Consider the following 72,089-nt stretch of genomic DNA (forward strand, 5'->3'; position numbering starts at 1 on the left):
TGGGAAGCAATTGTTAATGGACCATTTTCTCACTCTGCAACTTCAAGGATTATTAAAACTCAAAAGGAGTATAATGATCTCCTGAAGGATGTTAAAGATATTGCACAAGATGAAAAAGATAAATTTCAGTGCAATATCATGGCGTTAAGATTGATCAGATTCGCCCTTCAATCCGATACTTTTAGGCTGGTGAGTTCATGCACGACGGCAAAAGAGATTTGGGACAGGCTACGTGAATTATACTCTACAAATGAAGACCTTGAACACTCAATTCAAACCTTACTCTTGTCTGAGCTTGGTGAATTCAGGCAAGGAGCCGATGAATCTGTGACCCAAACGTTCGACCGCTTCAACCATCTTCTTAGCAAGATGATCAAACATGACATTGAAAGGAAGCTTATTGAGCAGAAGGTTACGTTCTTAAATGGTCTCAGATCAGAGTGGAGAGCTGTTGTGTCCACAGTGAAAGCCCATGAGTAGTTTAAATCATATTCTTTGGCGAAACTGGTGGGTATTCTCAAATCTCAGGAGAAGATTGTGTTGCAGGAGAAGAATGTTGTCTCAAGCCTAGGTTCGCTGGCCCTCTTGTCAAAAAGTAAAGCTGTGATGGAGGACGAAGACCTCAACTTGGAGGAGTATGACCTCACGTCTGAGGATTATGCTATGATGGTGTCTAACCCCAAGAGGTTCATTAAGAAGAGATTCCCCATCAACAAAAACCGAAACTGGCAGGGAAGTTATAGTTCAGAAAAGGTTAAAGATGAACCGAAGGTTGAAGAGTCTAAGAAGGAACCGAAGGCAGAAGGTGATTCTGGAGTAAGCTGTTACTACTGTGGAGGGAAAAACCACTATGCAAAGGATTGTGTCCTCAAAAAGATGGCTGAAAAGGATGAGGAAAAGGATGAAGAAGCTTTGCTGCAGAAAAAGCTTGATGAGATCAGGAAGAAGAAATCTACCGCTGACCCTTCCATGAATGCTCTAATTGTGCAGGGTTCGGTTGCTGATGACGAGTTCGGTGGCGTGGAAGTTTGGTCAACCGACTCTGAAGACGATGAAGTGAGGAAGCCTTCTCATGGAAAGGCTTGTGTGGCAAAAGAGGAAAGCAGTGGAGGAAGGTGCTTGATGGTGTCTGAAGTATCTCAGATGAGGGGATACAATACTGATGGTGGGAGCAATGAACCGAAGGAGCAACAGGATATGTGCTTTACAGCCAAACCGCTCAGCGTACAGTTCAACGAGCTCGATAAACTAATCAAGAAGGTACAATCGGTTTTTGTCTCATTTAAAGTTCCACAATGCTCATATGAAAAAGAACTAAAAAGTGTTAATTCACGAATCTCTCATCTAGATAGTAGTTTAACTCAAACTCGAGTCACCAATTCTAACCTAACTGATCAATTAAGCAGGGTGTCTTCGAAGAGTGAGGAACGGCGCATGTGGATCGAATTGAAGGAGTCGGAATTAGTCAAAATAAAAGATGAAAACATTTATTTACAAAGAGACAATTTAAAGCTTTTAAAACAGCGAAATGTTTTTTGTTTGATTGCAAAACGTCTTTACACTAATATTACTCAGCTTCATTTGGATTGTGAAATAGGACAAAGGATTCATCGCATGATTTTGCCGTTCCTTGAGTTTAAGGAGGACGAAATTGATGCTGAAGCATATAATTGTGAAAGTGTGATATCATCTGAGGACATTAATCCGACTTATATGTATGGACTGGACAAAATAGAATCTTTCATTAAATCCAATGACCATAAGGACATGCTCAAAAACCTTTTGGATGAAAATGATAGACTGAAACTGAGAACCGAAACCATACAAAATTTTGATTCTTTAAACGCCAACTTAAGCTCAGAAAACAAAATTGATGTTGAATATCAAAAGGTTAGGACCACTCCAAATCAAGTATACAAGGTCACCGGAGTAACCGAACATCATACTGCTGAACTCACAGCAATTGTAAACGAAGACAATGCTGATGGCTGCGATGAGTTCTTCTAGTCAGCTCCAATCGATAATGCTGATGAAACGGTAGGCTTATCTGAAAGGACCTCATGGAAAAGTAAAGGTAGATACGTGCCAGAACCCTTGAACAAGCCTGATAATTTTAATGTGCCAAGTACCAGTGGTACGAAAGACATTCCTCAAGAAAATGGAAGTTCGGCAAAAGAAGACATTCCCTCTAGTTCCTCAGTTCAAAGTGAAACTTCCTCAGTTCAAAGTGAACCAGCCAAAGAAAAACCGAAACCAAAAGCCAACATCCATCATCAACCAAAGCAGATGAGAAATCAGAAACGTCAAAGGAATCAGAGATACAGGAAGAATCTCTCTGAAAGAAAACAGTTCTGACAATCCCAGAATGCATATTTCTCACATCAAGACAAGAACCTAAAGTTTGAGAATAATCCTGTTGAAACGCACGAGAGCTGCAACAACTGAAAGCAAAGGTTCGGTTTAGAAAAGAATACCAACCGAAAGCAAAGGTTCGGTTCAGAGAATGACTCCAACCGAAAGCAAAGGTTCGGTTCAGAAAAGAATACCAACCGAAAGCAAAGGTTCGGTTTAGAGAATGACTCCAACCGAAAGCAAAGGTTCGGTTCTGAAATCAAAAGAGATCAAAACTCTAAGGTCAGTCCCACCAATGATCAAAAAAAAAAGGGTCACCTAGAGTCTTTAGCCAAGAAGTCATCTCAATCTAATATCTCTCATTCTCACTCATCTAATTCTTCTAATTCTTCCAATTCATCTCCATCTCGCTCTAAAGTCCATTCTGTTCATTCTCAAAAATCTCATTCGTCAGCTGAACAAAAAGGCAAACAGAAGGTTTCAGCATCCAAACCAGAATCTAAACCGAACGCACCTAATCCTAATAAAATCAAAGTTTTTACCATTAAAAGGAAAGATGAAACAACACTAATAAAACGAACATATCTGGTTAACATCTCTCTTACTATTCCTGTTCCTGTGAAAAGCTCACGTGGACCCAAGAAACTTTTGGTTCCTAAATCTTCTTAACTTTTGCAGGTTATCAGTGACAAGCAGTTTGACGAAGAATGGTACATCGATAGTGGCTGCTCGCGTCACATGACAGGGAGGAAAGAAGAGCTGAGGGAATACAGGTCTCTTTCAAATGGTGGCAACATCAAGTTTGGAAACAACTCCTTCGGCACCATAAAGGGATACAGAATGATTACTAATGGTGATTTCACGATAAGAAAGGTTGCATACGTGGAAGGACTACAACACAACCTCATCAGTGTATCTCAGCTTGTTGGAGGTACCGGTCTCAAAGTCTCATTCGACGATGAGGGTTCTGAAATTATTAAGAAGAAGACAAAGAAAGTTATTCTCAAATCGGAGCGTAAGGGTGAAATGTTTCCTCTAAACCTCAAACCCATCAAAGGAAACCCAGCTATATGCCTGTTATCAAAAGCACAATCTGACGAAAGCTGGTTGTGGCACCGAAGGCTTTCTCATCTCAACTTTAAAGATATCAACAAACTTGTCACTGGAGGTCATGTTCGAGGTCTTCCATTGCTCAAGTATGATAGAGATCATTTGTGTGCTGCATGTGAAATGGGGAAGCAGAGTCGTCAAAGTCATCCATCTATAATAAACACTAAAGTTGTTGAACCACTTGAATTACTTGATATTGATTTGTATGGTCCATCATCTATTGAAAGCATCGGTGGTAGCAAGTATATTGAAGTACAACTGAAGAAGGTCGTTCGCAACATCAGGAGCGACAATGGTCTGGAATTCAAAAATAGAGAATTTGAAGAATTCCTGGCAGAAAAGGGAATAAGTCACAACTTCTCAGCTCCCTACACACCTCAACAGAATGGAATTGTCGAAAGATGAAACCGATCTTTATGTGAAGCTGCCCGAACCATGCTAAGTTTCGCTTCCTTACCTCTTTATTTTTGGGCTGACGCTATTTCTGCTGCTTGTTTTACACAGAACAGGTCTTATCTCAACAAGCGATTCACACTCACACCTTATGAGATTCTCAACAATAGGAAGCCCAATGTAAAATTTTTTCATGTGTTCGGCTCACGGTGTTTCATCTTTAACTCTAAAGAACACCGCAACAAGTTCGATGTCAAAGCCGACGAGGGAATCTTTCTGGGCTACTCTCTCACTTCCAAAGCATACAGAGTATTAAACAAGCGTTCGAGGAAAATCGAAGAGACTTATTACGTGACTTTCGATGATAGTTATGTCAAAAAGCTACAGGCCAAAGAAGACACAGCTGGGGAAATTTTTCCTCAAACTGTCCAAGTCACAGTCTCGATCGCTAATCTATTCGAGAAGTTTATGGAGCTATTTGACGAACCAGAGAAAGCTACTCTCTCAGAAGCAGGCGCAGCAGACAACAAGGTAGACCTTATGAAGCAAATTGTCGAAGAAGCAGGCAGAAGAATGAATGAAGGAGGATCAAATTCTGACGAACCTCCATCAAACAATGCTTCAGTCGAGGGGGAGGATCAACCGTCATCAAATCAGCCGACCTCACATGTTGAGGGGGAGCCAAGGTCTCCAACTGCTCCCGAAAGCACTTCACCAACCGAAAGTGCTTCACCATCCGAAGGTGCATCAACGCCTGAAAGCCCAGCACCACAAGAAACCTCTGAATCTCAAGTTTCTCAAAGCATTCCAGAAAGCTCATCTATCGAGGGGGAGCAAGCTGATATGTCATACGACTACGAAAGCCAGTCCGAGCCAGAAGAAATGATAAATGTTAAATTAGATCCTACCTTTGATCCTCATTACCCACCTCTCACCAAATTAGACAAGAGACCATCCTGTCTCTCAAGTGGTTGGTGATGTCTCTGAAAAGGTTCTGACCCGATCACAACTAAAGGCAAAACAGACATCCTTATTTTCAAAAGTTGAATTTTGCATGTTTAACTCATTCGTATCAAAAGTTGAACCGAAGACAGTTAACACTGCCCTCGATCACTCCGATTGGGTTCAAGCGATGCAAGATGAACTGAACGAATTCGAGAGGAACAAAGTCTGGCGCCTCATTCCAACTCCTCCAGATGCCTCTGTTGTTGGTCTCAAATGGGTCTTTAGGAATAAAATGGACAAGGAAGGAAACGTTATAAGGAACAAAGCTCGTCTGGTAGTAAAAGGATATTGTCAGGAGGAAGGGATTGATTATGAAGAGACTTTCGCTCCTGTAGCTAGGCTGGAATCTGTAAGAATATTTTTTGCTTATGCTGCCCACAAAAACTTTGAAGTTTTCCAAATGGACGTCAAGTGTGCATTTCTTAATGGAGAACTCGAAGAAACAGTGTACGTGGAGCAACCTCCTGGTTTCGTGAACGAAAAGTATCCTAATCATTGCTACATTCTGGATAAAGCTGTGTATGGACTCAAACAAGCTCCGAGAGCCTGGTATGAAACGCTAACTAAATTCTTAAAGATGTCCAAATTCAAACAAGGTTCGGTTGACCCGACCTTCTTTCGCAAAAAGGAAGGTAACCACCTTATGATCGTTCAAATTTATGTCGATGATATCATCTTTGGCTCAACGAATCCTAGCCTAACAGCTGAATTCAGAAAGCTGATGGAGACTAAATTTGAAATGAGCTCAATGGTTCCTATTAACTTTTTCCTTGGTTTAAATATTAGACAGGGACCCGAAGGCATCTTTATCAATCAGGAAGCTTACACGAAGACTCTCTTAGCAAAATTTGGCATGATGGGAGATTCCAAAGTCAAAGTTCCAATGGCATTCGGCACCAAGCTAACTCCATCCCTGGACAAACCGGCTGTTGATATCACGCTCTATCGTCAAATGATAGGCTCACTGATGTATCTTACTGCTAGCGGGCCTGACATCATGTTTTCTGTGTGTTACTGTGCTAGATTTCAGGCAAACCCATGCGAACCTCACATGCTTGCAGTGAAGAACATTCTACGATGTCTCAAGCGAACTGCCTCCTTAGGTCTATGGTATCCTTCCAACTCAGGCTTCTTCGTTCAAGCCTACTCAGATTCAGACCTTGGAGGATGTGGACTCGACAGAAAAAACACCACTGGCGGCTGTCAATTCCTTGACGGGAAGTTGGTTAGCTGGCAATCAAAGAAACAAACGTGCGTGTCGTTGTCTACTGCCGAAGCTGAATACATAGCCGCTGCATCCTGCACCTCTCAAGTGATTTGGATCCAGAGTCAACTTCGAGACTATGGACTCAATATGAAGAAAATCTCACTATATTGTGACTCTGAAAGTGCAATTAGGATCTGTCATAACCCAGTGCAACACTCCAAAACCAAACACATAGCACTCAGGTATCACTTCATCAAAGATCATGTGGAAGATGGAAACGTTGAAGTACACTTTGTTCGAACCACTGATCAACTGGCTGACGTCTTTAACAAAGCTCTTCCTGAAGCATCATTCAACAGAATTTTACAAGGGCTAGGTATGATGGAATCAGAGTCAGTACCTCAAACTACCTCTCAACCTCAAACGTAAGAAGCGAAATTGACCGAACGTTCAGGTTCGGTTAAATCATCTGACTCACTCATCACCACAAAGGTAGTTTTCTTGGTTGTAAATTTCTTGTACAAAGTTGTTTATCTTATTGTCAAACGTATTTTCTTATTGCAAGCCTAAATTACTTGGTTTTCTAAAAAAATTTCAAAACCGAAACCTACCGAAGGTTCGGGTTCGGTTTTTCAAAATTTTTCAAAACCGAAACCAACCGAAGGTTCGGGTTCGGTTTTTCAAAATTTTCCAAAACCGAAACCAACCGAACGCTCGGGTTCGGTTTTTCAAAATTTTTCAAAAACCGAAACCAACCGAACGCTCGGGTTCGGTTTTTCAAAATTTTCCAAAACCGAAACCAACCAAACGCTCGGGTTCGGTTTTTCAAAATTTTTCAAAAACCGAAACCAACCGAACGCTCGGGTTCGGTTTTTCAAAATTTTTCTAAACCGAAACCTACCGAACGTTCGGGTTCGGTTACCAAATTTTTCCAAAGTTTTTTTTTACTCTTTCTAAGTCTTATTTTTTTCTTGCTTATTTTTTTATTTTATTTTCTTTTATTTTTTTTAATATATATCAAAAACTCCAAAAATATTTTCTTATTTTATTTGTGTGTTCGTTCGTTTATGGGGATATAATTGTTGGATTACTAAAGTGTCCCTAGAAGCATGCTGCTGTATGTGTCCCAAGCCTCATAAGATTTTGAATAATAGCCTTAATAACTTGGTATAAACAAACCTTGTCTTCCCAATTAGGCTATCATATTTATTCTGATCGTAAGCTACCTCACTCTCTTCTCACATGAGATAAGAGTTGTTCTGCTTGGTCCTTATTTTCGCAGCAGAGGTACTTTGATTTCTTACACCATCTCCATTACATTTCTCCATTACATTCGTTTCATCAACGTAACCCTTGAGACTCTCAGAAATTACCACTAAGGTTTATGGTTACACAGCAACTGTGTTTATGATCTTAGTTTCGTGCCACTACGAGCTGAGTGAAACCCAAAATTCAACACCAAATCTGAATTAACGGTGAACAATAAATTTGCTCAAGTTTTCACCAAAGAATTGACAGATGTACCTTGATGAAATCTCAAATTTTATTTTGTGTGATTCCTATGAAATTGTTAAACCCCATAACATTTCTTCCCTTGGGATCCAGTTTTACATTTGTTTGTTGAGATTTCACATTCTCCAAGCTACTTTAAAATTAATTCCTACCTACTTGTTCAACAGACTACACCGGTCTCACAAGTACTTTGTTCACTTTCTTTCATATTTCAAGATTAGAATTGTTGCATCAAAGCGAAAGCCACCCTTAAGTAGCCTAATTAAAAGAAGCCTTTCAACATTTATTAATAAGTGTTTGATCGTCATTCAACGGGAAACCACATCAACACTTTAAGGTCTCTCTTGATCTTGAAGGAAGAGATTCGTGCCCGGGATCATTTGTTTCGTGTCATTATTGACATCACATTTATTCATAAAAAGAGTTGCTTTATTTCTTTTCTTTTTACACTCTTAGCACGGAAATCTTTGATTTTCCAAAATTCTGGTACTAATAATTATAGGCTGTTTTATTGCATTGGTGGTTAATTATTAAGACGTGGTCAAAAATCATCCACGTGGGAGTATCCTTCAAAAGATGCCGTTACAAGGATAAGATGAAAGGGTTGCTGACTCAGGCGGGAGATAAATGGATTGAATTTCAAACGGCGGTAAAAAGGGACGCATGCGAATTTGAAACGCCCATTCCATAACTGACGTCGTGGACGCGTGGGAGAATATTAAGCGGTTCCTCTCTGGCACTAAACAGGCGCGTGTGGATTTGAAACGATTTCTTCTGAAACGGCGCTTGTTGGGCAGCATGTTCCAAGGAATCTGACACTCTCTCTCATGCGTGATCATCGCATACCTTAACTGTCACGCATCTGTCATTCTGGGAAAACCTTTTCGTATTTCCATAGAAGATTTGAACAAATTTTTCTCTCTCCTAAACACCCACTATAAAAGGCAGTCTCCTCTCCTATTTACCTCTTTACTGCATCCGAATTTCCAAAAGAGCAAAAATTCCCTAAAGCCTTTACTGTTCATCTTCTTCTTCCTAACTTCAACAATGGCAGAATCATCCTCAGTCCATGCCACCTCACACATCCTTCCCATTCGCCCTCAACAGTGTTTGGTGATTGACCTAACCCCTCAGGCGTACGATTCCTACATGTTTCCGATCATCGAGTGCCTGAAGTACTCACCAATCTCTCCTGCACTTTCTAGGGTTGAGTCTGTGCCCATGGAGCTCCTATCGCAGGTGTATGCGACTGCACATTACGATAAAGCAGTCGATAGGGTTTTCTTCGAGGTCTCTGATCACAATACCTCCATTTCAAGGCAACGATTTGGTGCATTGCTAGGGTTTGCTGCTGACCCTTCAAGGATTAATCCGGAGACGATTCTGATTGGGCATCTCTACAATATGTTTTACAATATGGGGTACACGGAGGCGCTCACCTCCGCCGCGAAATTTAAAAAATCATGCTTGCCGCCACAGTGGAACGGCATGTTCACGGTCCTCTTCAAGGGCTTATCTGAACGGAGCTCAGGATCCGACGGTTCTAGTCGACTCTTCTTGTCGATAATGTATGGCGTCTACAACGGTGTCAATCTTGACTATGGGTTTGTTCTCTGGCAACAACTCATCCAGAGCCTCTCTTCTTCTTCACGACATTCTGAGGTGTCGTATGCACGGTTCTGGACTCTCATCACCAAGTGGGCGATGGATAAGTTCGATGTCCCCACTGCTGCCGGTGCATCGATGTCTTCGATCGGTACTTTTCATACCACGAAGATTATCGTCTCAGATGCATCCAAGTTCTCTTTTATTGGCTCCATTCCGGAGACCATGTACGGCGATGTTCCATCTGACAGCAGGATCATCAGGACTATTAAGGAGTTCAAGGCGTTTGGACCTAGGGAACTCACACAGGAAATGCTCAAGTCCATCCATGATGCTGATAAGCCAGTTCATAGAGGCAAAAAGGCGGATAAAGGGAAGCAAGTGACCAAAGGGGCTAAAGGTCCTTCTCCCAGGAAGAGGAAACCAACCAAACCTGCACAGTCCCCGCAGCCGAAGAGGCGAAAGACTCAACCGAAGCGAAAGCTTATAATCGCTTCCTCTTCGAGTGAATCAGAAGGTGAGAGTTCGGATTCGGACGACTCTCAAAGAGGCGAAACCCCTCCAAGAGGCAACACCCCACCCCGATCACCTACCCCAGACATGGAAATCCATGTCTCACCAATTCCCTCTCCTACTCAAACAATCCCTACTTCCATTCCCACCATAAACCCCTCTACCAACATTCCTAAAACCTCTTTCCCTATACCACCACCCATTTTCACTGATACAACTACAACAACAACTGCAAAGGTTACAACCAACGTATTTGATACGGGGGTTCATACCGATGCAACCGAAACACCACCTGTAACCGAACCTCCTCATACAACCGAAACTCAACCATCAACCGAACCTATCCACACTCAACCACCACCCGAAACTACCCCCACCAACACTCAACCTGAACCTACACATACCACAACACCCCCAGCTTCACCACCCCCAATATCTCCAGATCATGCCTCTGATGGAGATAACCCTTTCCTTGGAGGGGAAAATATGACCTTCGATTCGGTCTAATTTAGTCCGTTTCAGGTCCAAAGCGACGATGATGAGGAAGCTCCAGTAACAAAGAAGCATCTTAAGGAGCTGCACAAAAAGGTTGACATGCTTATTGCATCATCCTCCAACACTCAGTCCTCTCTCTCTGAAGCCGCTCTTCAGAAGATTGTTGATGCCTTCTCCAGGGCTCAGCATGATTCCGTCGCCTCTGCCACTGCAGCAATTGACGCCTCCACAAAAGCTTGTGAGGCAGCGACCGCAAAAGTCGATAAACTATTCTCTGAAGCCTCTTCCCTGTTAAAGTCCTTACAGGAGAGTGCAGATGCAACAAAGACAACGTTGGATCCAATCGTTCAACAATTGGCCACGTTCGTCTCAACGGAGTTGAAGTCGTTCGCTTCCCTTCGCCAATCCATCAGCGACGACAACTCGGCCCTTCGTGCCTCCATTGACGAGCGCCTCTCTAAACTTCAAGAGGATCTCGTTGCCGAAAACTCGTTAATGGACGTTCTTGCTAGTAAAACCACCGCCCTCAAGGTCAAGATGCTCAGCTTTCCAAATCTTAGCAACAAATTGACACTCTTCGATCCGAACGGGAGGTTATCAAAACATGTGTTTCGGATGTACACTCTGCCCTATCCAACATCCTGGAAGCACACAATCCGATTCTCAATCATTCGGTAAGGCGAACCCTTGCTGAAAAACTTGCTCCTGCCCTGGACCTTCTCAGCAAAATTGAAGGGCTACCCAGTTTCGTGTTCACTCCGAAACAAGGGGGAGAAGTGAAGTCCGGATCGAAACCACCTCCTTCCTCTAAAGCTGCTCACACAACCGAACCTCCTCCTACTGGTCAAACTTCGGGTTCGGGTGTGAAGGATAAAGGAAAGAAAATAGCTGAGGAAGAGGATGAAGATGATAAAGAAACCATTGCTGACTTGCTGAAACGCAAAAATAGTCGCAATGTTGAAAATGACAACATTCGTGTGGCGCGAGAAGCTGAAGAAGCCGAACGCAAGAAGAAAGAAGCCCACGATCTCCTCAAGAGCAGGAAGACTCTTTTCCCTGCTTGGACTCGAGATAGAATGATAAAGGAGGCTATAGATACTCCAAGCATCCTATGGCTCGAACCGGTGATCTCCTTCGACTGCTACAATTCTGTCGATTCGCAGTTCGATATGCCCTTGACCCGAAAGGCGTTTATCTTCCACGCCTTCTCCAACATTTTTGAAGTCCCTCATCCTAATCCTGAGGTTGATCGGGAGTTAATTGACTTTTATCTGAAGGCCGCTCAACCACAGTACCAAACATGGAGCGCTCAGAAGATCGTTAATGTTCGGGTTTTGAAGCCATATACCGAAGGGAGATTCATCAAAGTTCGGTTCAGGGTGATCAGAGGGTCTGCAAGAACCGAACATCTCATATCCTTAGCAGATCTGCCGAACCTCAACCCCCATGACTGGATTGTTCTGCATAACATCCTCTTGACGAATGAAGCTGAATATGGTCCGATTATAGACCATCTCAAAAGGATGTTAGTTTGTTACATCATGGAGGTCGCCTTGATGGATCAGGAGATAGCCACAGTCTTCAAGAAGAAACCGAAGATCTCTCCTGTTGGCTCAGCCAGTGATCTCAATCAGATGAAGATGGAAAAGATTGACCCAAGGCGAAATTCGGTCATGTTCACTAGGGCTGAAGGACAGAAATGTCTCTTTGCCTTAGCGGATAAACATCTTTATACCACTGCTTGTCTTGAGCATGTGTTAGGGATCATCCATCGGTGTAAAGAGAATACAACGGATGATATCAAATACTTCGATGATATGATACAGTGGTACATCCGATTCAGACAGACGATACTCGCCCTTATCTCTCGTTTGTTTCAGACTGTAAAGAAGAAGGTTCCTGCTGCTGCTGGCCCAAGTAAGAAGTGAAGATCTCGCTCCAATTGACGCAAAGGGGGAGATTGTTGGGTTGCAGATTCGTTTAGAATTGCGTCATTGGGCTCGGTTAAAAGTCCAATTATTTTGTACTCCGGTTTGGGCCTGTCCAACTGTTAGCTGTTAGGTTTACTATATAAGAATATGCTTGCATGCATATTAGGTTAACGATCTAGAGAATACGATTGATAGAAGAAGATAGCATTATAAAGTTCTTTCTTTATCGTTCCTGTAAACCTTCTAACCCTCTACAGTTGATGTTCTTTGTCGAGCTCTTCTGAGGGTTGTTTTATAATCATTCGACTTGTTTGATTCATTCTTGAGTTGTTTATTATTTTCGTGTTTTTGCTGTTTGTTCTTTATATTGCCTGTTTAAGATCTAATCGATCTTCAAGGTTAGTTTTAATCTTATCAATTTATTAATCACATAATAAATTAATCTCTCTCTCTCTCTCTCTCTCTCCCAAAAATTCATCTTGTCCAATTGGTAGGTTTGAGGGCAACCAAAAATGGTTGTGCTACTATCAATTCAAGTATATACAAATTATAGTTATGGGTTTAGATACCTAATTCAGTGGTCTCCCACTTGGATATGTCTATAACTATAACTGGCAGTATAACTTATGAATCGATCAACAAATTGTAGCTTTCAAGAGTCGTTGTTAAACTCTGGCCCAGTCATATACGCGTCCTAAGATAAGTGATCATATAATTCTTCGTTTTTCAAGATATCATTCAGACATGATACATTGAATAGAATCAATCTCATTGTCCAAGAATTTGTTTCCCGGTTTCTGATTTGTGATGACGTAGGACTTTTAATCGAAAACATTAATTTAGTCCTGGTTGGGCCCAACACTATAAATTAACACCTAATCACTGAGGGGCCTAAAGATATCGCTTTCCTGTTAGGGAAAAAGGAACGGATAAACTTTGACTCATATGCTTGCATCCTTTACTCATCAAATCATGCTTGACGATTTGTTTTATAACATCAAGTTACTAATGCGTTTACAACCAACTTGTAAATTACAACTCATATATCTTTGTTTCAAGATCATAAGATATTATCATCTCAAAATTACTCATGATAGATTCCATGAAGTAATTCTCTGAGCATGGGTTTATCCAATACTTAAATCTCTATTTCTAAGTATTCATGAACATTGCAGCAACATTATTGCTATGTCTAATGCCCTTAGACAATCTACAATCCAATTCATGACAATCTTAATTCACTACTTACTTCCAAAAGTATGGCTGACTATGAAATTTGAATAATCATATTATTCGGGAACTAAAACATGCAAAATGAAACACAAGAATAAACAATTGACAAAAGGTAGTAAATAAACTCATAAATAATTGTCTATTATTTAACCACTAAAAGTCAATTACATTTACTTTGTTACGAGTTTCAAACTAACTATCTAACTAGTAAAACTAATATCATCTCTCAGGCCAATGCTCCTAGCATGCTGACTGTGCTTGAACTTACTTAGAGCCTTCGTCAAAGGATCTAGAGGATTCTCTTCTGATGATACCCTCTTCACGATGAGATGGCCTTCTTCTACCCTATGTCTAATGTAATGGTACTTTATGTCGATATGTCTAGACTTTCCATGATCTATTGGTTCCTTAGTCAAGGCAACCGCTCCTTCATTATCACAAAAAAGTTCCATTGGTTCCTGAATGGTTGGGACAACTCCAAGGTCACCAATAAAGTTCCTTAGCTAAACTACTTCCTTTGAGCTTCACTTGCAACTATTTACTCTGCTTCACATGTTGAATCAGCCACCGTATCCTGCTTGGAACTATACCAAGTTACTTCTCCACCGTTCAGAGTGAACATCCAGCCTAACTGAGAACGAAAGTTGTCTTTATCTGTTTGAAAGTTGGCATCACTGTATCCACTTACTCTCAATGTATCACTACCACCAAGGACTAGAAGTATGCCATTCGTCCTCCTAGATAATTGAGAATGTTTTTAACCACTGTCTAATGAGATTTGCCTAAATTTCCATGATAACGACTGACCATGCTCAAGGAAAATGACACATCAGAGAAAGTACATGTCATAGCGTACATGATCGACCCTACAGCCGAAACGCAAGGTACCCAAATCATATTAGCTATCTCTTCATATGTACTAGGGCTTTGAGTCTTACTTAATTTGGTATTACCCTGGATAGGTAGCTCTTCTTTCTTGGAATTTTCCATACTAAACCTCTTTAGCACTTTATCCAAGCATGTACTTTGACTAAGTCTAATTAGTCTCTTCTTTCTATCTCTCAAGATTTTTATCTCGAGAATATAGGCAGCTTCTCCAATGCCTTTCATGAAAAAACACTTTCCAAGCCAAGACTTAACTTATTGCAAAGTTGAAATGTCATTTCCCATGAGTAGTATGTCGTCAGTATACAACACCGAAAAAGTCACTATACTCCCACTAGCCTTGATATACATACACGACTCATCTTCACTCCTAGGGAAACCAAACTCTTTGACTTTCTCATGGAAGCATAGATTCCAGCTGCAAGATGCTTGTTTCAATCCATGGATGTATTTCCCAAGCTTACATACTCTATTTGGATACGTTGCATCTACAAAACCCTCTAGATGACTCATGTTAGCATCTTCAGCCAACTTTCCGTTAAGGAAAGTGGTTTTGACATCCATCTGCCAAATTTCATAGTAATAAAATGCAGCTATGGCGAGCATTATCTGAATAGATTTTATCTTGGCCACTGGTGAGAATGTTTCATCATAGTCAACCCCCAGGGTTTGAGTAAACCCTTCGCAACCAGTCGAGCTTTAAAATTGTGTACCTTTCCATCCATGTCGGTCTTCTTCTTGAAGATCCATTTGCACCCAACTATCTTTCGACCTGGTACATTATCAACTAAATTCCAATATAGGTTGTCATACATGGACTTGATCTCATTGTCCATTTCCTCTTTCCATTTAGCAGCCTCATGGCCTGCCATTGCTTCCTTGTAGCCAATGTTGTAGAACTCACTACTCGGTGCCTGCTCGGCCGACTGCCGAGTAACGAGTACTCGGATTCAGTAATTCATGTAGAAATATTTTTAGGAAAATTATATATGTCAAAATCATAATTTGATTGAAATATATAACAAAATTCGATACATGTGTGTTAAATAATAAATCATTAAGTGTATTATACATATTAATCTTTAAATTCTTTATATTTTTTTTTCTCTTTTTATGAAATTTTTGACCCTTTGATCGAGTAGGCCGAGTTTGACTTTGTTGACTGAGTAGGCCCGATTTAGAGAGATTTTGCCCGAGTTTTGACCGAGGTTGACTGATTTTTGAACGAGTTTGACTTAATCCGAGTTTTTTTGCCGAGTACACATAACTCGCCTCGGTGGAGGGCCGATTCTGAGTACTCGGCCGAGTAGGCCGAGTTTTGCAACACTAATTGTAGCTAGCTGACTTATCCCAATTTATCAGTGTCCTATCACTAACAAATGTGTCACCATCTGTAATAATATGTTATCTAAACGTATTTCTCACAATTTAATGTCTCAAATGACCAAATCTTAATTTGGTTCATTTATGTAACACCCAGTTTCCAGAACATATCAATTTAGGGCATCAAGGAGTCAATGCATGGCTTTTAGGAAAAATGGATGTCATGACGTGACCATAAAGGGGTCATGACACGACACGTGTAGATAAGAGTCACAACGTGACATTATGTTGCTCATGTAGTGAGGTTGGTTGTAGCCCAAACCCTTGATCTTTTAGGGTTTCATTCGTATTTAAACCCCATAAACTTCATTTTAGGGTTCATTAACAGCCATCTTCGTCCTCAAACACAGAAAAACCCTAACCTTAGTTTGTCCTTGTGATTCTTGAGCTTTTAGTGGTGTTTTGGTAGCTTGAGGAAGAAGGGATCGCCTTTGGAGCATGGATCCATCTTGGAAGCTTCATTTGCATCCACTAGCAACATATTTGGACCCTTGTGAGTAGACAAGTTTCAAGCATTATGATTCCTTGTTGCTAGATCTAGGGTTTTATTCATGATTATCCAAGGTTAGATGATTTAGAGTGTTGGGACTCCATAAAGTTATCAACTTTATGGAAGTTATCAACTTTATGGGTCCTTAGAGTCCCTTGGTGATTATATGTGGTGTATCTAAAGTTTTAGTGATGTTTGAGCACATGCTTGAGGTTTTGACCTCATTTTCTTCTTAAATGCCCTAATTTGAACTTAAGTCTTGCTGTGACATCCCAAAAACACCGAGTAAAATTTTTTGTTTAATTAAGTCAAACCATTCATTCAGTATCCCAAAAGATAATTAGAGTAAAAGTATTATCAAAACATTAGAGTAAGATCATAAAAAATCACTGCGAAATAAAATCTTCAGAGGATGCAGTGCGATCAAGTCGAATCTTACCTTTGAAACCAGATGTACTTGAAACCATAAACATGAAACTGTGAGCACAAAGCTTAGCGAGTTCCCTAAAATACCACATACTAAACACACATAACAACTCGAAACTAAACTGGGTCTATTTCACCCCCTTTGGTATCTTTCAACCGGTACTGGCACTATTTTACCCCCTTTGGTATCTTTTAACTAATACTGGGTCTATTTCATCCCCTTCGATATCTTTCAACCGGTACTTAGTCTATTTCAAAGAGTGGCTTAAAGGATTAAGAGCTTAATACTCAAAGCTGTCCAAGACGAATCTCACAGCGTGCGATGTCATGTTGTGGAAATGGCTGTTCGTGACTATTTTGTCCTTTTTTTGGTCACGACGTGACCAGTGGCTGAAGTTGACTATGGTTAGCTTTTTGACCAAGATTGACTTTTGGGTCAAATTAGGGTCTTAAGGGTGTACGCTGATAGGGTATGACTTTACTGTTGCTGTTAGGTGTCTCGTTGCTCCTATCTACCCTGTATGTGAGAGTTGTATTTTTAGCTGCTATTCACGATGTGAGTCTTCTTGCTACGCACTTTACTTGTGTAGTATTTATGTTTGTGACCAACTGGGTCTTAAATGTTGTTTGCTATTTTGTTTGAATTGTATTGCTGATAACTAGGATTGCTGATAATCCCTAGGGTTGCTGATAACCCCTGAACATGCTGATAATCCACATGGCGTGCTGTTAGCCCATTAGGATTGCTGAAAATCTCCAGTGTTGTTGATAACCCGTAGATGTTTATTTATGTTGTGTAGTATGATTATTTTGGGAAGGACTCACTAAACTTTATGCTTACAGTTGTTGATTAAATGTGTTTTAGGTATCTCAGATGATCGCGGGAGGGCGAATGCATGACTGTACACTCCGGCTTGCAGATATTTTACGACTTCCACATTTTTATACTCTGATTTGGGATGATTGTATTGATACACCTGAGATTTCTTGTTTGGGTTGTTATGATACTCGGAGGTTTTGCTAAACTAAAAACGAAAAATTTGGGTTGTTACAGGACATGTGACATTTTCCACCAACTAAAAAAGTATTAAAAAACTGGCCGGTGGGTTGGGTTTGTGGGTAGTAGGTTATGATATATATTTTTAGGATTAATCTCTTTAGAATGTACGATTGAAAACTTTGGACTGCTTAAACCACTATTGTCTTGTTATTGCTCTATGTGCCGGTCATGTGATTTGAAGTTGTTCCCATGATCCACTTTACTGTTATGTACCCTTCTCTAATCCCTTCAAGCCTCCATGTTATATCTCACCCGCCTTCTCTGCTTTCTCTTGGGCACATACTTGTTGAAATCCACTGATCGTCCTCCGGACAAGTTTGAGACAATTGTAATTAGTTGTAATCCCACCCTTACATCCCCATCTCTCCATTCAAAAGACTTTCAGTTTGTAATTTGATTATTCTTTCATGTTGTCTCTCTTCCACTTCAAGCATGCATATATAAAAAAGATGTAGAAGGCATATAACAGTGATGTTGGTGTGGTAATTTTGAATGTGAAGTCCAATATAATTCAAATCTCCACAAACTCTTTGACATGTTAATAGATGTAAAATGGGGAATAAAAAATAATAGGGCTAATTATACTTGAGGGTGTGGTTCGGCAATATGCTCGGCAAGGTGGTGGCAAATTCGACATACAACACCCCCCTATAGGTGGCATGCCAAGTAAAATGTGGTCAAATAACATTATGTTGCCGATGTGAGAGTAATGAAAAAAGAGAGAAGAATGGTTAAATGTTATTTATTTAAAAAAAAGATCAATTTTGCCCTAACCTACATAGCATGCATCTAATATGAGATAAATGACACATCTAATATGAGATAAATGACAGGGACTTGATTGGAAAAAAAAACTAATCTAACAACTTCATTAACATTAACCCTCACTATTTAACAATTTTTGTTTGTCCTACACAATATACAAAATATACAAAATTGTACCATTTGTTGGACCAATGTGGAAAATGACGACTTTTCCACATCATCGTCTCTCGCAAAACTGTTTGGTTTCTTCCTCCTGACGAAAAGAAAACTTCTCCTGATATTACTTACAAAACCTATACATATATAAACCCTTCCCGATTTCATTCCTCTTTGCCATTTTCATCCATCAAATTGTAACAAATTCAAGCATTTGCTTTTATTTTTCGACTTTTCTTGTTTCTAGGGTCACAGGATTAGAATTATCGATAGCTAAACTGCAAAATAGCCGAATCAATCAATCAATATATAGGGCTTCTTCCTTTCGTAGTATTGTTGAAGAGTCTCCATATATAGATTTCTCGTTTTCTTTCGAATTAGGGCCTGGAAGAATAGAAAATTTGACTGCTGAATACAGTTTAGTTGACTCAATCGATCAAAGGGTTTCCTGTTGCTGTGGAGTTTTTGCAATTTGAGCTTTTTCTTTTCTATTCCGAATTAGGGGTAGGATTAATCATCTAGAGTAATGTTCTTCAGTGGCGATCCTTCCAATCGGAAACGAGTTGATTTAGGCGGTCGTAGCTCAAAGGAAAGAGATAGAAAGAAGCTTTTAGAGCAGGCGAAGTTAGAGAGGAATAAAAGATCACAGCAGCGCCAGCAAAACTCAGCTGCTCTCACAATTCAGGTTCATAACAATCATACTTCACACATACACACGCACACTGACATTTATAACTTACATATAAGCATCAGATATGAAGATGTATACAGTATATACATGTGTTCTTATGTAAAACGAGGTTGATAGACTGGTTATATACAGACAGAGAGTACATGAGCATCTTATCTGATGGGTGCACTTCATTAGAAATTTAGAACAACATGCATTGCTTAATCTAAGAAAGAAAAAGGAGACATGGACTTTTGACACTGACATAGACTTAAGACATTGTTATCAGGGAACAAGCTGTTAGTGATTGCTGCAATTTATAGTTTCTGCAGGATATCAAACAGAAACTTGCTGTTCAGCATGCTTTGTCCTGAACTTGATCAATATCTTCTCAATTTCACTAATACCTTTGAATTTGATTAATCCCTTCCTACAGAAATGCTTTAGAGGACGAAAAGTTGTGAAATTGGAGCGTGGTAGTGCACGAGAGCGATTTTATACCACTTATGGAAAACACTGTGAAAGAGTAGACAGGTGCTTTTCATCATGCTTCTCTTTATTTGGAGCTACATTGTTGAAATTTGTAGCCATCTAATTCTTTTCTTTCTTGTTGATGTCAATATTCAGGCAATGCTTTGGACCAGATTCAGAATTTCTTCGGGAGTTGCTATATTTTCTTAGTCCACGAAATGCTTCAGACATTTCTACTCTTGTGGAGGCATGCCGTTTGTTTTCACAGTTTGCTAAAGAAAGTGGTGTGTAATATGTTTACTTCATTGTTAATTTGTTATAAATCCACTGATACCATTTTTCAAAAACCTTTAACATCATCAAAACATACATCAATATCCACCAATGATCGTATATACAGAGTATATACTTATACTGTTTGATCATCAAAAGCTATCTTTCAATACTATATCTCATACACACATTCCTCCACTTTTTAGCTATTGGTTTGGGAAATTACATTTTTAGGTATTCATAGCTCTTTATTGTGTGACAGGGGATATTTTGAACCTTTTTGGTGGCTCCCACTATTCTTCTGATCATGCTTTGGTGAACTACAGGGTGAAGAAACTTGCTTATGTCTGTATTCAGGCTATACATCATAATAGGTTTGCCTCATGTGTTATTTCTTGTCTTTTACAAGGTGGGACATCTACTCGCTCTCAGTCTCTTGTCTGTGCAAAAGACGTGAATGCCCTTCTCATGGTCAACACCGAAAATAGCCCTAGAAGGTTGTTTTTTTTATTTGAATGTTGTTTTGAAACAGACATCAGTTAAAGGATCAATTGTTATCAACATCTTTGGACTCAAATACACCAACAAGTATCTTGTTGAAAGCAGCTGCATTGTTGATTGATCCCAAGCTTCCATGGTCTTGTAAGATAGCCAGTTATCTTTTGCAACAAAACATATATAAGATTTTCCGGGAGATTGTTATCACAGGAAGGGTATGTTAATTGTTAATATGTTTTAGTTTTTTAAACTCTGCATCCTGTTTTAGTCTTACCTTGTCTTTTACTTGTTACATATTTAACTTTTTGTAGGAAAGTTTAAACTCTGAAAGCCGAATTGGAAATGTATCTTTAATGGAGCGTGTTCTTGCCCAAGTTGTTACTCATACTGGTCAAGGGCATTGCGTTTGTCCAGATATTGACCTTCAATGGAGTTTTGCATCCCAAATTCTAACAATTCCTTTTCTATGGCAGATTTTTCCTCACCTAAAGGAGGTAATTCAGTTGTAAAAACATTTCATCATTTCATCTGTCTATTTTATTTGGCTTCCACATATTGAAATGTGTTTTTAATTATCATTGTTTCTATGTCTAGACTTATGTTTCACAGGGGCTTTGTCAGTATTATCTTCATAAAATGGCAACATGTAGTCAGAATTATGAAAAAGTATTACCTGTTGACATATCATCTGAGTTCCCTGGTTATGCATGTCTTCTTGGAAATTTACTGGAATCAGTTGGAGTTGCTTTGAGTCGCCCTTCATGTTCTTACAATATGGTATCAATATTTATGTTGCTTAATGTAATTAATTACATGTTCTTAATAGTTTTTGTTTATGACTTTATGTATAAATTATAATCCTTTCCACCTTTTCTCTTCTTTTCTGATCAGACCATAGACTTTGCTACTGTTGCAACGTTATTGCTGGAGGCACTTCCTCCTATTCAAACATCAAGTACAGGAAATAGAGAAGAAAGTATGTTCTCTGAATATAATTTGAATATTCTTTTTTACTTTTTTTTATATGCTCATTGTAATGTGTTTCCTAATTTCATGTTTCAAATGTTAATGTACTACAGATTCAATAATGGGTGATGATGATATGATTATTGATGATGGATCTGTAGTAGTACCTCTTAATAAGGAACTGGAAAAGCAGATTTCAAATGCAATCGATCCACGTTTTCTTTTACAGCTGGTATGCTTATGCTTATTTGACATTTATACCCCTACAAGAATTTTTTTATGTGGATGTGATTAACTCTTCTGATTTTGAATTCCTAATCAGACAAATATTTTGCTTGGAGGATCTTCATCTAAAGATAAAATTAAGGACACTGAAGCAGCAGCTGTTGGTGCAGCTTGTTCTTTTCTTCATGTGACTTTCACCATTTTTCCACTTGAACGTATCATGACAGTTTTAGCTTATAGAACTGAATTGGTATCTGTACTCTGGAGTTTCATGAAGCGATGCTATGAGAGCCAAAATTGGTCTTCCTTGTCTGCCATGTCAGCATATCTACCTGGCGATGCATTTGGTTGGCTACTTCCTATGGCAGTTTTCTGCCCTGTGTACAGGTGTGCATCTTCTTTTTAAATCAGAACTCAAACTGGACATATATACAGTGGTGTTTCTTTTTGACTTGATATAAACAGATGGAGTTAATGGATTAAGTCATAGGAGAGTGTCTTTAACCATATACTTTATACCCTTTTTAAAAAAATATATTATAGAATAAAAAATTGATTAAAATATCATGTAACATGTGTAAATTTCTATTATTTTCATTTTAAGACTGTTCATTCATTCCAACTCCAAAGCTTCCAACTACCCATTTAATGTCATTCACTCTACCCACTTAATGAGGGAAAAAGACGAAACTACCCCTAAGTTAGTCTAAGAATCGAAGCTGAAATTAAGTATATTCCACATTTGTATGTCAGGCACATGCTTACAATCGTTGACAATGAGGAATTCTATGAGCAAGAAAAGCCGTTGTCTTTAAAGGACATTAGATTATTGATTGTTATCTTGAGACAGGTATTTGTTACCATTTCATGGGACATTTTTTTTCTCTACATTTTAGCTCCTATTCGACAAATTTAATTCATGGTTTTGTTTTTTCTTTCTCTAGTCTTTGTGGCAGATTCTTTGGTTAAACCCTGTGGCACCAATGAAGTTTACTAAAATCAATCTTTCCTTAAAGAAACACCGTGTAGAATTTGTTCAGTATAGGGTTAGTGTTGTGGCTTCTGAACTTCTTTCTCAGGTATGCTTATTGTAGTTTGACTTTTTCATTGACAATCTTGAAAGACACTAATTTGTGTAACTATAAATCTACAATTACAGTTGCAAGATTGGAATAATAGAAGGCAGTTTGCACACCCAAGTAACTTCCATGCTGATGGTGTCAATGATCACTTCATTTCTCAGGTAATAACTATTTACTTAATTCACATATTATTTTTTTTATAAGTTTGAGTTTGTGATGATGAAAAAGAATCCCTCTATTTACTTAATTCACAGGCGATGATTGAAAACACAAGGGCATATGACATACTGAAACAAGCTCCTTTCTTGGTGCCATTTACAAGCAGAGTTAAATTATTCACAGTGAGTTTATAACTTATAAATTATAATGTATTCATAGTCGTACTATTTATTTTTTTAATTACTAATTACATTTTTATCAAACTATATAGTCACAACTTGCTGCAATTAAAGAAAGGCTAGGGTCTCATTCTCTTTTTAACCGAAGTACTTTTAAGATAAGACGTGATCATATATTAGAAGATGCTTTTAATCAGTTGAGCACATTATCAGAAGAGGATCTTCGTGGAGTGGTATAAATTATTATAATTATATCACAATTTTGGCTATGTTTTATTATGTTATGATTGGCATTTAGTTATTTTATATTTTTTATTGTTAGATTCGGGTTACTTTTGTGAATGAATTTGGAGTGGAGGAGGCTGGTATTGATGGTGGTGGGATTTTTAAAGACTTTATGGAGAATATTACCCGAGCTGCTTTTGATATGCAGTATGGACTATTTAAGGTTGTAAAATCTGTATTCCTGCTTTTTCTGTAACTTTTAGTTTTTCCCAATTTACCCTTTTTAGGATTCTAAATTTTTTGTTTTTGATATAACTAGGAGACGATTGACCACCTACTGTATCCTAATCCTGGATCAGGAATGATACATGAACAACACCTTCAGTTTTTCCATTTTCTTGGAATTATACTCGGAAAGGTATTTAGTATTCTTAGGATCATTAGTAACTTCATGCAATTAGTTATACAAATCTTTTAATGATTATTATGGTTTCCAATGTGCTATATATGTTGAGTGGCTGTTTTCTTTCAATAATTACTGAATCTTTATAGTTTCATAAAGTTATCTGCTTTTAATTTTGGGATAGTTGGACTTTTTGAATTTATTATGTTATGCTCTATTAGCATATCTTTCTTTCATCTTTTAAATCCAAAATATACAGTTCACATGCATAATCTTGTATATTTGGGAGTACCTTGTATTAACCTTATCTGTTCTATGGCACATTTTTAAATCATTCAATGCAAAGTTAAGTACTTCATTTGTATATCCAACAGTTTATCTTTATTATAAAACTTTATGATGAATTTGTTATTCATTCACCCCTTCTTGATAATGTAGGCAATGTTTGAAGGGATTCTTGTTGATATACCATTTGCAACTTTCTTCTTGAGCAAACTAAAGCAAAAGTAAGTTCTTCAATATAACCATGCTGTCTTTATCTTTTCATGGTAACTACATTTTCAATCCTCCTGCTATCTAAAAGTTTCATGTATGCATGCAAATATGGTTAATCTTACACTCAAAGGGAATAATCTTTTAGCATTATCAACTTTCTGTTCAATACAAACAAAAAGTGAGTAGGCAGAATAGAAATAAAAAAAAGACACAAGAAAGTAGTCAAATTATAGGCTTGACTGTGATGACTATCATCTTTAAATATGATAATTAAAATAATGGGATGCCCTTTGCATAAAATTTTGATGTTTCCCTGTTAATATAATTGAAGTTTTGAGCTTTTATTTGAATTGTGAATATGAAAATATATCGAGTAGTTCCTTTTATCAGCCTCTTACATATTCTAATTAGCATCTCCTTTCAGGCACAACTATTTGAATGATTTGCCATCTCTGGATCCCGAATTATATAGGCACCTTATATTTTTAAAGGTTTGCATCTGACTCTTTTATTTAGCTTTACATAAGAAAATATGATCTTTTTGTCAAAAGACAGATCATCTGAACTTTTTTAATTCCTTGTGTTAAGATTATCTTGAACTTTTTATATAATTTTTATTTTTGAAATGTCATATGCAGCGATATGAGGGTGATTTGTCAGAGTTGGAGTTGTACTTTGTTATTGTTAATAATGAATTTGGTGAGCAAACATCAGAAGAGCTGATTCCAGGTGGAAAGAATATACGAGTTGTGAATGATAATGTCATCACATTTATTCATCTTGTTGCCAATCATCGCCTCAATACTCAGGTTTTATGTCTTTCCTCAACCTTCGATGATGGCAATGAGGGTATTTTCGTCATTCTTTCTTGTACGTAATGGAGTTAGTTGTAATACAAAATATTATGCATCATCTGTTTTCAGATTCGTCTACAAAGCTCTCATTTCTTAAGGGGATTTCAACAGCTTATACAGAAAGATTGGATTGACATGTTTAATGAACATGAACTTCAGGTTTTTAGATCCTTCCTTTAATATTCTTTATTCATCCTATTTATTAATTTATTTATTCTTCATTCTCACCTATCTTTTTGCAGCTTCTCATATCAGGATCTGTTGATGGATTCGATGTAGATGACTTAAGGTCTAACACAAATTATGCTGGTGGCTATCATCGTGTAAGTTCAAAATTTGATTTTTATTTTTATTTTTTAAACAAGGATGAAATCGTATTTTTGTTCATCTAATATGTCCAACTCACTAGTCTTGTTCTCTTGCTACTTACATACATGGTAATGGTGTTCTTCTTTACAGGAGCATTATGTGATTGACATGTTTTGGGAAATTCTCAAGAACTTCTCATTGGAAAATCAACACAAGTTTTTGAAGTAAGTTTGGATTCTTTGACATTTTTATCCAATGTGTTTGTTGGATCATTGTACCTTTAAATGCTTCTTAACTTGTTACATAAAGCATTTTTAAATGCTTTCTATATTCTGCCTTAATTTTATACTACATATTGATTACAAGTTAAAAACTTTAGCTTGCTTTTAATTTTTATTATTTCTTCCAGGTTTGTGACTGGATGTTCAAGAGGACCTTTGCTAGGATTCAAGTATTTGGAACCTTTATTCTGTATACAGCGGTATGATGCTTTTACTCCTTGGAATTGGAATTTGAGATTCCATTCCAAATCCAATGATTATAAAGACTAAAACACCCTCATTATATATTTGTAATTTTGTATCCTTATTTTTTTTTGTTTGTTTATAATTATTGCTTTATAGGGCTGCTGGTAGTGCCTCTGAAGAAGCTCTTGATCGGTTACCAACATCAGCTACTTGTATGAATCTTTTAAAGCTTCCTCCATATAGAAGGTTTGTCATTCTTTTCTAATTTCTTTATCCCTTGTTTGTTACACATTAGTATGCAAAAAAGACATAAATACCCTTCTCATCCGCATCATCGAAAATACCCCTCAAAACTTTTGCTTTCGAGGACTATTTTCAATGAGAAGGTCATTTTCGTCTTTTGTACTACACATCCACCTTTTTACAATCGACACCTCACCTGTTCTCTTATGTCATGTCCTTCTGATCTATCATCTAACTTGAAGGATGAGAAGGGCATTTACGTCTTTTGTACACATCAACCTTTTTTGGGTAGGAAAATTTGTAATTTTTGTACAATCGACTAGGGATGAGATTTAAAACCGGAAAACCGGACCGGAACTGGAATCAGATCGGAACCGGAACCGTTAGAACCGGAATATATAAAACCGGTTCCGGTTCCGGGTTTAAAAATTGGCTTTATCCGGGTTCCAGGTAATACGAGTTTGGGTCCATCGGGTCCGGGTAAACCGGGTCTAAAAACCGGAACCGGTGTTTGGAACTGGAACCACTTTTAGGTACGGAACCGGTTTTTGTGAAACGTTTAAAAGATGCATATCTCATTCATTTCAACTCCGATTGACATGCTTTTTTTTCCAACATGTAGTTTAGAGTTTGTAGATGATTTTAGACTATAAATTTGCCATTTTTAGTTTTATATTCATTGACTTACAGTCCACCAAAGTCGAGATATCAAAGCTGGAAGTTTTTAGTTTTTTAGTTTTTTTGTTTTCGGTGAAAGTTTTAAAACATGCATATCTAATTCGTTTGAAGTCAGATTGACATGTGGTTTTTTCTAACTTGTAGTTTACAATTTGTACATGAGTATAGACTATAATTTTGTCATTTTTGCTTTAATATTTAATGATTTACAGTCATCCGAAGTCGGGATATCAAAACTGAAAATTGTCAACTTTTTAGCTATTTGTTTTTGTACTTTGTATTCTGTGAAAATGTTAACACATGCATATCTCATTCGTTTAAAGTCGGATTGACATGCGGTTTTTCCTAGAGTGTACTTTAGAGTTTGGACATGATTTTAGATTATAATTTTGTTAATTTTGGTTTCATATTCAATGAGTTACAGTCTCCCAAAGTCGGGATATCAATATGAAAGTTTTCAAAGTTCAACCCACTAAGTAGTAAGTAATTATCAAAAAATTCCGGTTTTTTCAGTTCTAAACCCACTTTATTCGGTTCCAACTTACTCACTTTGATGTTTTCGGGTTTTCCGGTTCTAGACCCACTTTACCCGGTACCGTACTCGGAACCGAACCGGAACCGGATCTTACATACCGGTCCGGTTTCCGGTTCTTCAAAATCCCATTAATCGGTTCCGGGTCCATCCGGTCCGGGTTTGGACCCACTTTCATCCCTACAATCAACACCTGTTCTCTCATGTCATGTCATGTCCTTCTGACCTACATCTAACTTGAAGGATGAGAATGACATTTACGTCTTTTCTACATATCCACCTTTCTGGGTGGCACAAAAATTTGTAATTTTTGTACAATTGACGCCTGTTCTCTATGTCATGTGCCTCTGATCACATCACATTGTATTTATTTATTCAAAGTTAACAACATATTTGATGATGATGATGCAGTAAAGAGCACATGGAGCAGAAGCTGTTGTATGCTATAAATGCGGAAGCGGGATTTGATTTAAGCTAAACATTTAAAAAAGAAAAAAAATGCTGTGTGGTAAATTAAAGTACATTGCCTAAATCGACCCATAGAAGGGGTGAGAGCATGGTGATTTTGTACATAATGTGGTTGCAAGGTTGCAGCAGCTACAATGTATACCATTTGTTTGCCAAATATTGCAACAATGGACATAAAATAGTAGAGCCTAGTTTGTATTGTTTGCAAAAAGAAAAAAAAGGAGGCTTTGGTTTGTAGATAGATTGTATTTCAAGTTCTAAATCCATGGTCCCAATCTATGGCTACTTTGTTGGCAATGGTGTACTTACCACTTATCTTTTTCTCTCATTGTCTACAAACTTTATAAGTATGAGGGTATTTTCGTCTTTTGCACAAATGAAAGACCGATTATAATTTTTGTTCTATTGATATCAATCCTAATCAACCATGCTAAATTAAGTACAAGATTTGTTATGATAAAAACATGCCACAACCTAGTCACAAATATATTACAAGGTTTTTGCACATATATTGAAAGTGTTGAAGGAGTTTAATAGATGCAAATAATATAGTGATTTTTTTGGTAGCTGATTTTAAATAATGTGTTTCTACATTGCCCTAAAAATAAACCAAGTGAAAAAAACAAATATTAAATTGCATCATGTGGTCATAAGGACGTCAAATCAAACTATATTGTCATGTTTTTTTTTCTGACATTATATGATGTTATAGTTATTTTCATTAACATAAAAACAAGTGATTAAAACATGACAAACTCGACATGAAAACGATAACATAATACAATTTTTAGTTTATTTAATCCGTACTTAATCATATATAACACGACAAACACAAAAAACATGAAATTTACATGTTAAATCGTGTCAATTTCGTGTAAAATTTTGAATAAGAACGCAACACGACATGATAACACGACAAACACAAAAAACATGAAATTTACATGGTAAATCGTGTCAATTTCGTGTAAAATTTTGAACAAAAACACAACACGACATGATGTCATGTTTTTTATACTTTCTTGTTCTTGTCATCAATTGACACCCTTACATGTGGACAAACCATGATAAATCCGTCGCATGCATATCGCGTTGGAGATAACACTATTAATATTTTGGGCATGTTGGTTTTGAACGTTGTATATTTTTGATGAAATTCTGCATCTCAACATATAGACACCCATTGCGGGGCCTACAAAAGATGACATAACATAAAAAAGAAACCATTTAAGTAACATTCAATTACTTCGGTTATGTCTTTGTGGCATAATGTATCGGTTTCAAATTTGTATGAAGCCTTTAAAATAGTTGAGTCAAATCTATTAGATAAGATACAACGTGATAATGACGTTTTGGGTTAATATAGAGAGAATAGTGTATAGTAATGATGTTTTGGGTGAATAACTCCTTAACAACTTGTTTACATGTATAGAGAATAATAATTTTGATTTATTTAGAAGTCTTAAGTTTTACGCACACTAATAAACTTTCAATTTGGTTTCAAACTAGCTGCAAAAGTTGTTTATTTACTTTATAATCTCTTAAAGTGTTATGTCAATCATGTGTACCGACCAAATCTAGAACTTCACTTGTGAAAGGGAAGTAGGTTAAGTTTGACCTAGATGACATTTAGTTTGGACTTTGATACGTCAAGAGTTGTTTCATTAAATTGAGGCAATCTTTTTCTTGTTGCCCAAAAGGAAAATAGTAAGGGGTTTGACCAGGAGTCTGCAACTTGGAGTTAGTAATGGAGTTGTCATGGAAACATTTTTGAATTTCCATTTCTACAACTAATTATAAAGTTGTTGGACCTCCACTTCAATTATCTCAACTTGGAAACAAAACAAATAAAAACAATTTGGTATTATAGCAAATTCAAATTGAATTCCTTGTTTTTTTTTATTATCCTTTTTTGATGCTAAGATAATCTACTTTTGAATTTCATTTACCTCCCAAGGTAACTTTATAATATTGAATAAATTATTTTGTAAAAAATGGTTAGCTATTGGAGTTTGTGTATAATTATTAATTCCAATGTGGATTGTGTTTTTTAGATATATAAGAGAAACTCAAAAAAGAGGAAATGAATTAAGAAGTTAAAAATAGAATAAATGAGTTGATGATACTTAGGGGGTGTTTGGATTAGCTTATTAGCTAATTGTTTATTAGCTTATTTGTGGTGGGAATAAACAATAAGTAATAAGCAAGGGAGGAGATGCTTATTAAAATTAGCTTATTTAACTTATTTTTAACACAATAAGCTGATTTTTAAAGATTTTATCAAAACACTTAAACTTAGCTTATTGTGGTGGGAATAAGCAATAAAAAATAAACACCATCTTTTTTTCCTATCTAGACACCCCCTTAACAGTGGTTATAAACAAATTAAAGAGGGAATTCGGTAATGGTGAACCCTCGTGCACAAGCTATTAGTTAGCCGATTCTCTCATCAGAAAAAATAAATTCTTACTGATATTCCACTTCTTAAAAATATCATTACTATACACTATTCTCTTTATTTCTTTCTTTCACTCTCTCTAATATCACAAATAATGACCATGGGCACACCCAACTTTCCTTTGATCATTTTTTGGTAAACCGTCCAAGGCATATGCTGGCTGGACGGTTCATTTCTTAAAAACACTCTTCAAATTCAAGTTTGAGATTGGGGAATAAACCCAAAATCCTTTTTATGATAATTTGATGGTTAGGGTTTAATTTTCTAATCATCCTAGTATGGTTGATGTGGTTCTAAGCTCAATTCATCATTCCCATGATGGATTTGGAGTTTAGGTAAAATCTAGCCATAAACTGTAGATGAGAATTTTGGATTATGAAGTTTTTAAGTTATTATTGAACATATTCTAGGATCATATAATGAAATTGTTGCATTAAATCCACTATGGATGCACATTTCATAGAATATGAGAATCTAGGGCTCATTTGATGGAATTGGGGATTCCATATGTTGATTTTAGTTTTTTGCAAAGGGTTCAAGCAACTCTTATGAGTATATTGTAACGCCCCGTTCTAAGAGTAGCTATTTATGGTTCCCCGAGATCAAGAGTAAGGGCGTTTCGGTCTTTTATGGGCAATGGGTTTTATTCGAGAAGGTTTCGGGACGGGGTGTGTTGCTAGAAGCGTAGGGCTTCTCGCCTCCTTTTCGTGGATATAAAGTTCGTCGGGAACGGACTTAGAATAAAGGAGCTATGGCACTTTGAAGATATTGTCACTTATGGCACTTGATGGAAAAAGTTGACAAAGTAAGGCCATGTATGCATGGGACACGCGTGGGTACGCCCAATGTAAGGCTGGATTCCGCCCAGCGTAATGGAGTTAATGAAACGCGGGGTCCCTCGACGTACGCCCAACGTACTGGAATTACGCCCAGCGTCCAGAAACCCTAATTTTAGGCCCAACCAATATATAAGGAACATTATGGTTCCAACCCCAGCCTCCATATCTGCTCTCTTACCCTCAGAAACCCTAAGTAGTCGTTCTTCTTCCATTGTTGTGGGTATTTGACCTTGGAGAGCTTGGTTTGGCAAAGGAGAGCCTAGAAGAAGAAAGAGGAAGTAGTCAAAGAAGGAGTAGGGTGGCTGGAGCTCGTAGATCTGGAAAGGCATCATCTTTTAAAGCCCTTTTGAGGTATAAAGTCTCTTGCTTGAGAATCATATTGTGTATATCTATATGTTATGAAGTTATGGACACCATGCATGATACGAGTTGGTTGAGATTAGCTGTCCTTTCAGACCTTAGGAGAGGTCTTGAGTGAGAAAAATGAGGTCTCAATGGCTTTGGTTGTCTCATGTGTGAGATAGGTAGGTCTTAATGGATTAATACCTTGAGTTAAGAGCTTTATGGACGTCCCAAGTAATAAAGTTTGAGACTTTATGAATCCTAGGCATATTTGGTCTATGGATCTGAAGTTTGGGCTTAAGATCTTAAGCCATTAAGAACTTATGTGGGATTTTAGTTCAACGAGATTACGCCCCGCATAAATGGATGTACGCCCAGTGTAGTGGGTATGTGTCCCGACTCCAATCCGCGAGCATCGATGTATGCCCAACGTACCAAGAGGGGTACACCCAGCGTACTCCCTCTGTTTGGTTTTGATTTTGGGCCTTAAGTGATTGGGCTGTTATTGGGCTAATGGAGCTTGGGCCGTGGCTGAACATTATGGATGGAGTATTTTAGACCCAATAATTATTATGGACCTTGGATCTAGGCCCATTTGGTGAGGTGGGCCCAATTTAGTAAATTGGGCCAATATTGGGCTTTGCATGAGGATTTGACCTTGGGTCTTGGCCTAATAAGAGGATGATGGACTTAATGAGTGTTGTGGGCCCTTGGCCTAGAAAGTTGTGATGGTTTTCATATAATAGTTGGGATTTCCGGCGAGTCAGCAGTCAGAGAGTTGGAGGATTCTGGCAGTTGCAAGGTGAGTTTTCCTCACTATACTCAAGGGTCTAAGGCACCAAGGCCGACCCTTTGAATTGTTGTTAGAGCCTGCTATATTTTGTGATGATATGTTTTCTATTATCTTGGTAGATGAGATAGTGATATGTGAATATGCTTTGTTAGCCTAGTATCCTTGAGAAATGGATAGTTGCATGATGGCTAGTTTTATTGGATCAGCGCCCCTGGTAGTTGGGTAGTGATTATTTATAGATCGGTAGTTAGTCTTGCACTATGTACACTGGTAGGAGGTACTCTCGGGTTATGTATGTTGAGTAGTAGAAGAGGGTATTCCATCCCAGTAGGATGATAGGGCCCTAGTATGTTGGTTCGGTAGAGTGTTTTATGTATGCCTGTTATGTGTGCATGTCTGCTAGTGTAGATTGGCATTCCAACCCGATGGTTGTGGGCCAAGAGTATTCCATCCAGGTAGGATGATTGGACTCATAGTAGTTTGGCATTCCAACCCGATGGTTGAGGGGCCTGGGGTATTCCACCCCGAGGGATGATTGGACCCATAGTAGTAGTAGTAGTAGTTACTGTATGTACAGGAAGTGGGGAATTCCAACCCAATGGTTGTCGGCCATGAGTATTCCATCCTGGTAGGATGATTAGACTCATAGTATGTTGGCATTCTAACCCGATGGTTGAGGGGTCTGGGGTATTCCATCCTAAGGGATGATTGGACCCATAGTAGCTAGTGTTGTACGTATAGGTGTTTGGGCATTCCAACCCGATGGTTGTGGGCCGAGAGTATTCCATCCCAGTAGGATGATTGGGCTCGTGTTATGTAGGCATTCCAACCCGATGGTTGAGGGCCGGGGGTATTCCAACCGGAAGGTTGATTGGACCCGAAGTATGTTGTTCTTGCTGTATGCGTATGTTTATGTGTGTATGAGTACTTTGGGGGAACTCACTAAGCTTTCGGGCTTACAGTTGTGGTTTATTGTTTCAGGTGCTTCAGGAGATCGTGGCAAGGAAAAGGCATGATCGTACCGCTCCTCATGTTTATGCTTTATGTAATATGATTCTGGGGAAAATACTCTGATGTTTAAACTATTTTGAAAACAAGATGTATGATCTTAATGGTTTTTGAATGAATTAAAATGTTTTAATTTGGTTGAAATTTTTAGTCGTTACAAGTTGGTATCAGAGCCTTGGTTTGAGTGAATTGGAGGAACATTCGTGTGAATCCAGTCTCAAATCAAGGAGAGGTTTTCAAAAATGGTTTTCAAAATAAGTAAAGGAGGACGCAGAGGGTACGATCAACCGAAGCCAGTAAGTTACCCCAAAATACCATACAAATTATTTGTTTTGAGATATGTTAGAATAGCATGCTAGTACTAGGCTAGGGATCTTCAAGAATTGCATGATAGAATTGCCTGATTTATGATGCCTGCTAGCCTAGGGTTTCCTTGTTATGAGCTATTTAGTGTTCCTCTAGAGGTGAGGACTGAGTGCTTCCTGTGTATGTTTGTGCTTAGGGTGTTGTGGTGATACTTGAGACAAATATGGGTAGGCGTGGAAGGTAGTATGGGCCTGTACTACTGAAAGCACATGACCCATACGCGTGTCAAGGAAGTCACAACCCCTAGGTTGTTGATTTGAGGTTATTTCTCAGTGGTTATGCGGGGAATCTGAGATTTTTATGGTTCATTCCAGTATGGCGGATGCGAGACGTTTGGAGGCAGGATCCGGTTCGGGATCGGGATCAGGAGAGAGTGGTCGGGATTGACCGGTACCACCCGAAGTCATTAGCCAGATGAGTACGGCTGAGTTGGACGCTAGGATTCGTGATATCCTACATGAGGAGGTTGCTGCTATGTTCCGAGCTGAGTTGCCGGAACTGTTTGGGTCGATCAAGACCGCCAAGGTTGAGTATTTTGATGAGCGCTATGCAGCTCTTGCAGAGACAGCGGCCGCGGCAGCCGCATCGGCTGTGACAGCGGCAGGGGGAGGAGCCAGTCAGAGTTTTTAGTATCGGGATTTCGACAATACGAAGCCCCCTACTTTTGATGGAGTTCAGGATCTGATCGTTGCTATGAGGTGGTTGTCAGACGGGGAGGGTTGCTTCTTCACGTGTTCATGCCCTGCAGATCAGAGGGTGAGGTGTGCTCTGAACCTTCTAAGGCTCGAGGCGAAGGATTGGTGGAGGTTGATCACTGGATCTTATTCTGATGTGCAGCGGGCTGCGGTTTCATGGGATCAGTTCCGGGAAATGTTCAGTACTCGTTATGTTCTGCAGGTTGAGAGAGAGAGAGGATGGCCCAGGAGTTCATGGAACTGAAGCAGGGTTCAAAGTCAGTGACGGAGATCACCAGGATGTTCACTGAGAGGGCGATGCTTTGCCCGTAGTTTGCTTCGGAGCAGGCTCAGATGTCTCGATATCTGAGTATGCTCAAGAAGGATATCATGTAGTTTGTATCCACGCAGAGGTGTAGTACCTTGTTGGAGTTGCAGGAAGCCGCTAGGCAGCGCGATTTAGAGATTGAGCTCCAGTTGAGAGAGCAGAGGCAGGCCCCGGTGCAGTCGCAGCCTGCACCGAAGCGGATGAGATCCGCTGATTATCGACAGGGAGGTCAGAGGAGTCGCCCTTGCGGGAAGTGCGACAAGGTGCATGTCACACCCCGAAACCGATGGCGGAAACGTTCCGGGGCGGAGGACGTCATGAAGTATCGCAACCAATGTACATAGTAAGCATAGTAAACACAACCATTACATTGCATAGAAATATTTACATTCTCTGAAAACAAAGTGTTACAAGAGTTATACATATATATCATATGAACAAAAGTTAAGATGAGTCTTCTATACGCTCCGTCTTCTCCAAAAGATCGCCGTGTACCTGTCTAATGTGGACCTGAGAATACAAGCAGTTTGAAAATCAGCATAAAGCTGGTGAGTTCATAAGCGGTTTATTTTGTAAAAGAACAGTTTCCTTTGATTTTTCTGAAAAAGTTGTTATCCAAGAAAATCCCATATTTTCTTTTTAGTAAGTTTAGTTATTCGTTTATTCTACAGTTTGGTTAGGAACAGTTCGTTATCCCAGGAAAAACGCTTATTTTCCTAAAAGTCGTGGTTAGTTCTTGGTTCAGAATGCTATGTACTAGTATCTATCATACTTATTGTATTAGCTAGGTATTCTGATATCCAGGTTATCCTACACTCGAATGTCGAATATCTACTTTACTTATCTGTATTTTCGAATGTTTGGAGACACTCAGAGACGTACATTAGTTGTATATTCGATGTTCTGGTGACTTCCAAAGGCGTACTTTAGTCGTATTTCCGAAGCTCTGTCGACATCCAAAGGCGTATGTTTTCGAAACTCTGTCGATATCCAAAGGCGTACTTTCGAATTATTTCCGAAACTCTGGTGACACTCAAGGCGTACACTAGCGGTATTTCCGAAGTCTTGGTGTCATCCAAAGGCGTACTTTCGTAGTCGTTTTGTTACTTTCGTCGGTCTGTTACTTTCGTAGTTCTGTTACTTTCGTCGTTTTGTTACTTTCGAGGGCGTATCTTATTAGTATAAATCCTAATTTATGATTAGTATGAATCTTTCGTACGATTATAAAATGAAACATAGATTATAACATTATATAAAGAAATCTACTATTAGTCTGAAGGCTAACTCTGCAATTCGAACTATTGGTTAATACGATTTTCGATATTAAGAGCATACAAAATATAAACATTTGAACTGAAATAATGTGTTTGAGTACAAGATTTCCTTGTACCTTTTCTTGTATCCCCCCTGAAAACATTTGAAAAACACGGAAAAAGAGTAGGGGTATGAACTCACCAGTCGCGGAATGTGTCGGTTTGAATGCTAAACGTCAGTTCGGGGCTTGAACGCGTGAGAGGTTCCTATGTAATATGAAAAGATACACATTTGTATCTAATTAGGCTTTGTACTACTAATTAGTTGAGGATATACACTTCTAGTCGCGAAAACACTTCATTACAAGTGTTTGGAGTGACCCGGGTGGCATCTATGGACGTGTATGGCTTGGATATGGAGTTTACTCTTCAAGACTAAACTCCTAAGGGAGTTTAAGGCGCTAATGACCAACTCCCCATGAGTTTACAGCCATAAACTCATGGTGGGGTGTTCTAGGGTGCTAAATGGTCTTACAACTCTTGAGGGTTAATGCTAGGCTTGGTTTTAAGGCATTGGAATGGGATTTGAACATCATAGGGACCATTTGAGGAGTTTATAGCAGTAAACTAGGAGTTTACGGATGTAAACTCTTATGTGCTCATTTAAAGTGTGTTTTGGTGGTCCTAGGTCAATCCCAAGTATTTCTAGCTCAATATACAAGTCATGGGGTGAAATTAGGGCATCATTTGACTAAGTTATAGGAGTTTACGGCCCAGGAACCCATCCATGGGGGGTTTACGGCCGTGAACTCCTAAGGGGGTAGTTTTTATCAAGTTTAAGGCTCCTAACTCATTTGTGGTTGCTTCTAGACTTTATTCTAAGGCTTAGGAGGTGTTTAAGGTGCATCCTAACACCTTAAAAGGTGTTTACTGACCATGAATGGGATTTTATGGTCCAAGCATGATCTTGGGCCGTAAACTCATATTTACCTCCTAAATGTTGAGTTTTTGGTGTTCCTAGTCCATTCCAATAAGTCCTTAAGTCATTTCCAGGCTCCATAAGTGATTTGAGAGGGTTTTGGGGCTCAAAAACCCCTTTTATGTGTGTTTGCGGCCCAAGACCGTTCTAGGGCCGTAAGCACATGATGTTGGTCCTATTCCATGATCTGAACACGAATTTGAAGGCTAAGGATGCTAATCTATGAGTTAGGGTAGTTACCTTATCGATTTGGAGCTTCAATTGAGTGATTTCGGGACCTAGAACTTGGATTTGAGGAGTGAGAGTAGAGAGAGAGTGAAAAAGGCTTCAAATGAGGTCCTTTGAACTTTATATATGGGTTGAGTTTGAGACACAATGGAATTCTACCCGATACTGATGTTAAACGAGGCTTTTGGTCGCACCCGATTAAGTTGTCGTAACCCGATGTCGTAACCCGTGAAACGGTGGAATTCTAAGTAATAATTTGGAATGTTTTCGTGAGTTTCTAAGGGTTTTGGACACTCACGAGATAAAAATCTAAATATCAATTTAGATAACTTAAACCCAAAACGAAATCGGAACAATTCACAAAAGACGAGTTTTTATGGACAGAATGGGTTACGGCGATGGAATAAACTTAGGGTTGTCACATTATCCCCCCGTTAGAGGGAATTTCGTCCCGAAATTCAAACTTTAGACACAATTCATGGATTAGGAAAGAAATACAGATACTTCTACTTTGTCGGATTTTTGTGCTCTCAAGTGAATTCGGTTCCTAGCATGGCATTCCAGCGAACCTTTGCTATTGGGATACGAATTTGTTTCATACGTTTAAGCTCTCGATTTATGATTTCGATTGGTTCCCCATGAGGTTCATACTTTCGTTGATTTCGGTCCCATCAAAAGGGATTACTAGGGTTTCATCGAATAGGCACTACTTAAGAATGGATTCGTGGAATACCGGATGGATGCTGCTAAGTTCTGAAGGTAGTCGGAGTTTATAAGCTATGGGATCGATCCTAACGAGGATCTCGAAAGGTCCTACGTTCCTCGGGTTAAGTTTTACACGCTTTCCAAAGCGTATCATGCCTTTCCAGGGGTAAGACTTTCAACAGGATACAATTTCCAACAAAAGGGTACACCTTTCTGTGTCAGAGTGATTAGGGGTTAGGCGATTCTGGATGAATTCTGGATGAACCTGCGATAGTAGTCAGCGAGACCCAAGAATTGACGAATTTCTGTGGGTGTCTTCGATGCCGACAAATTCTCTATCGCCTAGATTTTGGACGGGTCCACGTGTATGCCTTCCTTGCTTACCACGTGACCAAGGAAAGTGGTTAGACCAAAGGGCATCACTACGATCTCGTAGTGACCATTGCGAATCCTGAATGCTGTCTTGGAAACATCATTCTCGTGAACTCGAAGCTGACTGGGTAACTCCTGCATTTCTGCTAGAGCCTATCGATACGGAAATTTGGCTACAGAGTTTGCTACGGGAATTGGGTCGATGCAAAACTCTACATGGCATTCGAAAGGAATTCCCGTGAGCCCTTCGGAAAAGACATCAGGAAAATTGCAGACTTCGGGGATGCTCTCGAGGTCTTTAACTTCCTGTTTCTCGTTGATCACATAGGCTGGGAACTATGTTTATCGCTAATGCTCTCTTTCTCACCGTTAGCTATCTCGACGTTAAATGCTTCGGTTACTAATTGAGGACTATGATTAAAAGTTGTTCAAACGAATGATTAACAGATTTTCTTTCAGCACTATAATAAAAAAGGATTGCAAGTATAAGGGCTGTCGAGTAGGAATATACCTGTGGCAACGGTGGGATCGACGACTGCCTTATCTTGTCCTATAGCTAGGACTCTTCCAATGTTGCCAGTTGTTGCTGTCTTGGGGCAGTTTCGCTTGAACTGCCCGACTTCGCCGCAACCGTAGTAGACCTGACTGATACCTGCTTCGGAGACTTGATTGGTTGGTGTTCTGCAGCTTCGTGCAAGGTGACCCTCTTGGCACAGTTTTTGCAAAATTTCTCACGACATGGGCCAGGGATACGATGGTGATAACTGCACCTGTTGCACCACGGAAGAATACCAACATATCCAGTGACAGGTGCTTGGGCTGAGGAACCGACGACAGAACAGCAGCAGGGGTTGTGGCAGCATGGACTGCCACTATCTGCTGTTTCTTTGAGGACTCCTGTGAAGGCTGACTTTTCTTCTTCTTCTTCCAAAACTTTCTTTTCTCACCACTTCTCTCTGTCGGCTCAGGAGAGGTGGTTGCTTCCTTTAGGTCATCACTATGGTTGATCAGGGTTTGCACTAGGCATTTGGCGCTATCGTAGGTATCCGGCTTCGCAGCTAAAACGTTCCCTTTGGTCGGCTGGGTCAACCCCCAGATGAACCTCTCAATCTTCTTACTCTCCAGGGTAACCATTCCCGGACAGAGTAATGCGAAGTCATCGAATCTGGATGTGTAAACGGCGATATCGGAACCCTTCATCTTCAGGTTCCAGAGTTCATGCTCCAGCTTCTGTATTTCGCCCCGAGGGCAGTACTCCGCAAACAGAAGTTCCTTCATGACTTCCCAACCCATAGCATTGGCTACTGGTAGGGTTAAGGATTTGACTCGGCCGTTCCACCAAGTCAGGGCTTTATCGGTGAATGTGCAGGCGGTGAATTTCACCCTGTCGGATTCTGAACAGGCACAGATTTCGAAAATTGATTCGATTTTCTCTAACCACCGAGTTAGGGCAATGAAACCTCCTGTGCCATCGAAGAATGTGGGTTTTGCGTTCATAAAGTCGTTATAGGAACACTCCTTCCGGTGTCCTTGGCTACCTTCCTGGTTTTGGGGCTGAGTACCACCTCCTTGCCCACCTGAAACAACGAGGTTCATCTGCGATATGGTAGCAGCCACAACAACATTAACAACTGCTTAAAACATGACGAGATCAAATTGAGGAGGGAGTGGTGGCGGAGGAGGATTGTTGTTCTTTGAGCTGGGTCTCTTTCTTGGAGGCATCTTGATCTAAAATAGACAGGAAAGAGAGGATCATAAGTCCTCTGAATTTAATCAAGAGATATGGAACAAGAGATATGATATGAGTATATTTAGTTGTAAAATTCATGCATGATCTTAATACTTTATGTTAATTTTATCTCAAATAATGAACCAAAGGTGCTTAATTAGCTTAAATATTTCATTTTCAGTAACAAATACATGCTCGGATGGAAAAGGAAGCGGAACTAGCGATTGGAGGCTTGGATCTTGGATTTTGAAGAAAGAAGGATGTTGCTGGACAGCTTGACCCCTCGTCAGTGTTTTGGCCATATCTCATGAACCGTAATTCCGATTGACAAGATTCAAAATGTTTTGAGAACTAGGAACAATTTCGGACGACTTTCATGTTTTGAGAAAATGCTGATTCCAAATGGACTCGGCGAGTAGGCCATCAACTCGGCGAGTTGGTCAGAAGTTTCGCGATTCTTTACTTTGCCTTGCCGTACACGGGATTTTAAGTGATGTACTCGGTGAGTAGGTCACTGGACTCGCCAAGTATAATATATATAGAAACGCTTCTCATTCGAACCCTAACGAATGGGGGAAGTTTAGGATGATTTTTGGAGGCCAGAAGGGTTCTTAGAAGCTGTGGTTTTCGAGATTTCAACCTAGATATCAACTTGGAAGAAGATCAAAGGCAATAACACACTACTTTTATCTTAATATTTTGCATAAACCATGTTTCAATCATTAGATTATGTTTTTAGTTTGTTATTTGCTGTAGATATGAGCTAAAAACTCATAACTTCTGTTTAGGATAGATGATTTTGTGATTATGGTTTGATTTATTGTAGGATTGATTTAATATTGGTGATTTTGTTGATTCTAGCTTGTTAAAGAACCTTATGTGTTAATGATAACTATTTTTCTGTTAATAGGAAGACAATTGAGCTGCATGAACATCTCTTAGTTGTTAACCTCATATGTTTATGTGACCACTTTATCATATGTCTAGGATTAATGAACATGAAACTAGAATTAATAAGAAAAATAGGTAAATTCATGTGTGAGCTTGTGTGATGACTATCAACAAGAGGTTAACTAAAGGACCAAATTAGTTAACCATTACAAGTCTAAATTATTCTGAATAAGTAACCTAGTGAATTGAATTAAATTAGACAACTGGCCACTATTTGAGTTAGTTTGTTCTCTAAGGATTAGTGCAGCGAACGTGAATCTAATCACTTGAATCGGTAGCCAATAAAAGAATTAATCCATTGCACTATTACCATAATATCAACCATAGGATCAATTGAGTTGAACTAAACAGAAGTTCCCTTCGTTATTGAATTTAGTTGAATCTTTGTTTATCTAGTTCTTAGTTTCTTAGTTTAAATTTTAGTTAATTGTTTAAGTTTCTAGTCTTGAAAAACTAGAGAAAACCCATTTTCTATTACTTGTTTTATTTAGATAATATTAGCATTTATTTTAATTGTTTACCGTTCCCTGTGTTCGATCCCCTACTTGCTTGAACTATATTACTAATCGATAGGTACACTGCCTTTCGTGTGTTTATTTTGTGTCTAAGTTAGTAGGATTAAAACTAGTTGGTTTCACACACATCAAGTTTTTGGCGCCGTTGCCGGGGAACGGTTCAAATAGTTAATTTTATTTGCTAATTGTTATCGTTTTTATTTTATTGATTAGTTTTTTTATTTTAATTTTAATTTTTATTTATTATGTATTTTCCAAATCTCGATGCTTTTGATGCTTTTCTTGAGGAAGTAGTGCAGGAAATTGAGCTGGAAGACGAGATTTGGAAGATGGTTAAATAACATCTTGTCTAACGATCAAGAACAATTTGAGTCACAAAAGCTAAAGTTACAAGATGAAGAATTTAACCCAGAAAAAGATTTGGAGGAGCTGGAAAGGTTGCTAGCAGAGAGGTCGGATGAAGAACAAGAACAAGCTGAATTGCAGGAACCAAGCTGTAGTTTGACCATTACCATGACATGGCCCCCTGTATTTTCATTTTGTGTTTCGAAGCGTGGGGTGACGACTCCAACTTTGGAGAAAGTTCTAAGGCATGATCCGTTTTTGATTAGTATCCAACCGGTTCCAACCCTTGTCAAGATTCTTGGGTTTTATGTATTCAAGCTTGTTTGGCCAATTTTAGAAGAAAAGAGCCAAATTTTACAAATTGGTCCAAAGAAAATATTCAATGCAACAGATGGATTGGCATCGAGTATATTGGAAGTTTATTAAGTTGAGAGTCCAGCTCAAGACTCGCACAAAAAGAAGCGCTTGCGGGAGGCAACCCGTCACTAGAGTTTTCTTTTCTTTTTCTTTTAAACTTCTAGTATTTAGGGATAATATAGGAATTTTTATTTTGATGTTTGTTTTCCTTTTTTTTACATGGTTTTGCCTTTGATCTTTTTAGAAGCTAGGGTGATATTTGAGCGAATTCTTAAAGCATGAGGGAATTAAAGTTAGGGGTCGAGTCGTTTACGAGAAGATTAGAAGATTTTAAGCGATATGTTGAGTTTGATGTTTATATTTGATTAAAAAGAGTCTCGTCCCTGAAGAAAATGAGGAGTTGTATTACCTTGATACTCTCCTTGAACACAAAATTAAAGTTGAGGCAGAAAGAAGAAAAGACCTGATCAGAGTCAAGAACTCGTCGAGTGCATAATACTAACTCGACGAGTCCAAGCGAAAAATCACGATTTCTACGAGTATAGTGATTCAACTCGGCGAGTCTCCACATAAAACTCGACGAGTTACTCATTATTTTTATATTTGAGTTGACGATTTGATTCCATTCGACGCTGGCATTGTCTATATTTTTGAAGATCATTTTCCGAGCGTTTCCAAGATGTTTTTTCCCACATATTTAGAGTTGTCAACCACACGAGATTTGACGCCCACGGCATGGATGCGCTGTTCACATGCCAAAGTCAGCTGAAGATGGAGCTTTAAATGAAGAAGATCAACCTCGCAACTACTATCCCAGAGGAGTTTGTTCAAATTCCCTCTTTATTTTATTGTTCTTTATCATGCATAATATGCAATGGGGACATTGCATAAATTAAGTGTGGGGTAGGGGGTTGGTTACATTACTTAAAATTTTAGTTAAATTTTGAAATGTTTGAAAATTTTGCATTAAAATTGTAGGGCTGAATTAGAAAATTTTGGTAAAAGCAATTAGGGTTCATGCTAGTATTATGTTTGATGATTTTATGAAGACTCAAATGTTTTGTTGAGCCTATATACGTTCTAGTGTATTTGTGGCTTCCTTATTCTAGTGAAATCATGGGGCAAAAACACGACCTCGCTTAGTTTGAGGGATGCAATATGTTTAGCATCGTGTACCAGAAATGTATCCAGGAAAATTATTATCGTTAGCCAATATAGGTGGAGGTTGAGCACCCCTGCTTAAGCATGGGGTTTTGAGTGAAAAAAGTGAGGTACATGTAAAAAAAAGAGAATTACAAGAAAAGTTGTAAGAATTTTGGAGCGATCAAAGTGAAGATCAAAAGATCAAAATTCTGAAGATTCAAAAAGTTGAAGATACCAAAAATCAAACAACAAAGTGGTGAATTCAAAAAAATTAAAGATCAAATGTCAAAGAAGTGAAGAATTCCAAAGAGCTCCATAGTGGTATCATAAATTGTAATTGTCTAGATTATGTATGCTTGGGTTACTCAACCAAAAATACCTTGAGGTTAAGAGGTTTTCTGAGGATGGATTCGGAGGGATGCATAAAATGAGCATTGTTCGGAAAAAGTGGGCGAATGCTTATGAGGATTGTGAGTATTTGGAGTATGGGGGGTTATTAGGAAAATTTTAGACACAAATGAATGCGTAGCGGTCTTGGCATAATGGCTGGGTTCGATTGGGATTGTCTTATGTAATATTAGTGTAGTAAAATTCAGTTTTGCTTGGGGGCAAGCAAAAGTCAAGTGTGGGGTATTTTGATATGAGTATATTTAGTTATAAAATTCATGCATGATTTTAATACTTTATGTTAATTTTATCTCAAATAATGAACCAAAGGTGCTTAATTAGCTTAAATATTTCATTTTCAGTAACAAATACATGCTCGGATGGAAAAGGAAGCGGAACTAGCGATTGGAGGCTTGGATCTTGGATTTTGAAGAAAGAAGGATGTTGCTGGACAGCTTGACCCCTCGTCAGTGTTTTGGCCATATCTCATGAACCGTAATTCCGATTGACAAGATTCAAAATATTCTGAGAATTAGGAACAATTTCGGACGACTTTCATGTTTTGAGAAAATGCTGATTCCAAACGGACTCAGCGAGTAGGCCATCAACTCGGCGAGTTGGTCAGAAGTTTCGCAATTCTTGACTTTGCCTTGCTGTACACGGGATTTTAAGTGATGTACTCAGCGAGTAGGTCACTGGACTTGCCGAGTAGCCCCTGTTTTCATAATATATATAGAAACCCTTCTCATTCGAACCCTAACGAATGGGGGAAGTTTAGGATGATTTTTGGAGGCCAGAAGGGTTCTTAGAAGCTGTGGTTTTCGAGCTTTCAACCTAGATATCAAATTGGAAGAAGATCAAAGGCAATAACACACTACTTTTATCTTAATCTTTTGCATAAACCATGTTTCAATCATTAGATTATGTTTTTAGTTTGTTATTTGCTGTAGATATGAGCTAAAAACTCATAACTTCTGTTTAGGATAGATGATTTTGTGATTATGGTTTGACTTATGGTAGGATTGATTTAATATTGGTGATTTTGTTGATTCTAGCTTGTTAAAGAACCTTATGTGTGAATGATAACTATTTTTCTGTTAATAGGAAGACAATCGAGCTGCATGAACATCTCTTAGTTGTTAACCTCATATGTTTATGTGACCACTTTATCATATGTCTAGGATTAATGAACATGAAACTAGAATTAATAAGAAAAATAGGTAAATTCATGTGTGAGCTTGTGTGATGACCATTAACAAGAGGTTAACTAAAGGACCAAATTAGTTAACCATTACAAGTCTAAATTAACCCAAATAAATAACCTAGTGAATTGAATTAAATTAGACAACTGGCCACTGTTTGAGTTAGTTTGTTCTCTAAGGATTAGTGCAGCGAAGGTGAATCTAATCACTTGAATCGGTAGCCAAGAAAAGAATTAATCCATTGCGCTATTACCATAATATCAACCACAGGATCAATTGAGTTGAACTAAACAGAAGTTCCCTTCGTTATTGAATTTAGTTGAATCTTTGTTTATCTAGTTCTTAGTTTCTTAGTTTAAATTTTAGTTAATTGTTTAAGTTTCTAGTCTTGCAAAACTAGAGAAAACCCATTTTCTATTACTTGTTTTATTTAGATAATATTAGCATTTATTTTAATTGTTTACCGTTCCCTGTGTTCGATCCCCTACTTGCTTGAACTATATTACTAATCGATAGGTACACTGCCTTTCGTGTGTTTATTTTGTGTCTAAGTTAGTAGGATTAAAACTAGTTGGTTTCACACACATCAAGATATCTCATTACGACAGATAAAGGATTCTATAAGCGATAAGCAGGAAAGAGTTATCAAAGCAAAGAAACTATCGCTAAAGGAATGATTGAGGAGCAACGCTGGAATGAGGATTTCTATAACGAAGTTGGCTCTAGAAATACTCCTATAGTATTTCATGTTTCGCTGTGACGACGACTTGTTGTTTGGGTATTGGGTAAGTTTTAGGCATGCTGAACACCACAGTCACTCCCCAACACATGTTGGCCGTGTCTCGAATGAATATAGTTGATCAGGCTATATTGACCCTAGACACGACTACATAACTGCCCAGGTTTAACCGTAGCGCACAACACCCAATTACTTATGTTTTGTTCTACTCGAGGTTATGGATTCTGGCGATTCGGTATACTTGTATACTTTTGAAAATACTTATATTTTAAAGTATACTTTTAGTTCAGAGCACTTAGGCCCCCTAGTGTTTATAGTCTTATACCACGTAAGGTTTGGTATATTAGTTCACTATAAACAAGGGCTCTGATACCAATCTGTCACACCCCAAAACCGATGGCAAAAACGTTCCGAGGCGGAGGACGTCATGAAGAATCGCAACCAATGTACATAGTAAGCGTAGTAAACACAACCATTACATTACATAGAAATGTTTACATTGTCTGAAAACAAAGTGTTACAAGAGTTATACATATATATCTTATGAACAAAAGTTAAGACGAGTATTATATACGCTCCGTCTTCTCCAAAAGATCGCCGTGTACCTGTCTAATATGGACCTGAGAATACGAGCAGTTTGAAAATCATCATAAAGCTAGTGAGTTCATAAGCGGTTTATTTTTGTAAAAGAACAGTTTCCTTTGATTTTTCTGAAAAAGTCGTTATCCAAGAAAATCCCATATTTTCTTATTAGTAAGTTTAGTTATTCGTTTATTCTAAAGTTTGGTTAGGAACAGATCGTTATCCCAGGAAAAACCCTTAGTTTCCTAAAAGTCGTGGTTAGTTCTTGGTTCGGAATGCTATGTACTAGTATCTATCATACTTATCGTATTAGCTAGGTATTCTGATATCTTGGTTATCCTACACTCGAATGTCAAATATCTACTTTACTTATCTGTATTTTCGAATGTTTGGAGACACTTAGAGACGTACATTAGCTGTATATTCGATGTTCTGGTGACTTCCAAAGGCGTACTTTATTTGTATTTCCGAAGCTCTGTCGACATCCAAAGGCGTATGTTTTCGAAACTCTGTCGATATCCAAAGGCGTACTTTCGAATTATTTCCGAAACTTTGGTGACACTCAAGGTGTACGCTAGCTGTATTTCCGATGTCTTGGTGTCATCCAAAGGCGTACTTTCGTAGTGGTTCTGTTACTTTCATCGTTCTGTTACTTTTGTAGTTCTGTTACTTTCGTCATTTTGTTACTTTCGAGGGCGTATCTTATTAGTATAAATCCTAATTTATGATTAGTATGAATCTTTCGTAAGATTATAAAATGAAACATAGATTATAACATTATATAAAGAAATCTACTATTAGTCTGAAGGCTAACTCTGCAATTCGAACTATTGGTTAATACGATTTTCGATATTAAGAGCATACATAATATAAACATTTGAACTGAAATAATGTGTTTGAGTACAAGATTTCCTTGTACCTTTGCTTGTAATCCCCGTGAAAACATTTGAAAAACACGGAAAAAGAGTAGGGGTATGAACTCACCAGTCGCGGAATGTGTCGGTTTGAATGCTAAACGTCAGTTTGGGGCTTGAACGCGTGCGAGGTTCCTATGTAATATGAAAAGATACACATTTGTATCTAATTAGGCTTTTTACTACTAATTAGTTGAGGATATACACTTCTAGTCACGAAAACACTTCATTACAAGTGTTTGGAGTGACCCGGGTGGCATCTATGGATGTGTATGGCTTGGATATGGAGTTTACTTTTCAAGACTAAACTCCTAAGGGAGTTTACGACCCTAATGACCAACTCCCCATGAGTTTACAGCCGTAAACTCATGGTGGGGTGTTCTAGGGTGCTAAATGGTCTTACAACTCTTGAGGGTTAATGCTAGGCTTGGTTTTAAGGCATTGGAATGGGTTTTGAACATCATAGGGACCATTTGAGGAGTTTACGGCAGTAAATTAGGAGTTTACGGCCGTAAACTCTTATGTGCTCATTCAAAGTGTGTTTTGGTGGTCCTAGGTTAATCCCAAGTATTTCTAGCTCAATATACAAGTCATGGGGTGAAATTAGGGCATCATTTGACTAAGTTATAGGAGTTTACGGCCCAGGAACCCATCCTTGGGGGGTTTACGGCCGTGAACTCTTAAGGGGGTAGTTTTTATAAAGTTTAAGACTCCTAACTCATTTGTGGTTGCTTCTAGACTTTATTCTAAGGCTTAGGAGGTGTTTAATGTGCATCTTAACACCTTAAAAGGTGTTTACTGCCCATGAATGGGTGTTTATGGTCCAAGCATGATCTTGGGCCGTTAACTCATATTTACCCCCTAAATGTTGAGTTTTTGGTGTTCCTAGTCCATTCCAATAAGTCCTTAAGTCATTTCCAGGCTCCATAAGTGATTTGAGAGGGTTTTGGGGCTCAAAACCCCCTTTTATGTGTGTTTGTGGCCCAAGACTGTTCTAGGGCCGTAAACACATGATGTTGGTCCTATTCCATGATCTGAACATGAATTTGAAGGATAAGGATGCTAATCTATGAGTTAGGGTAGTTACCTTATCGATTTGGAGCTTCAATTGAGTGATTTTGGGACCTAGAACTTGGATTTGAGGAGAGAGTGTAGAGAGAGAGAGAGTGAAAAAGGCTTCAAATGAGGTCCTTTGAACTTTATATATGGGTTGAGTTTGAGACACGGTGGAATTCAACCCGATACTGATGTTAAACGAGGCTTTTGGTCGCACCCGATTAAGTTGTCGTAACCCGATGTGGTTGAAACTAAAAAATTTCTAAGTAATAATTTGGAATGTTTTCATGAGTTTCTAAGGGGTTTGGACACTCACGAGATAAAAATCTAAATATCAATTTAGATAACTTAACCCAAAACGAAATCAGAACAATTCACAAAAGACGAGTTTTTATGGACATAATGGGTTACGGCGATGGAATAAACTTCGGGTTGTCACAGTGCACGAGGGTAGTTGCCGTTCTTCTTCGGGGTGCCATAAGTGTGGCAAGGAGGGCCACATTGCTAGGGATTGCAGGCAGTCGAATCCAGCGGCAGGGGTCCGACTTTGTTATCATTGTGATCAGGTGGGCCATATGAATGCCCAATGTCCTCTACTGGCTGCCAGGTCAGTGCAGGCCCCAACGTCAGCCACTTTGAGACTTACCGACGGAGGTCAGGGTTGAGCAGAGCCTCCAAAGCCTCCAGGGCATGCTTATCAGCTTGTGACCGAGGAGATCAGATCTGTGCCAGAGGTGTCAGTCGGTATGTTTTTCTGCGTTATCTTGTTTATGCTGTGATTATGAGTTGTTGTTTCTTGCATGAGATGTTTAGTGTTGTATGTATTAGAGGTGAGCGAGCATTGAGGGTTCTTAGAGGGTTATCATCCAGTGTGGAATTCGTGAGATAGGAAGGTTATGGTTCGAGAATTTGGGAACTCTCAGCAGGAACTCAGTTTCCTCGAAGTTCAGTGGATTAGTGGGTTTGTTGAGCATGCGTGTTAGCTTCGCCGCAGCGGATGGTGGTTAGTGCCCTAAGTGGGGGAGAATTGAAAATTCTCGGATAAGCCGCTGGTTGTAGAAGGTTGCATGGAGCGGCTTGAACGTCGTTTATTGGGATGATGCGATGAGGCGGTTCAGTTATTGTAAGGGTTTGCATGTGTCGAGGAAATACGGCAGGTTATGTGTGGGTCGCTGGGTATGCGACCTGCCTCTGTGTATGTATGCATGATATGGGATAACGGTGAGCACCACTAAGGGGTAATGTATAGCGAGGATCTATCACGGTGGAAATGTTGGCTGATGCATGGGCATGTTTTCAGTCTTCTTGGAAGAGGAGAGGGATAGTGGCTCCAGATTGGAGGTTTGGACAGAGGAAAGTGGGATAGCACTTTAACAGACTCGGGAGCATTCTGGACCGGTGATGAGAATTGTGTAAGATATTGCAGTCGGAGGTCAAGGACCTGGAGATCGTGATAAGCAGGTATGAGTGGGGTTACACTCAGATGTGGCGAACCGAAGGGTTCGAGGTTGACGCAAGGACAAGGTCCTTGGTTCCAAGTATGGTTATAGGTTGAGTTATGAATATGGAGGTATTCTGATCTGGGGTATTCCATCATGAGGATAACCGGAACCTATGATTGATTGGACCTGATGTGTTTGGTATTCCAACCTGAGGGTTGATTGGACCAAACATGTGTAGGGATGCGAGGGTATTCCATCCTGGGGATGAGCGGACCCGTCGTAGGCATACCTGGTATTCCAGTACGAGGCTGATTGGGTCAGGCATGAGTATTGGTTTGGTAAGAGTATCGATGTATGTTCGGTCGGATATGAGTTAAGAGAGAGACCAAGTGTGGTCGGCAGCAGAGTAGGACTAGTGGTCCCATTTTCAGGTTGGGAATTTGGGTTCCCACGGTTGAATAGCTCCTTTTCATAGCAATGGGAAGAGGTAAGGGGATGGATAGTTTAGACGGCCTGTCCGGGAGACAGATCTAATTCAACTTTCCGGGTTCAGGGCTTTCCGGAAAGGTAAGTATCGAGTTTGCATGAGAAGAAGTAGGTATCCATTCAAGGAGGAGTTCCAATGGGGCTAGTCTCCGTTGATGGTCATCACTTGAGGAGTGTGAATGTGCTTTTCAGGATTATGGATAGCCAGAGTTGGCAGTTGGCGATTTCGAGGGTGAAATCATATTTAAGTGGGGGAGAATTGTAACGCCCCCTTCTAAGAGTAGCTATTTATGGTTCCCCGAGATCAAGAGTAAGGGCGTTTCGGTCTTTTATGGTCAATGGGTTTTATTCGAGAAGGTTTCGGGTCGGGGTGTTTTGCTAGAAACATAGGGCTTCTCGCCACCTTTTCGTGGATATAAAGTTTGTCGGGAACGGACTTAGAATAAAGGAGCTATGGCACTTTGAAGATATTGTCACTTATGGCACTTGATGGAAAAAGTTGACAAAGTAAGGCCATGCATGCATGGGACACACGTGGGTACACCCAGCGTAATGGAGTTAATGAAACGCGGGGTACCTCGACGTACGCCCAACGTACGTCCAGTGTCCAGAAACCCTAATTTTAGGGCCAGCCACTATACAAGGAACATTATGGTTCCAATGCTAGCCTCCATATCTTCCCTCTTACCCTCAGAAACCCTATGTAGCCGTTCTTCTTCCATTGTTGTGGGTATTTGACCTTGGAGATCTTGGTTTGGCAAAGGAGAGCCTAGAAGAAGAAAGAGGAAGTTGTCAAAGAAGGAATGCGGTGGCTGGAGCTTGTAGATCTGGAAAGGCATCATCTTTTAGAGCCCTTTTGAGGTATAAAGTCTCTTGCTTGACAAGCATATTGTGTAGATCTATGTGTTATGAAGTTTTGGACACCATTCTTGTCCCAAAAACCCCAAAGTGATGCACAATGCGAGTTGGTTGAGATTAGCTGTCCTTTCAGACCTTAGGAGAGGTCTTGAGTGAGAAAAATGAGGTCCCATTGGCTTTGGTTGTCTCATGTGTGAGATAGGTAGGTCTTAATGGATTAAGACCTTGAGTTAAGAGCTTTATGGACATCCTAAGTACTAAAGTTTGAGACTTTATGAATCCTAGGCATATTTGGTCTATCGATCGGAAGTTTGGGCTTAAGATCTTAAGCCATTAAGAACTTATGTGGGATTTTAGTTCAGCGAGATTACGCCCCGCATAAACGGATGTACGCCCAACGTAGTGGGTATGTGTCCCGACTCCAATCCGCGAGCATCGATGTACGCCCAGCGTACCAAGAGGGGTACGCCCCGCGTACTCCCTCTGTTGGGTTTTGATTTTGGGCCTTAAGTTATTGGGCTAGTGGAGCTTGGGCCGTGACTGAACATTATGGATGGAGTATTTTAGAACCAATAATTATTATGGACCTTGGATCTAGGCCCATTTGGTGAGGTGGGCCCAATTTAGTAAATTGGGCCAATATTGGGCTTTGCATGAGGATTTGACCATGGGTCTTGGCCCAATAAGAGGATGATGGACTTAATGAGTGTTATGGGCCCTTGGCATAGAAAGTTGTGATGGTTTCTTATGTGATGGTTTCCATATGATAGTTGGGATTTCCGGCGAGTCAGCAGTCAGAGAGTTGGAGGATTCCGGCAGTTGCAAGGTGAGTTTTCCTCACTGTACTCAAGGGTCTAAGGCACCAAGGCCAACCCTTTGAATTGTTGTTAGAGCCTGTTATATTATGTTATGATATGTTTTCTAGTATCTTGGTAGATGAGATAGTGATATGAGAATATGCTTTTTTAGCCTAGTATCCTTGAGAAATGGATAGTTGCATGATGGCTAGTTTTATTGGATCAGCGCCCCTGGTAGTTGGGTAGTGATTATTTATAGACCGGTAGTTAGTCTTGCACTATGTACACTGGTAGGAGGTACTCTCGGGTTATGTATGTTGAGTAGTAGAAGAGGGTATTCCATCTCGGTAGGATGATAGGGCCCTAGTATGTTGGTTCGGTAGAGTGTTTTATGTATGCCTGTTATGTGTGCATGTCTGCTAGTGTAGATCGGCATTCCAACCTGATGGTTGTGGGCCAGGAGTATTCCAACCAGGTAGGATGATTGGACTCATAGTAGTTTGGCATTCCAACCCGATGGTTGAGGGGCCTGGGGTATTCCACCCCGAGGGATGATTGGACCCATAGTAGTAGTAGTAGTAGTAGTTACTGTATGTATAGGAAGTGGGGAATTCCAACCCGATATTTTTGGGCCATGAGTATTCCATCCCGGTAGGATGATTGGACTCATAGTATGTTGGCATTTCAACCCGATGGTTGAGGGGCCTAGGGTATTCCATCCTAAGGGATGATTGGACCCATAGTAGCTAGTGTTGTATGTATAGGTCTTTGGGCATTCCAACCCGATGGTTGTGGGCCGAGAGTATTCCATCCCGGTAGGATGCTTGGGCACGTGTTATGTAGGCATTCCAACCCGATGGTTGAGGGCCGAGGGTATTCCAACCGGAAGGTTGATTGGACCCGAAGTATGTTGTTCTTGCTGTATGCATATGTTTATGTGTGTATGAGTACTTTGGGGGAACTCACTAAGCTTTCGGGCTTACAGTTGTGGTTTATTGTTTTAGGTGCTTCAGGAGATCGTGGCAAGGCAAAGGTGTGATCGTACCGCTTCTCATGTTTATGCTTTATGTAATATGATTATGGGGAAAATACTCTAATGTTTAAACTATTTTGAAAACAAGATGTATGATCTTAACGGTTTTTGAATGAATTAAAATGTTTTAATTTGGTTGAAATTTTTGGTCGTTACATATATGATGTTCAAGTACCTTGAATTGATACTTTTATAATGGTTGGGGTCCAAAGCAAAAAGAATGGATGAATCTAAGGTGATTCTAATGATTGTTAAGCCATAAGGGCAAAATGCGAAACTATGGAATTGAATTACTAATTCCGTGGTTGAAGTAAAGGCTTATAACCATCTAGAATGAATTTTAAAGAAGTATTTTTCACTTGGTAACATTCAAATGGATATTGAACAGACTTGGGTGGCTTACTTTGGTCTTTGTTGAGCTTTTATGCAAAATAAGCTCATAACCATTCTAATTTGAGTTTAGTGAACAGTTAACAACCCCTCACGACGTGACCATCTGTGGCTCACGTCGTGAGCCACTACAGGACACAACAGTCGGGTCTTATAATTCTCACGACGTGACAGGCATATCCTGACGTCGTGAGATCAGTCCGAATGCCATTTTGATCCATAAAATTCTTAATCCATTAAGCTACTAATTCATCTTTTCCAGAAGGCTTCCTAACACCCCAAGGATCATAAAAATCGATGCTTTAATGTCTTGTATGTCTAATACAAGACTTGAGCTCAAACTAAGGTATTCATGAAGAAAAAGGAGATCAAATCTCAAGCATGAACTCAAACATCATCCAAACTTCAGATCCATAAAATATAATAACCGAGGGACCCTAAGGACCCATAAAGTTGCTAACTTTATGGAGTCCTAACACTCTAACTCTTGTGGCCATGGATAAACATGAATAAAAACATAGATCTAGCAACAAGGAAAAAAAATCTTGAATCTTGGTTACTCACAATGGTCCAGAGGTGTTGCTAGAGGTTGCCAATGGAACTTCCAAGCTGAATCTATGCTTCAATGGTGATCTCTTCTTCTTCAAACCACCAAAACTCCACAAAAATCTTAAGAATCACAAGGATAGGCCAGAGTTATGGTTTTTCTATGCTTAGGGAGGAATGAGGCTGTTTTGGAATCCTAAGATGAAGTTTATGGGGTTTAAATACGAAGGAAGCCCTAAAAGGTCATGGGATTGGCCTACAGTGTATCTCACGCAGTGAGCTCGTATTACCCACGTCGTGAGCTTAACATAATTCAACATCTTAATTTAATCACTCTTCACATCGTGAGCCTTGGTTTTACCCAAAAACCATGCCTTTGACTCCTTGAAGCCCTAAATTGATCCGGTCCGGAAACCGGGTGTTACAATTCCCCCCACTTAAATTAGATTTCGTCCTCGAAATCAGTTCTCACTTCCTCTCTTTGGAGTAACCCCTTGATCAGTCGACCACCTCTCGACACCTCTTCAGACTAAACAAGAGTTAAGCGACCTGAAGAAAACATGTTACCTCACAGCTTCCTTAATCTGCAAGAGGAAAAATCCGCTCCTTAGTCCTTGAACTGCTGGCCCTGAAATAATATCCAACTATCAGGTAGACATAGCCATCCCAATTGACTCCTACGCTAACCAAAATTCCCAGCTTGATCCGCCCTAGGTCTCCTGGCCTTGTGCCACTCATCGAACATATGAAATAGGAACTACATCCTACACCATAACTTACAACCTCACACACTGACACATTAATGATAAATCCTTTCAAAACCCAATAGACTAGGCTAAATCATCCTTCATATCCGCTACGCTAATCGAATTCCGCAGATTTGATCGGTCCTAGATATCCTCAACCATATGCCGCCCCTCTGAATAATGAATCCCGCAACTCTTGGCCGATCGCCATTAATCTAACCTTGCATATAAATGCACCAACACAAGGAAACCCAATGATCACATACAACACTAGACCGACCTCCTACTCGGCTCTAACAAACCTACTCTGCTATCTATTAACATCACTCAGGCTTACCCCTGATCCACTAACCAACAACAACACTCGGGCTTACCCCTGATCCACTAACCAACAAAAGCACTTGGACTTACCCCTGATCCTCCAACCAACAAAAATAATTGGGCCTAAAAAAGACTTAACTAACCCTACCAGGTCTTCAGGCCATGACTTAGACCTCCAATCCTTGATCAAACAAGAACAGACAAGGAAGCCCCCATCACATCCCTCAACCTGGGCTTTTAACACCCTAGAGTATAAAGCATAACACGCCCTATAGATACTATCACAACTAAAACTAATACGACTTGAAGGGAAATCCAACAGCTAACAAAGATCTTGACGTGAAATCAGAGGATTCAGCAGTTGCGTGGAAGTCTTGAACTTGGAGAAATCCGAGTGGAAACTGAACCTTGGCATAGGGTCTTCCTGCTATGAGGTTCCACTCTCCCCCACTTGAAATATGCTAGAATCTGACAACTTCACAATCCTTTGATACCTAGACCAACTTGCACTCTACTACCCGATCCCAACAATTGATATCCAAATACATAGGAAATCTGAACCCACACAACATTCACAAATTCCAACATGCATGTATTCCTAGGATAATGATGAATAATCCGTTCATAAAAAGAAATCAATTTAAAAAGAGATAAATAAGATAATTCCATACAACCGATCATCCAATATTAACACTGAACTTTGAAACCTAAGCAGAAAATACAGATGAATACCAACACTACAACAATCGACTAAATAGAAGAACTGATAACTCAAACCTCAGCCCCCAAAACTCCTGCTGTCCCATGACGACCGCGGGTAACTGCCAAGCTAGGGGTGTAGGGTTCAACATCTCACCGAAAACGAAAAATGGACAATGAGCTCTGATATGGCCCTACTGACCGTAGTGGGAACAAACCTGCAAACTCCGCCTACAATCCCTACCCAAATGACCCTCACCGCCACATCTGCAACATACAATAGGTCCACACCTTCCATCATGAAACTTCCTGCACCTGCCACACTCGAAACTCCTCCCCTTAGATGATCTTGAACCTGGGTCAGCAGACTTGACCCGCTTGGCTGCCGACTGATACTGTCCTGAAGCTCTTCCCTCATCCTTCTGTTGAAACTCCAACTCAATCTCCATCCTCCTGGTAGTTGACTGGATCTCGGTCAAGGTTTGGTACTGCTGAGTAGATAAAAACTCTCGAATCTTCATCTTGAGCATACTCAAGTATCGCGACATCTGTGCCTACTCTGAAACGGTATACTCAGGGTAGAAAAGAGCTCTCTTTGTGAAAATCTTGGGGATCTTTGTCACTGACTCAGTCATCTTCTTGAGTGACAGGTACTCCTATTCTAGTTGCTCCTGCTCCACAAGAGGAACATACTCCACTCAGAACATATCCAGAAACTATTACCAAGTTACTACGGCTCGCACTGAATGTGAAAAGCCTCGGGTCACAAACTCCCACCAATCCTTCGCGCCCTAGCGAAGAAGATTCAACGCAAACTTCACCTTCTGGCCATCGAGACATGAACGCGTGAAGAAATATCCCTCCACGTCAGAAATCCATCTCAAAGCGATGATCGGGTACTTGTCGCCTCTGAACTCCGGAGGCTTCGGATAATTGAACTCTCGGTACTGAATCGCTTAACGTCTCTGAGATCTTGCAATGGCGACGACTGTTGTGGCTTTGGCAACAACTACCTATGTGTCGGCGGCATAATGCCGATCAAAATCCTCGATTAGCATGGTCTTGACCAACCTAAACAACGCCGGAGTCGCCTCCATGATCGCCTTGGTCACTTCAGCAACAATGATCCCGCAGATCTCCTCCTCACTCAGACCTGCTCTCCCAGAGTTGCCAGCTCTTGATCCTAAACCTTTAATAGCCGCCATACTAAAAACTACACCATGGAAAGATCATCCAGCACAATGCTCAACACACCAGGCTACCCTCATATTATATTAGTTCCTTAGTAACCTCAAGATTCCTCCAGAATCTCATATGAACCCTGTACTTTTAGTAGTACGAACCATACTACCTTCCATACCTATCCATAATTGATTTGGATTTCATCCCAAGTTTCTAAGTCACTGCACTAGACCACTCCTAGGTGCTAACACCTACTTCTCCTACAATCTACAACTAACTTCCTAGGCACTCCTCTTAGGACCATCCTTGCCCCACACTACTGGTTACTTTGTGCATTCTTGTTGTACACAATACGGGGTTAGATAGACTGTCGAATAATCGACTCTGTCCTAAGTCCACAACCAAACAAGGAACATGAAGTAATGCTAAGTCGATCATTCTAAGACTATTTAATCCTGACCATATACAACTAATCAACATACACATAACAATCACATAATCAAGTAACATATAACAAGAAATTCCCTATATCATAAGGAATTACTGAATCATGCACTTCTATCCAAAAATTCATAAAAGAAACTTAGCTTATCCACTAGAATGCTTTTATAACAGTTCACATATAAGAAAATCATAAACTTATCACATATAACAAGTATGGTTATTTTTGGGACGACTTTCTTGTTCGGGCTCTGGGTGACTGTACACACTGCATCTTCTTGTAAAACCAAAGTTAAGTCAAGGTTCACATTCCTGATCCCAAGCCAATAATCAAACAAGAACACGAAAAAAGATTGAGCACATGTACTTAACCCAACCCTTTCATTATAAATTCCTTTTCAAAAACATTTTGTGAAAATTCTCAGATCCTAGATCGAGTCTAGATTCACAAAAGTGTTCCTCCAATTCGCTGAAACTAGGGCTCTGATACCAACGTGTAACGTTCCATTTTCACAACCAAAAATTTTCATTTTATTAAAGAGAAATTTCCTAATTATAAATCCATTATTACGAAAACAGTTTATTCCAAAGTACATTTATTGAAAATCAAAGTAATATTAAAACGCGAAATCTTCATTGCTGCTGAGGAATGTGTAGAGTCACGCCTTCGCCTTCCCATGATAACCGATGATACCTAAAACAATAAACAACTGTGTAAGCACAAATCTTAGTGAGTTTCCTCTCAAAATACCCCATACGATAAACATAAAAGCATGCATAAAGACCAACCATCATCAGATTGGAATGCCTAGGCCCAATCAGTCATTAGAATGGAATGCCAACATGCAACGAGTCCAATCAGTGATCAGACTGGAATACCCAAAGTTTGTTGGTCTACCGCCTCAACCCAACCGCTATTCCCGAGCCTTCGTGCCTACGGCTTACAGCCGGCTCGCATGGGGTATCTTGGACTACAACACAAAGTAGGACCGCCTCAACCCAATACCACCCTATGTTGACATATAAACAATCAAGGGTCAACTAGGCACATAATACAGTCTAACATCAATCATATAGCTCACTACCGCCTACTAGTCCTCTCACAAAACACTGTCCTACTACCAGCTAGAATTCATGAAATGCGTAACCATAAGTAACCAGAGGTGAGATAGCCACGCGAACAGATGATCCTAATCTCGACTCACAACCAGACAAGGAACATGCAAAAAAGCCTAGATCAAGGGTTCTCAGGCTATCCTACATGACTACATATAGTCCCTAGGGTCCTCCACTAGGTGATAACGAGTATACCCCTACTACAACATCCTATCATATAATGATATATACATAGATCTAGTAGATCACTATAGCACAGTGACATCCTATATACTAGGATATAGATCTAACATATCACTACATTATAACAACATCGTATATACCAGGATACAGATCTAACAGATGACTACAACACAATAGCATATTGAATACCAAAAATCCAAGGAAGGCATAACCGTATATACTCAGAGGTGAGATAGACACCCGGACATGTTATCCTACTCTAAAGCCACAACCAAACAAGGAACATGCAAGAAATCCTAGATCAAGATTCCTCAGTCTATCCTACATGACTACATACAGTCCCTATGGCATCCCTCCACTAAATATAACCAAAACTAGTGGGCCGAAATTGGCGCCTTCGACCCACAGTACAATGAGGCAAAACTCACCTGAATCAAAGAACTCTGAAACACTGTGATACAATCCCTTTTCTGCACTGCTTGCACCCGTGAATATGCTAATCACCACAAACAAGTAAAATCTTAATCAATAGTCAAACCCTCAAGTTTGACCTAAAGTCAAACTTGGTCAAAAAGTCAACGGTCAATGGAAGTCAACAGTCAACAGCCCCTCACGACGTGACCATCTATGGCTCACATCGTGAGCCACTACAAGACGAAATAGTCGGGTCTCATAATCCTCACGACGTGACATGCATAGCCTCACGTCGTGAGATCAGTCTTAATGCCATTTTGATCCATAAACTTCTTAATCCATTAAGCCACTAACTCATCTTTTCTAGGAGGCTTCCTAACACTCCAAGGATCATAAAAATTGATGCTTTAAGGTATTTTATGTCCAATACAAGATTTGAGCTCAAACAAGGGCATTCATGAAGAAAAAGGAGATCAAATATCAAGCATGAACTCAAACATCATCCAAACTTCAGATCCATAACATATAATCACCAAGGGACCCTAAGGACCCATAAAGTTGCTAACTTTATGGAGTCCTAACTATAACGTCCCATTTTCACAACCAATAAATTTCATTTTTATTTAAGGAAAACTTCCCAATTATAAATCCATTATGAAGAAAAACGTTTTATTTCATATACATTTATTAAAAATCAGAGTAATAGTAGAGCGTGAGAATCTTCATTATTGCTGATGAATGTGTATAGTCACGCCTTTTCCTTCCCATGATGACTGATGATACATGAAACAATCTAGGTAAGCACAAAGGTTAGTGAGTTTCCCCTAAAATACCCCATACGATAATCATATAAGCATGCATGGGTCCACTCAGCCATTTGGCTAGAATACCTAGGGTTTGTTGGCCTATTGCCTCAACCCAACCGCTCTTCCTGAGTCTCCGTGCCTTCGGCTTATAGCAAGCCTGCACCAGGTGTCACACCCCGAAACCAAAGGCGGAAACATTTCTGGGGTTGACTCCACGTTGAGTATCAAATCCAATGCACATAGTAAGTAAAGCAAACAACCATTACATTACATATAGAAAAGTTTACATTTGTTTCAAAAGTAAGTTGTACAAGTGATACATAGTATATATGAACAAAATAAGACGTGTCTTCTACGCACTCCGTCTTCGCCTAAAGGAATCATCGGGTACCTGTCTAATACGGACCTGAGAATACAAGCGGTTTGAAAATCAGCGTAACGCTGGTGAGTTCATAAGCAGTTTGTTTTCTGAAAAATGTACAAGTTCCTTTCTGTTTCTGAAAAAGTTACACACACCAAGAAAATCCCATATTTTCTTAAAAGTTGGTTATCGAATCCAAAATGTAATGTAAAAGATGTACACTGAAAACATGTTTACCCTTGTGAACTGTAAAGTTTAGTTATCTAAATTGTTACACGATTATGGTTATGTACAAATGTTTTCCCCCAGGAAAATCCCATATTTTCCTAAATGTTGATTTCCAAATGTGAAAGATGTATACTAAAATCATGTTTACTCTTGTGAACTGTAAAGTTTAGTTATCTAAATTGTTACACGATTCTGGTTATGTACAAATGTTTTCCCAGGAAAATCCCATATTTTCCTAAATGTTGATTACCAAATTCGAAAGATGTATACTGAAATCATGTTTACTCTTGTGAATTGTAAAGTTTAGTTATCTGAATTGTTACACGATTCTGGTTATGTACAAATGTTTTCCCAGGAAAATCCCATATTTTCCTGAATGTTGGTTACCAAATGTAAAAGATGTATACTTTAAATCCGGTTGTTCTTGTGAAATGTATTAGTTTTAACACGTATATAAAACTAATATGTACAAAGTAAATTAATTACTTTATTCATTATTACTATTTAGTAAATATCTGTTATCCAAATTGCAAGTTCCATAACCATACGATAGACTAGATATGGCAATAAGTAGTCCACATCCCCTTATGACTTTCGTCACCCTTGAACCTTTCGGTTCGGCTGTAGCTAGCAGCCAGGTGTGGGGTAGTCAGCCCCGTATAGATCTATACACTCAAGTCACGCTCCCTATCTAAGAGATTCTGGTTACGGGGGCGGTCCTCCACTAATGTATCTCTGTGGAGTGTTCACCGAGGACGTGTCTCCAATTTATAGGAATAACAAATCTACTAGTAATAATACAATAATCCTCCACTCGCGTATCTTTGTGGAGTGTTACCGAGGACAAAACAGTGTGCTAGGTTTCACGTTTAAAGTTCAAATGTCATGCTTTTAACTGATATAATATGGAAAACCATTTGTGAAAAATAAAACATAAGAGTTTATAACGTATTTCACAAATAATGTGTATAGATGTTCTGCAAGTTTGTCACACCCCAAAACCGAGAACGGCAGAAACGTTCTGGGGCGGAGGACATCATGTAGAGTATCACAACACAGTAAAAGTAAACAAGCAAACAACATCATCCATTGCATTAAATATATAATTTTAATACAAGCGTGTTCTGTACAGTTATAGACACCAAAAATATAATGTAAATCAAAATAATAAGATGAGTCTTGGATGCGCTCCATCTTCTCAAAAGCTGGCCTCGGTACCTGTCTACTGATGACCTGAGAATACAAGTTATTTTGAAAGAGTTTATCAGCATTAAGCTGGTGAGTTCATAAGTATTTTAGTGTCGGTGTTTGTTATCAAACCGTTTGAACATGTCTCAAGTGTAAGTTAGTAAAATGTATTTAGATGTTTGTAAAAGTTTGAATCTCTCAGAAAAACCTATATTTTCTATTAAAGTAGCCTTCTACCAAGGCTTAACTGTTTTGTATGTTCGTTTGTTGTAAAAGTGTGTAATTTCCCAAGTGTAACTATCATTAACAAAATATAGTTTGTACATTAATGTTTAAGTGAAATAATCACTAAATATATGTAATGGGTAAATTATTGTAGTACTGTAGTGTTGTATTATAGGAACTACTGTTGTACTAACTACCTTAAACCGGATTTATATTAAGGTATCATGTGATAAATTGCACCATACTATTGACTGGTAACAACGACATACGAATGGTCGTAAAACGGAATGACGTTTGGCACCCGCAGACCTGCAGGTCCGGCTGTAGCTAGCAGCAAGGTGTAGGATAGTCAATCCAGTATAGATCTATATGCAAACTCATGCTCTCCCTCCAAGAGAATTTTGGCTACAGCTCGAGCCATGACATTTAAGGCATGCTCCGATACAGTAGATCACAATTGTTAACGTATTCATGTATATGTAATGTAATGTTACTTGTTCTAGTATCGTTGTATATGTTCTCTTCCTAGTATAGTTGTATATGTTATCTTTCTAGTATAGTTGTATATGTACTCATTCTAGTATAGTTGTATATGTACTCATAGTAATGTAATGTATATGTTCTCATAGTAATAAGTATTGACTCATGAATGAACTGACTCATTGATGTAGAAATTGTAGTAGTATGATCCTGTGTTACCCTGATGGTAACTTACTAATTATGTAACTAATACGCATGAATATGGGAGTACTTTTATGTCTATATATGTACGCTTGATATATAATTAATATTGAAACGGTCTTCGGATGGCTACCCGAAATCCCACCAGACCACATCCAAATCGAGAAAAAGGAAATAGGGCGGATGGCCTTCCTAAGCCCTTTAAACATTTCTTATATATCTATACATATATGGGCATGCAATTTATAAGAAGTATAACAAAGTTTAAATAAAAGTATTTGATAAGTAAAAGAGTTTGTAAGGAAGTTTGAAGTAAAACAGTTTGATAAACAGTTTGAACAGTAATAAAATCATTGGTTTTATAGTTGTTAATCACATGTGATTGATGTAATAACTATAAGTATTTAACTTGTATTCCCCCCCCCCCCCCCATAAAAGCATTTAAAACATCTAAAAGTATTTCAAAGGTTAATTAAAGGGGTATGAACTCACTTGTGGTGAGTGGATTGGATTGAAGTGCCGGATACAGTACTAGGTGGCAAACGGAGACTTGTTCACAGGCACGAGCCTAGTTATCATATAATGAGCATATATATATATATATATATATATATATATATATATATATATTAGCCAAATAATAACTAATAAAATTTGTTGGGACACTCTAGAACATGTAAACACTTTGTATAAGTGTTATAAGTCCTAAGGGTTGCTTCTAGGTTGTTGTGGGACAAGGCTAAAGGGGTTTAAAGTTTCCAAGGGCCTTGTATATGTGTTTACTCTTCAATAAACTCCACACAAGGAGTTTACGGTCGTAAACCCTTGAGTTTACGGCCGTGAACTCCCAAACTTGATGGCATTTGGTGTTTTGAAGTGTTATTTGATTTCTAGAGTAAGTTCTACTTGGTGGTTTAGTTCTTTGGGTAATTTAGGGCATATAAATACTCCTTTGAGGAGTTTACGGCCCCAAGGACAATTCCCTTGGAGTTTACGGCCGTAACCTCTCATGGGATGGGTGTTTTTATGTTTTCAAGCCCCAAGCACAAGTAGGATAGTTTCTAGGCATTTGTTTTAAGCCAATGAAGGTCCTAGGCACACTTTGGTGCCCTTGATTTATGTTCACGGCCAAAGAACATTACCAGGGCCATAAACTCTCTTTGGGGAGGTGTATTTGATGTTTTAAAGTCCAGAAATTAGCTAGGATCAAATAGGGTTTAATGTCCAAGGCTTTAGGAGTGATTAACACACTCTTTGGCCCTTGATTTTGGAGTTCACGGTCCAAGAACTTCTTGGGCCGTGAACACCCTAATCTTGGTGTTTTTGATTGTCTTCTAGTCCTAAATACACTTACAATTAAGCCTAAGTCCGTCACTTATCAAGCGGAAAAGGCTAGGTAGCATTTAGGCCTCATATTGGAGTTTACTCTCCAAGAACGTTCTTGGGCGGTAAACTCCCGAATCTCACAGATTTGATATGTAAACTAAGTTATTAAGCACATAATAAGCATTATAAGACAACTAGAGAAGTGTATTCACGATTTGGGGCGAAACCCGAAGATCCGTGAGAGAGAAAATGGCTTTTCTCTAGTTGGAAATGTGAATAATGAATGAATTTGGTTCAGAAATCTATTTATAGTCTTGACATATTTTTTTGGCAGAAAATATTTTTATTCAGGAAATGAACTCTAATATTATGAAGTTTTGAAATACTCGAGTTTCACTAACCCAAGTGCATCCGCTCTCCTGATATCTCCTTAAACGTAAACCCTAATCTACTCAAACTTATTCGGAAAAGTCTGAAATTCACTGTAACTGGTCTAGCTTCTATTGAATTGATAATGTTCGTACAAAAAAGGAAATTTCGGGTTGTCACATCATCCCCCCGTTAGAAGGAATTTCGTCCCGAAATTAGAATTTAAGTAAATAAGAAGTTACAAATAACTAAGCGAAAAGATGAGGGTATTTTAGTTTCATCTGATCCTCGCGTTCCCAAGTGAATTCTGGTCCTCGCTTGGCGTTCCAGCGAACCTTCACGATCAGGATACCGCTTTGCTTCGTCTGCTTGACGTCACGGTCCATGATCTCTACCGGTTCTTCGACTAAGTTGAGGCTCTCGTTGATCTCGATCTCGTCGAGTGGGATTACAAGAGTCTCGTCGGACAGACACTTTTTCAAGTTAGATACGTGGAATGTAGAATGTACGTTACGAAGTGCGTCGGGTAGGTCGAGTTTGTAAGCTACGGGGCCGATTCTTGCGAGAATCTCGAAAGGTCCTATGTACCTCGGATTAAGCTTCCCACGCTTACCAAAACGTATCAAGCCTTTCCAGGGTGAGACTTTGAGAAGGACTCGGTCTCCCACCTGAAATTCCAAAGGTTTTCTTCGCTTATCAGCGTAGCTCTTCTGTCGGTCTCTAGAGGCTTTCAATCGTTCACGGATCTGAACGATTTTCTCTAACGTTTCCCGAATAATCTCCGGACCGGTGAGAGTACTGTCAGAAGCTTGCCCCTAGCTAAATGGGTATCACCCACCTCAGCCCAGCACAGAGGGGATCTGCACTTTCGGCCGTAGAGGGCTTCAAATGGAGCAGCCTTGATGCTCGTGTGATAACTGTTATTATAGGAAAACTCGACAAGGGGTAAATGAGTATCCCATGCCTTTCCAAAGTCAATCACGCAGGCTCTCAACATATCTTCTAGTGTTTAGATGGTCCTCTCACTTTGTCCGTCGGTCTGTGGATGGTAGGCTGTGCTCATGTCCAGCCTTGTTCCCAGGGAATATTGTAGTGATTGCCAGAATCTTGAGGTGAACCTACTATCTCTATCGGAGATAATGGACATAGGTACACCATGTAGCCGTACAATTTCCCTAATGTATGTTCTCGTAAGTTTCTCCATCTTGTCAGTTTCTTTGATAGGCAGGAAGTGTGCAGACTTGGTCAATCTATCGACGATGACCCATATGGTATCAAGTCCACCCGTTGTCTTGGGCAACTTGGTTATGAAATCCATAGTGATCCGCTCCCACTTCCATTCTGGAATCTCTGGTTGTTGCAGTAAACCAGAGGGATTCTGGTACTCGACCTTAACCTTTGCGTAAGTAAGGCATTTACTTACGAAGGTAGCAATCTCTGCTTTCATATTAGGCCACCAGTATAGCTTTTTAAGATCCAGATACATCTTATCTGAACCTGGGTGGACGGAAAACCGAGTGTTGTGCGCCTCGGTCATGACCAAGTCTCAGAAACCACCGTGTTTCGGTGTCCAGATTCGGTTCGTGAAATATAAGGCTCTATCACCCTTGGCTTCTAAATTCTTGTCCATTCCTCTAAGGGATTTACTCGTCACATTTTCAGGTTTCATGGCTTCCAGTTGGGCCTCCTGAATTTGCTTAGACAAGTGTGAATGGATGGTTATTGACAATGACTTGACCCTGCGAACAGAATACTCCTTCCGACTTAGGGCGTCTGCTACTATGTTGGCTTTACCCGGATGATAACGAATATCGCATTCGTAGTCACTGAGTAGCTCGACCCACCGTCGTTGTCTCATGTTGAGCTCCTTCTGATCGAATATGTGTTGTAAACTCTTGTGGTCGGTAAAAATAGTGCTTTTCGTTCCATACAAGTAATGTCTCCAGATCTTCAGAGCAAACACCACTGCTCCTAGTTCAAGATCGTGGGTCGTGTAGTTAACTTCGTGTGTCTTCAACTGTCTCGAGGCGTAGGCGATGACCTTACCTCGCTGCATCAGAACACATCCAAGCCCTTGATTCGATGCATCGCAATAGACTACGAAGTCTTCTATCCCTTCGGGGAGGGATAGTATTGGTGCGGAGCATAAGGCTCGCTTGAGCGTTTGGAACGCTCTCTCCTGTTTCTCTTCCCAGTCGAAGGCCATGCCTTTCTGGGTCAGTGTTGTAAGAGGTTTTGCAATTCGGGAAAAGTTCTGTATGAACCTGTGGTAGTAGCCAGCGAGACCTAAAAATTGCCGAATTTTTGTAGGCGTCTTCGGTGCTGACCAGTTCTCAATGGCCTTAATTTTGGATGGGCCCACGTGGATTCCCTCTTCACTTACCACGTGTCCTAAGAATTCGACTCTTCGGATCCAAAATTCACACATAGAGAACTTCGCATAGAGCTTCTCCGCTCGTAAAGTTCCTAGAACTTGTCGCAGATGATCGCCATGCTCTTCCTTATTTCGGGAGTAGATCAGGATGTCATCAATGAATACGATGACGAACTGATCCAAGTAAGGTCGGCATACTCTATTCATCAGATCCATGAAGACTGCGGGCGCATTGGTCAATCCGAATGGCATCACTACGAACTCGTAGTGTCTGTAACGAGTTCGGAAGGCTGTCTTTGGCACATCCTCCTCTAGCACTCATAACTGGTGATATCCGGATCTTAGATCAATTTTGGAAAAGTAGTTCGCCCCTTGCAGTTGGTCAAATAGATCGTCTATGCAAGGCAGAGGGTAACGACTCTTGACCATCAGTTTGTTGAGTTCTCTGTAGTCGATACATATACGGAATGATCCGTCTTTCTTCTTAACGAACAAGACCGGTGCTCCCCAAGGTGAGAAACTTGGTCTTATAAAGCCCTTGCTGAGCAGTTCGTTAAGTTGATCAGATAGTTCCTGCATCTCTGCTGGTGCTAATCGGTAGGGCGACTTGGCTACTGGGGTAGCTCCTGGGACTAAGTCGATTCTGAACTCGACCTGTCGTTGCGGAGGTAATCCTGGTAGCTCTTCTGGGACAATGTCTGGGAAGTCGCTCACTACTGGAATGTTCTTTAGTTCCTTCGTTTTGAGGCTCGTATCGACGACGTGAGCAAGGAATGCATGGTATTCTTTACGCAGCTACTTCTATGCTTGAATACTTGATATAATACGAAGACTCGCACCGGGTTTGTCGCCGTAGACGATAAAAGTTTCGTTAGACGGAAGGTTTAGATGGACTGCTTTCTCGTAGCACATGATGTCGGCGCGATGAAGACTTAACCAATCCATGCCAATGATAACGTCGAAGCTTTTTATTGAGACCGGCATAAGGTCGATTGGGAATGAATGGTTATCTAGAGTTAGGGTACAACCTAAGTATATGTTATTCGTACTTTCAGTTTTTCCATTTGCCATTTCTACTGTGAATTGTTCCATAAGTGTGTGCGGTTGTTGCTTAAGCATGCGAGCAAATTTATGGTTCACGAAGCTTCGCTCCGCTCCACTATTGAATAGAATGCATGCATAGGATTTATCTAGGAGTAACGTACCAGTCACCACTATCGGGTCAGCAACTGCTTCCCCATGGCCTATTGCTAGTACCCTCCCTGCTCCTCCAGCATTCTTCGCTTTGGGGCAGTCCCTCTTATAGTGGCCTGCTTCGCCACATCCATTGCAGGTGGGGCTCGTGCCAGATCCGGGGACTTGGGTGATCGGCCTCGCCGAGGATTTACAGAAACGGACGGTGTGCCCTTTCCTGTTGCAGTTAGAGCACTGCATTTCACGGCAGGGGCCGTTGTGGTGGAAGTTGCATTTGTTGAACTTAGGCAAACTTCCAGCATACTGCCTCACCGGAGCAGTATCAGCAACAGGGGTTATCGCGACATGCACAGCCACAACTTGCTGCTTTTTAGCAGCTCGCTATTTCTTCTTGTCTTCCCAGAACTTCCGCTTAGTGTCAGTGGGTTTGGAGGGTTCTGGGATGGCTAGGGTGGTTGTTGTTGCAGGGGTTTAGACTCCATGGTCAATGAGTTGCTATGCCAGTCGCTTGGCACTGTCGAAAGTAGCGGGGTGTGATGATAGGACATTCCCTTGATACGGAGGCACTAGCCCCCATATGTACCTTTCGATCTTTTTCCCCTCAGTGGGAACCATATTGGGGCAGAGGGCCACCAGTTCGCTGAATCTGGCGGTATAAGCGACCACGTTGGTGCCCTTCATGGCCAGGCTCCAAAGCTCCTGCTCCAATTTCTGGATTTCGCCTCTTGGGCAGTATTCCTCAATCATGAGGTCTTTCATCGTTTCCCAGCCCATGTCATTGGCTACGACGAGGGTTAGAGCTTTAACGTGGCCGTTCCACCACGTCAGGGCATTTCCTTCAAAGGTGCATGCGGCATATTTGACTTTGCTCGCAGCAGGGCATGAACAGATTTCGAAGACTGATTCAGTCTTCTGGAGCCATTGCGAGAGGGCAATGACTCCACCGGTGCCATGGAAAGACTTCGGCTTGCAGTTGGTGAAATCCTTGTGGGAGCACTCTCTCGAGCGCACAGGGGTTTCAACCGGAATTGATTCAATAGGGGTTCCACCTCTGCTGGCATCAGAAGAGTGATACTGAGCCATGGCAGTTGCCACTGCTACGGCTACGGCAACATTTAGGGCTGCAGTATCGATGACCGGAGGCAGTGGAGGTGCAGGGTTATTCCGGGGAGATTTGCGAGGAGGCATCTTTCAGCTATAAGTTTATAAAGATAAACAAAGTGGTAAGAATCAATTTGTAAGCAAGGTGAGAGAGACACATGGACTAACTAACCATAGCCCAACAGTTGAATGAGTGTTTGAGATCACAACCAAGAATATTAGTATGAATACACAAGTGTACAGATTTTTCCCACAGATTATATAGACGTCAATAATACTGGTATTACCGTTGTATATGTACTCATAGTAATGTAATGTATATGTTCTCATAGTAATAAGTATTGACTCATGAATGAACTGACTCATTGATCTAGAAATTGTAGTAGTATGATCCTGTGTTACCCTGATGGTAACTTACTAATTATGTAACTAATACGCATGAATATGGGAGTACTTTTATGTCTATATATGTACGCTTGATATATAATTAATATTGAAACGGTCTTCGGATGGCTACCCGAAATCCCACCAGACCACATCCAAATCGAGAAAAAGGAAATAGGGCGGATGGCCTTCCTAAGCCCTTTAAACATTTCTTATATATCTATACATATATGGGCATGCAATTTATAAGAAGTATAACAAAGTTTAAATAAAAGTATTTGATAAGTAAAAGAGTTTGTAAGGAAGTTTGAAGTAAAACAGTTTGATAAACAGTTTGAACAGTAATAAAATCATTGGTTTTATAGTTGTTAATCACATGTGATTGATGTAATAACTATAAGTATTTAACTTGTATTCCCCCCCCCCCCCCATAAAAGCATTTAAAACATCTAAAAGTATTTCAAAGGTTAATTAAAGGGGTATGAACTCACTTGTGGTGAGTGGATTGGATTGAAGTGCCGGATACAGTACTAGGTGGCAAACGGAGACTTGTTCACAGGCACGAGCCTAGTTATCATATAATGAGCATATATATATATATATATATATATATATATATATATATATATATATATATATATATATATATATATATATTAGCCAAATAATAACTAATAAAATTTGTTGGGACACTCTAGAACATGTAAACACTTTGTATAAGTGTTATAAGTCCTAAGGGTTGCTTCTAGGTTGTTGTGGGACAAGGCTAAAGGGGTTTAAAGTTTCCAAGGGCCTTGTATATGTGTTTACTCTTCAATAAACTCCACACAAGGAGTTTACGGTCGTAAACCCTTGAGTTTACGGCCGTGAACTCCCAAACTTGATGGCATTTGGTGTTTTGAAGTGTTATTTGATTTCTAGAGTAAGTTCTACTTGGTGGTTTAGTTCTTTGGGTAATTTAGGGCATATAAATACTCCTTTGAGGAGTTTACGGCCCCAAGGACAATTCCCTTGGAGTTTACGGCCGTAACCTCTCATGGGATGGGTGTTTTTATGTTTTCAAGCCCCAAGCACAAGTAGGATAGTTTCTAGGCATTTGTTTTAAGCCAATGAAGGTCCTAGGCACACTTTGGTGCCCTTGATTTATGTTCACGGCCCAAGAACATTACCAGGGCCATAAACTCTCTTTGGGGAGGTGTATTTGATGTTTTAAAGTCCAGAAATTAGCTAGGATCAAATAGGGTTTAATGTCCAAGGCTTTAGGAGTGATTAACACACTCTTTGGCCCTTGATTTTGGAGTTCACGGTCCAAGAACTTCTTGGGCCGTGAACACCCTAATCTTGGTGTTTTTGATTGTCTTCTAGTCCTAAATACACTTACAATTAAGCCTAAGTCCGTCACTTATCAAGCGGAAAAGGCTAGGTAGCATTTAGGCCTCATATTGGAGTTTACTCTCCAAGAACGTTCTTGGGCGGTAAACTCCCGAATCTCACAGATTTGATATGTAAACTAAGTTATTAAGCACATAATAAGCATTATAAGACAACTAGAGAAGTGTACTCCCGATTTGGGGCTAAAACCCGAAGATCCGTGAGAGAGAAAATGGCTTTTCTCTAGTTGGAAATGTGAATAATGAATGAATTTGGTTCAGAAATCTATTTATAGTCTTGACATATTTTTTGGCAGAAAATATTTTTATTTAGGAAATGAACTCTAATATTATGAAGTTTTGAAATACTCGAGTTTCACTAACCCAAGTGCATCCACTCTCCTGATATCTCCTTAAATGTAATCCCTAATATACTCAAACTTATTCGGAAAAGTCTGAAATTCACTGTAACTGGTCTAGCTTCTATTGAATTGATAATGTTCGTACAAAAATGGAAATTTCGGGTTGTCACAAAGTTCAAACGGTTATCTGTTACGATTATCAGTGTTTAAAAGCATATGTAATATGAAACATAACATATGTAAAACAAGTTTTGAGTACAAGTATTCCTTGCACTTTGCTTGTATTCTCCCCCTGAAAACAGTGAAAAACATTGAAAAAGGGTAGGGGTATGAACTCACCAGGCGAGAAAACGTGGCAGTTTGGATGCTAAGTGTCGGTTTGGGGCTTGTTAACGCGCGAGGTTCCTATGTAATATGAAATAATATCCAAAACTAATTAGATATGATAATACACTCCAATGAGCGAAAACACTTCAAATCAAGTGTTTGGAGTGACCCGGGTGACATCTACGGACATGTATGGCTTAGGAATGGAGTTTACTCTTCAAGAGTAAACTCTTAGAAGAGTTTACGGCCCTAAGACCATAATCACATGAGTTCACGGCCGTGAACTCATGGTTGGTTGGTTTTATGGTGCCAAAAGGTCAAATAACACTTGGGAAATGTTGGGATGAATTTATCTAAGGCCTAGGAATGAATTAAATCACCAATAACACCATCAAAGGGAGTTTATGGCCCTAAACAAGGAGTTTACAGCCGTAAGCTCCTATATCCCTCTTAGATTGATGATTTAATTGCCTTAGACCAATCACATGTGATTCAAACTATTTTTACAAGCCTTAGGATGAATTTTTGGGCACCATTTGGCTTATCTTAATGAGTTTACGGCCCTGGAACCTATCCTTGGGGGGTTGTGGCCGTAAACTCTCAAATGAAGAGTTTTTATTATGTTTAAGGTCCCCAAATTGATTTTGGTTGGTTCTAGGATTTATTCCAAGGCTAATGGTGTGTTTACATGGCTTTTAAACACTTGAAAATGAGTTTACTCTCCATGAGGATGAGTTTACGGCCCAAGCATGTTCTTGGGCAGTAAAATCATGTTTACTCCTAAAAAATCATGATTAATGTGTTCTAAGTCCGAATTGGTAAGCCATAAAGTCATATCTAAGTCCCAAAGGTGCTTTGGAGGGGTTTTAAGGCTCAAAAACCCTCTTAATATGTGTTTACGGCCCAAGCATTCTCCAGGGCCGTAAACTCATGAATATGGTCCATTTTCATTGATTAAACTCGGATTTGAAGGCTAATGAGGTTGAACAACAAGTTAGGGAAGTTACCTTGAAGATTTGAAGCCTTAAATTGAAGTTTTGGACCTAGTTCTTTGGTTTGAGGAGAGAGGTTAGAGAGAGAGTAGTGAGAGAGGGAAAAAGCTTCAAATGGAAGCTTAAACATCTTTAAATAGTGTCTAAGATTTGGACACGGTGGGATT

General features: G+C 39.5%; 1 protein-coding gene across 1 annotated transcript; it reads left to right on the top strand.

The window, feature by feature from the left end:
• Positions 1–18,550: 18,550 nt before the first annotated feature.
• On the top strand, positions 18,551–28,039 carry LOC111882208 (E3 ubiquitin-protein ligase UPL6). Its single transcript, XM_023878560.3, has 26 exons — positions 18,551–19,206; positions 19,628–19,725; positions 19,819–19,946; positions 20,198–20,309; positions 20,468–20,648; positions 20,745–20,927; positions 21,028–21,210; positions 21,325–21,409; positions 21,513–21,631; positions 21,722–22,011; positions 22,378–22,474; positions 22,569–22,703; positions 22,784–22,867; positions 22,961–23,047; positions 23,137–23,277; positions 23,367–23,492; positions 23,589–23,687; positions 24,111–24,178; positions 24,592–24,658; positions 24,806–24,976; positions 25,091–25,180; positions 25,264–25,344; positions 25,481–25,554; positions 25,740–25,811; positions 25,954–26,043; positions 27,662–28,039. Exons 1-26 carry the CDS (start codon positions 19,048–19,050, stop codon positions 27,726–27,728), a joined length of 3,087 nt encoding a protein of 1,028 aa, XP_023734328.1. The 5' UTR covers positions 18,551–19,047; the 3' UTR covers positions 27,729–28,039.
• Positions 28,040–72,089: the final 44,050 nt, after the last annotated feature.

Source organism: Lactuca sativa, chromosome 6 (assembly GCF_002870075.4).
Source record: "Lactuca sativa cultivar Salinas chromosome 6, Lsat_Salinas_v11, whole genome shotgun sequence".
Taxonomy (NCBI): domain Eukaryota; kingdom Viridiplantae; phylum Streptophyta; class Magnoliopsida; order Asterales; family Asteraceae; genus Lactuca; species Lactuca sativa.

Coding starts and splice junctions, on each gene's coding strand:
- LOC111882208 (XM_023878560.3), top strand. CDS start 19,048: ATGTTCTTCAGTGGCGATCCTTCCAATCGGAAACGAGTTGATTTAGGC. Junction 21,211..21,324: donor CTTCATGTTCTTACAATATG/GTATCAATATTT, acceptor TTTTCTGATCAG/ACCATAGACTTTGCTACTGT. Junction 23,048..23,136: donor GCAGAGTTAAATTATTCACA/GTGAGTTTATAA, acceptor CAAACTATATAG/TCACAACTTGCTGCAATTAA.